Here is a 72,089-nt window from a genome sequence, read left to right as displayed (position 1 = left end):
CGAACACTGTTATACATGGTTCGATCTATGATGAGCTTTATACAAGCAAATTTGTTTCTATGGGGATTCGCCCTAGAAACAGCGTTCTACATCCTCAATCGAGTACCAGCTAAATCAGTACCAAGGACTCCATATGAGATATGGACGGGCGGAAAACCCGCATTGAATCATATGAGGATATGGAGTTATCCTGCCCATGTTAAAAAGATAGGTGTTGAAAGGTTGGAGGCACGAACCAATAGGTCTCTTTATTGCATATCCTAGGGAAATAAAGGGTTATATGTTTTATAACCCTAGCGAGCAAAATTATTTTGTGAGTAGGAATGCCACATTCTTAGAAGAAGAGTTCATTCAAAATGCGAGCGAAAAGGATAGGGTTGCCTTAGAAGAACAACCCGAAAATCCAATAGAGAGATATAAGGAAGTTGAGCAAGTACCCACTAAACCTATTCCAACACTCTGACGTAGTAGTAGAGAGGTCAGACAACCCGATAGACTTGTCTACTTGGGTGAAGTAAATATAAAAGATACATATCCCCTTAACTACAAGGAGACGATGTTAGACATCGATGCGGGAAAATGGATGGACACTATGAAATCCGAAATGAACTCTATGTATTCCAATAGGGTCTGGACTCTTGTTGAAGGGCCCTGATGGAAAGGTGGAGACCTATAAGGCTAGGCTAGTGGCGAAGGTATATAGTCAAAAGGCTAGTATTGACTATGAGGAAACCTTCTCAGCAGTAGCCATGCTAAAGTCCATTAGGATTTTTCGAGCTATCTCTGCAAATTATAATTACGAAATCTGGCAGATGGACGTCAAAACCGTCTTCTTGAATGGAAACATTCAGGAAGATATTTATATGTTCCAGCTGGAGGGTTTTGAGGCTGCTGAAGAGGATAATAAAAAGGTGTACAAGTTGTAGAGATCCATATATGGATTGAAGCAAGCTTCCCGTAGTTGGAACCTTCGTTTTGATTAAGCAGTCAAAGAGTTTGGCTTCTGTCAAAACGTAGACGAGGCTTGTGTTTACAAGGTCAGTGGGAGCGCGATTACGTTCTTGGTTCTTTATGTAGATGTGTAGACACCCCATTTTTTACCAGACCCTAGTATCTTTCTTTCCTTGGTTGTTCTCAACCATTGATCCTCTCTTTTATTACTAATTCTCTGGCTTATCTCAGTCCTACATCTTATCTTTCTTATCCAATGGCCCATGATCATTGCTTGTAGGGAAAGTAATGCCCACCTTATTAAATGTCCCAAGGATAAGGCGATTTTACCCTATTGCCATTATGCCCCGGCTAGTCCCCGAATCGAGAGGTATCTCACTTTACATCGCTACTCATGCTGTGAGGGGCACTCTTTCGAGAGTTCCTTGGTGGAGCTCTCCTTCACGTGGATGATCCTGAGGCTCGTCTGGGGGCACGTCCCCTCGCCTCTCTCGGATCGGGGTCCACAAGATGACATACTACTCATTGGGAATGATGTAAGAATGTTATCAAGTACAAAGTTGTGGCTTTTAAGCACGTTTGCTATGAAAGATCTGGGAGAAGCTTCATACATTCTATGACTTAAATTGTTTAGGGACCGTAAGAATAGGAAGCTTGGGCTATCACAAGAAACTTCTATAGATAAGATATTAGGAAGGTACAACATGGCAGATTCGAAGAAGGGATTAGTTCCTTTCAGGCATGGAATCAGATTATCCATGAAGATGTCTCCCAAGACACTTGAGGATAAGCAGGTTATGAACAACATTCCCTAAGCTTCGGCTGTGGGAAATCTTGTGTATGCTATGTTATGTCGAAGGCCAGATATCTGTAACTCTACAAGTGTGGTTAGGAAATATCAGTCGGACCCAGGTCTAGAGCATTGGATAGCAGTTAAACATATTTTCAAATATCTTAGGAGAACTAAACATTAATGTTTAGTTTATGGTGCAGACGAGTTGGTCATTTCTGGTTTTACCGACGCAGACTTTCAGTCTGACGTTGATGATATGAAATCATCATCGGATTTGTGTTCACATTAGCAAATGGGGCAGTGTCATGGAGAAGTTGCAAGCAAGACACTACTGCAGATTCCACGACTGAGGCTAAGTACATCGCTGCGAGTGAAGCAGAGAAAGAGGCAGTATGGCTGCGAAAGAGGCTAAGTACACAACTGGCATCTATCTTGCCTACATGCATGAGATGTGGAGTGACTTATCTTAATCACTTAGGTAGTGGACCCTAAGCAAGATAGAATGGGTACAGCAATGAGACTACGTACTGCATAGGATCACATTAGAATAGCTTGTGGACAGGAGACAGTTGAGCTATTCTACCAGAAATGACCCTTTACATGTCCTTTGACCTAAGGGGTCATATTGGTTTGTTGGCGAGTCTCACATTCTTGGTATATCCAACCGTGATTCTCTTAGAATTACCAGAGGGTAGTACTGGAGTGTTGGACAAACCTTCGAGGTCAATAGATCACCTGACATGGAATTCTCCACCTATTTTCTAGGATAACATTTACGATTTTGGTCAGAGCAGTAGGCCTAGAAAAATACCTGGCCAGGTGGATTTGATAAAGTATATATCAAAAGGATTTCACAAAATAAGTTTTGAAATGATTTTAGCAAATGCATTTGAGGGCCAACACTGCTTGACTGAAAGGTATACCGTGAGTGAGCCCAAGGGGTAGTTGATGTCCACCTCCCGTATGACTCAACTCAGTAGATGTGGACTTGGAGAAAGGACTTGCAGATTTGATGTGATTAGGGGTATGACGATTTGACGGTTATCTTCAGGGTTATGTCTCGATGGGGGCCACTGACTCAATGCAATTGTAGCATTGGCTATGGAGCAATAATCGCAGTGGGGCCCACTTGTGGGTTATGCAGGATCTACCGTTGAATCCCTGCTACGATCCCACTCACTACTCGATTGACCTATTATAATCTATTAGATAGAGGTCCTGCATTTATTTAGTTGCTTACACGAACTAGTTTTGTGGCATTGGATGCATTGAAAGGATATAAACAATGTATATAGTGTATATGCACTATGGGATACATTGGGAATACCAAAATGGTTAAGTAATAACCATAAGGGTATTTTGGGAATATCATAAATTATATTGGAGCTTTAATCCTATTGGATAGGATTGGATTGCATAATTTAATTGGGAATTAAATGTGAAATGCAATGGAAATATGAATTGGATAAGTGGACCCACATGGGACGAACTTGGGTGAGACCCATATTGCCACACACCCCATGTGGTGTGCCATTATCAATTTGAAATTCAAATAAAATTTAAAATATTATTGCTTGATTTGTTTACTCAAATTAAAGCAACACATATGAAATTGGAGAGAGAGAGAGAGAGAGAAAGAAGAAACAAACTAAATTAGAAACTAAGGAACCACATGGGCAACCCAAGGGATTGCTTGGGCAGCAAGCATTCCCTATGAGATGTCCCATATGGGTTTACATAATGGGGAGTTTCTTGATTTCCCAATTGGTGCTTCCAATTGTGCTCCTTCTCAAGAGGCACGGAGGACTCCTCTCTAGGTGACACAACCATTGTCTCCACAACATTTGGGTCGGCCGTGTCAGAGTCCTCTGTTAGAAATGTTGAAAACCCTGAACAAAATAGCTACACGTAGCGGAAGAATAAACTGTGTAGAACAAAAAATTTGCTCTAACCTAAGATTCCTAGGGACAATTGATTTTATTGTGATTTAATAAACACAAATATAAAAACCTTTAGTTACAGTATAAAAGAACTCGTCCGCTTGTTATACTCGAAAATTCGTCAGTAATCTAATCGACGCAAAACCGCAAGTTGAATCGATGGATTTCTTTTGTTGCGCAAATGATCTTGTGTACAACTTTGTTCACTTTATAATCTGATCTAAATCAGATTATAATATGATAATATGTGTTTAGATCAATGGAGCTTAGTTGAATGATTGTCTTTAACCTTCAAAAGACAAAACTAGTTGATGGAATTGAAGGAGAGGAAGAAGAGAAAGACTTTGGGGTGTCTCTACCAATTTTCAGCACATGGAATTAAGGAAGAGCTGTAGAAAACTCCAGCAATATGTCTTGTATTTATAGAGTTTTCAATTTCCATATGTACAATCCAAGTTTCTAGAGAAATCCCAAAAATTGAGGAAACTAGTCACAATTGGAAGCTCTAATTGGGGAAGCAAGCAACCCACAATTGGAAACCCAAATGGGATGTCCAAAGGTGGCTTGCTTGTTGCCCAAGCAACCCTTGGGTTGCCCCATATGGTGTTCTTTGTTTTCAATTTTGTTCAATCAATCTTTCTTTCTCTCTCTCTCTTTCATATTGCATCATATGTGTTGTTTTAATTTGAAAAGCAAATCTAGCAAACATATTCCAAATATTATTTGAATTCCAAATTGATAATGGCCACATGGGGCGTGTGGACATGGGTCCCACCCAATTTCGTCCCATGTGGGTTCACTTATCCAATTCAAATTCCCATTGCATTTTATATTTAATTCCCAATTAAATTAATGCAATCCAATCATATCCAATAGGATTAAAGCTCCAATATAATTTAGTAGCCATATAAGGTGAACTACTCTTCTATACTACATAGGTCAAGGCCAGGCTCTAACCTAAGTTCACATGTGCTAGGTGCACATGTACGTCCTATATGCATACATAATATAATAATGTTAACATAAGGCCCAAAAATAGGTCTCTATGCTGATCCACAACTCAGCGTACATCTCGAATATCTAGGTGATGTACAGAGCTATGTATCATTGCCCAAAGGCTGCATAGCATATGGGGTAGATCCCAACCGGTGTCACGTCCAGGTCATGACTTCTTGTTATCATGGTTGGATCTACTCCGAGGCCGACTCATATAAATATCAAAACCGAATAAATAATGCATGAAGTGAAGTGTGTGCATCCATTTTTTTACGCACCTAAGTGCCCCTGGATTTATAACGCTAAAGTTCCCATTTTTAGAGTTTAAACCCAAATTTCTTCAAAATTAATAATAATGGCATTTTTATAGAGTTAGGCAAAATTTGAGAAATCTCCATCAGAGTCGCCAGCTTGTGGGACCCCGATCTCGAGGCAGACGGCGGGATGAGACCCCATGAGCCTCTCGATCTCCACACAAGTTGGAGAGCTTCGTTGCGGCTCTCTCAAAGTAGTGCCCTCACAACATGAGTCTATGGCGTGCGATACCTCTTGATTCGGAGTAGAATTCGAAACTAAGACGTACCTAAACATAAAAGAAGAGTCGCCATCCAGGATTAAGGCCTGGAACCCACAATATTCTTTGTGCAATGGATAACTAGAAATAACAGGTCTGTGCCTGGTTATGAGTGGGGAAGGTATTATGCACCTCACTCGTCCGAGAAAACTCTGTCTCTTATGCCATTTTAATTATTTTTTGAAGAATTTTGGGCAAAAATCATGTAATGGGAATCAACATCCCCGAGAAGACGATCTACCCAAAGCATGCATGACCCAGGGATAGGCAATCATATCCATAAAAGAAAAGAAAAACATCCATGACCTAAGGAGGGTTGATATCAATATCATCTGACATTGGAATGCACACTAGAGTCCGCCGTCTCCCTCTCTCGAAAAGAAAATATATACATGTTGTGTACATACAGAATCTGAATATCCTCTCATCACTCGTGGGGAGGCGGAGAAGACTAGTGTTGATCCAATACCAGATAACCATGATACCTGTCTTCACTAATCCTAACTCATCACATCTAATCCTAACTCATCACATCTAGGAAAGCGGTAAACAACCACATGCATGCTACAGCTAAACAGATAAGCAGATAAATGAACAAATAACTAGATAAGATAGGCAAGTAAATGAGATGAGAGAAGCAGGTAAATGAGATAAGATAAGTAGGTAAATGCTACAGCTAAGCATGTGAGTGAGCAAGCAAACAAATAACACCACTACTAAGCATGTGAATGAGCATATGAAAAGATAGAATTTGCCACAGCTAAGCATGTGAACAAAACAATATAGAACAAATAACACTAAACTTGTGTAAGTGCAAACATGTAAAAATGTACAAGAGATATAACTGAGAAGTAAACAATCAAGACAAATAGGTAAACACACTAACATGTAGCTATACAAGAGATAATGTCCAACAATAGACCACAAATCCTAAAATCCTAAAATCCTAAAAAATGTACATAGGGTTGATCTGGACCTGGATGACAGTCCAAGCTGCCTACGTATGCAAGCCTCTTTTGGAATCAAGATCAACGTAGTTCGATGGCACTATTCAAAGCTACAATGCCTATTGTGCCTAGGACCACTAAACTAGACTCGACCAAATAAATTGGACTAGTAATTAAAGCTTTTTGAAGATGATTAGTTAGATTGAGGTTGATTGTGAATTTTAGGACTTCCTATATGCTCCCAACTAAATGCAAGTTGAACCCTGGGCTAATGCAGGTGGGCCCTATCCCTATGTGTGACTAAGCGTTGCCTAAAGAAAAAGATGGGCTATCTAGTGAATCATATTCTAGACATCAGTCGACGATGTGTACAACTAACCTGACTGAGTCACTGCTAACTTTTAGGACTCTTCTATACATCTAGGACAGACTCCTACTGCAAAAAGAAGTTTCTGTTTTGAAAGGTTTGAAAATATTTTTGAAAAGGTTTGCAAAGTTTTATTTAAAAAGTTTGACTGGACTTGGGAGGACGATCCTAAGCTGCCTACGTACCCCCTGGAAGGGGATCAAGCTAACGTAGTTCGGAAACAACTTTTCCAAAGTGCATTTGTAGTGTCTCTTAAGCTTTTTTATGTTTGTGTAGATTTTTCAGATGTTTCTGTTGTTTTAAGTATTTTCACCCTTTCCAGCTAAAGGGAACCTATAAGACAACACTCTGTAATCCACAGCCTGGCGGAGTGTCAACACTAAGGACAGAATCCCTAGAGCCTAAAGAAAAATCCCTAAACAAGTGAACTAGTCATCTATAAGAGGGAGAGGTGTGAGTTGAATACGATTTATAGAAAATATGAAGAACGAAAAAAGCTTGCTACTTTTTCTAAATAAATGGACAGAATCAAGTAAACAAAAAAAGGAGAGGTTGAAATGGGAATAGAAAAGGATAGCCACTCCCACTTCCTTTAATAGAAAATAAAAACCCACGAGTAGAAGAAGAAAGCCCCTCGGAAGTATTTAGTTTAAGATGGTGGTCGTGGATTATGATTTATGAGACCAAAGTAATGTGATATGATCCCAAGAAGGTAAAACTAACAAGATTGAGCTAGTCTCCAAGAAAGAGGAGAGATACCCTAACTAAAGGACAAAATCCTAACTAAGTGGTATACTCTTAGACTAAAGGACTGACTCCTAAGCTATAAACTCTAAAGGGGGTTACTAGTGAGACTAAAGCATCTCTTAGAAGAAGATGAGACAATTGAGGTGCTTATGAGACTGGACAAGTCTTTTAGACATAGAGATGGGCTCCAAGTAACCTTATCATTGCCCTTACAATGATAAATAGGGGTTATCTAAAAGGCTTAGTTAGTCTTTCACTAGTAAGGGGTGTTCTATTTGAGACTTGGATAGTCTCCTAGGAGTGACTTGCTAGTGAGACCAAGATGGTCTCCTAAAGGAGTGACTTTTATAATGAGACAAAGCTTGTCTCCTGAAGGGGTGACTTTGCTAATGAGACAAAGCTTGTCTCTTAAAGGGGTGGCTTTGCTAATGAGACAAAGCTTGTCTCCTAAAGGGAGACTTTTCTAATGAGACAAAGCTTGTCTCCTAAAGGGAGACTTTTCTAATGAGACAAAGCTTGTCTCCTAAAGGGGTGAGCTCCAGATAGCTCCTTCGTTGCCCATAAGAACTAACATCTAATGCATGTCTAAGAGACTAAAGAAGTTTTATAAAAGAAGAAAGAAGGAAAGAATACTATATAAACTAAGCAAGGCATCTAATTTTTTTACCTTCTGAAGAATAGTAATAACCGTAAAATTTATCAATTAATTCCTTTTTACAATTTTCAAACAACTCTAATATGTTAACTTATAAAGAAAATAATATTATATTAACTCTCAAGGATACAGTTAAGAATTTCAAAGAATTCAAGAAACAACAACAATATCAATGCATGCTTCAACTATCAGGCTAATCAACAAAAAGAAAAAAGGCAAATTTATGTTACTATACAATTGTCCAATAGGGACATATCTACCATCAGTAAATTAAGAGAGATATGTCAACTTACTAAATAATGTACACATTACAATAAATTCCAGAGTATCATTATGTTAGGGTATTTCTCATTTCACAATATGACCTACTTCATAACTAAAGAGAAACTTGGCCAGACCTGTACAGTTAATCCAAATGATCATATTGATGCCATTTCCATAAGAATTAAAATAGTTCCCTTTTAAGACATGACAACAAAATCAGGATACAAGGGATTCAAGAGTAACTACCCCAACATGGAGGTTAAATTCTATTGAAAATCAGTTGGAAACTTAGAAACTCCATTACTGAGCCTTTGCGGTTATGAGAATTAGAGTTAAGAGATTTTGAAGTTCCCAATAGTAACAACATAATGACCTCATCAAGAAATCATCTTAGTGCCAAAATCAATAACATGTAATATCAATATTAAAACCAAAGGATGACAACTATACCATTATGATTTATTATTTACACTCTTAGGTCATAACATCAATTCAACAACCCAAAACATGGTAGGACCTGTATCACTTCCAAATGACTAAACAATAATACATATGATGAACTATAGCTGTACTAGCACTACATACTGGATGAAATCTAATTCTTGGATAAACTCAAAAAGACTCGAGCTATATGGTTTTCCTTAAATGCTAATAACAATTGAGTGTGCAATACTGACAAAAATCGTAGTCTCAAAAGGGTGCTGCATAATACTCATACTCATAATAATGAATTGACCTTAAAGCATCACATCAACTAGTCAACCTTCAAAATATAAGTATACTAGCCATGCAATAGGACAAACATGAATAGGAATTAAAGAATATGATCATTCTGTCCTAGTTTAAGTAGGGCTATTATCAGTATGGGCAAGATCAATATAATACAAACATCAATGTAAATATCAAACCTGATGTATTATTCTACTTATCATAACATCTATATGAACCCAATTCATTTCAATGCAAGCACCAGTACCTATGTAACACTACTACAAGACTAATGCAATATTCAACATGAAATTAAATTATTATACCATCTACTCATACAACTCAACAACTTATCACTGAAGAAGATATCATCAACAAAATCTAACTATAAACCTTCAGCTCATATCGTATACATGCACATAAGAATTCAGTATGTTCATATCTAGCTTGAAACACAAAATAACCATGGCTACTATATGTATATGACCTAGACTTTCCAAGATTATACACACAAAAAACTAGTTTAGCAATGGAAAGAATTACAATGGATAAAGCTCTGATAATAACTATCAACAATTAATCATAACTTTATTAATATCCACCCCTGTAAAAGTATTGAAGAAAAGAATCTCAATGAAAGATTGACAAATCTATGTTACTTCCCTTTTGCAGTGCCTTCTTTTTTTAAACATGTGCAGAACATTATCACAACATCATTTCACAAACAACAGTATTTCAGGATCTTTTCTAAACCAAAGCTCCCACAAGGAACCGGAGTGACATGTAATGTAGAGAATATGAGTGTGAATTCAGTGTGGTAAGTGTAAAACATGAGAGACTATTTAATTGGCTAAAATTTTCATGCAAATTGCTTATCCTCAGCAAACACTAACATAATTATCTTTTCCTTCGTAAAAAATTGATGTGTAACATTTGGATTATCCAATAAATCTATACATCTAGCAAGTATATATATCTTTTTAAAAAATTAACTAACCATTTATAAGCTTAACCAACAATACTACCTTTTAAACAAAACTACTTTAACAATATAGGACTACGCAATTTACCTAAATGTCTTTATATGAACTATAGATTTAATATCCTTGAAGAGTATTTAAACCAGGAAATCCAAGAAATTTAATTCAAATATCTTGATTAAAGACTACCTACACATCTCCCTCCCAAATTCTTCAACATAACTGTAAAGAAATGGACACCTTCTATCTCTACAACTAAATAAACTCAACAACTTTTATTTCATAAAGGTTTCTTCATGTGTACAAGTATTTAAAGACTAAAATGAACAAAGAAAAATGAATGATCAATTATCCCTCAAAATAACCTCAACATCATATACACCTTTCCTAATAACTCCAAATCATTCACAACTTACTAAATAAAATCACAATCTATTCACAAAACTGAAAATCAGAAAAATCAAAGCCTTAAAGTCAACATCTTGATGATTGAGACTGAGTTCATGGAAAATTTAGAAATTAATTAACAATCATGAAAGGAATATCAAAATTCCAACAAAGAATCATGTAATTAATGAAGTGTGCTTACTGAAAATCAGAGATTTCGTTGTTATGATCTTTCTGAACATTAATAGAACCTCTTTTGCAAAAGTTCCTAATAACATGATCAGATCTTTGAATCTCTCTAAGGAAAATGATATATCCAAGACTTCAAAAGAAGAGGATGATAGATCTAATGTTTGGGTTAAAAACACAGAGCAGATATAGGTTTAGGATAAAGAAAATCATAGATCAAGGGTTTCTAGCTAAGAAAAAGGATTTGAAAGTGTGGATCTAAGGATTCTGATTAAACAATGACAAAGAAGCCCTGTACCACAGCTAAAAGGGAAGAAGATCAACCAATGAGTGGTCAGAAATGATGAGTTTCACTGGAAAAAAAAAAACAGATCTGCTCGGGGTTAGGGTTTGAGGTGAAGAAAAAGGGTTTGAGATGGAGTGGAAATTCAAAGAGGGTAATAATAACCAAAGAAGAGATGAGGAGGAGGATGAAGACATGATCAGAATCTGGCCAAAAATGTGGCCGGAGAAGAAGATCTGAGCTCACTCTCTCTTTCTTCCTTTACTCTCTCTCCCTCTCTGCTTCTCTCTCTCTCTTCTCCAAAAAATCAAAGAAAATGAACCCCCCCCCCCCTAAAATGAACTTTGATTCCCTTGGGTAAAGATGAATTTCACCCCTTTTCTTTGCCCCCGGACAGCCCTCTCTAGTGCAATTCAGCCCCCTTCTTATACACAATAGAGCATCAGATGGTACTTCTTCTTTTTGCTTCTCAAAACCATACTGAAATGGATACTTTACTCCCCTTTTGTATTGAATGTAAATTGTATATTTTCACTCTTTCCTTCCTAGGCAACCCGGAATTGAATAACTCACCCCCCCTTTGAATATTAATTAGAGAATGATGATTGCACTTAATTGGCTCATCTTATTATGCAATTTTTGTCTGATTTCAATAAAATTGCAGAGACCTACTTGGGATCCTAAACTATCGTTGAATGACTTTTAGAGCTCTAATTCACTTATTTGGGATTTTATTCAATTTTATGATGGTTTAGGGCTTGGTCAAAATGGGGTGTCTACAGATGCCCCTCTTTGGTAGAGTGTGCTTGTCATACGTATGCCAAAGCTGACAAGATAACACATTTTGGCCGACCCTAAATTAAAACAAATCAAATTTTTTATTTTTGGTTTAAGAAAACAGCATTCACAAGGATAAATTGGTGAAATGGCTTTTCACCTGACTCTAACTCTGCAATCATATTAGTGAGATAGCCTCTCTCCGACTCTTAACTCGGCAATCAGGACATATTGGTGAGATAGCCTCTCTCCGGACTCTTAACTCGGCAATCGGAACATATTGGTGAGATAGCTTACCTCCGAACTCTTAAATCGTCATCGGTGTCGATAAACGAGGACTTTTATTGAAATAATCACACACTAAACATTTTCTGGTATTGACAAACAAGGACTTTTTCAAAACAAGTACGTACTAAACATTTGCTTAAACTGATGAACAAGAACTTTATCAAAGCAGGTACAAACCAATCACTCATTTATATTAATGAACAATGACTTTTATCGACACTAGTACACACTAAATACAAGTACACCTGGCTCCCAATTTGGATAGCGGTACATAGAGAATGAAAATTAGACCAACCATTGCTTGGCTAATTATCAAGATAGCTATATGGAGCATTGCTTATAATCCATCTGTACTAGCTACACAGGTAAACCTGACTCCTATTTTTCAAGGTAGGGGATCACCCAGGATTTATATGGTCCTATGGAAAGGCTCCATATAAATCAACGCAGATATACCTGACATCTAATTCCTTAGGTATCGGTACATTGCAAGACGACAATTAGACAGACCACTACTTTGTATTTCACTGTCTAATTATTAGGACGACTAGACAGACCACTACTTGGCATATGATCGACTAGACATCAAAAGAAATTTTACACAATGACAACATGGTTAATGGATTTACCGATTCTTTTATCGATTTCACTGATGAATTAGTTATCTCTTGCCGAGAATGATTAGGAGTGCATGATCTTTACTGAAGACCAAACTCAAGTAACTTGATAGGTTTTTAGGGTATTGACTCTTTTCAAAAGATGAACAGCATTCTGCGGGTTTTGAAGACCGCGGAAGCTAATTCTAGACTCCACTGGGGAATTGATTTTCTATACATTGACTTTGCTGAAGAATGGATTCAATTGAGGAATTTGACTCAAAGAAATGTGCTCAAGCTTCTCTTGTCTCTATTTACTGAGAATAGCTATCCCAGTGTGCTAGGTATCTTTTATGACCTGACAGACCAGGTCATAAAAGATGCCCCTAGTGTGATGTACTTTCATGACAAAAGTATTAAGAAAGCAGAACCAGGATAGGTAAGGAAGATTTGAATTTGCATGAGTTCTTTCTTTGGTATATGGGTAAGACAATCTCTACAATGACTGAATCTGAGAATTCCTTCTTTTACTTCACATTTTTTGAGTCTCAATGTCTCTGGTAGGTCTAAACAATATATCTCTTGCCGTTCTTTGATTCCTGAACCAGGATTTTACTTTGAATTCTCTTCGCATTTTAGAAGGTATACTCCTGCTCTTCCAGTGCCAGACAACTTTGGATCTTGAAAGAAAACGAATATTAATGAGGAACAGACGTCCAAGGACTTGATCAAAGAAGATTTACATTATTCAAGAGACTCGGCTCATTTTTTATTCACCCTTAGATCTAATGTGTTATTTTTTAAAGGGTAAGGCTAACCACTTTCAGAGTAATTTCAAAGACCATATCAAGAGGCTCTAATTTCCTCCATCGATATTTCCGTCATGGTTATTGCCTCCTTCGGATTGCTCAGTTTTAATGCCCCTAGTTTAGAAAAGTATCAAAGAAAGTTTTGCCGACACTACTTAGATTCCGGGATTTTGCCCTACTTGAATATTGTTTCTCCATCTTATCAATTCTCTTTGCAAGGAGTCACAATTATTGCCTTCCAGGTTTTTGGTTTAACAGACTACTCGTCTCAACTTTCGCATGGATTACTCGCACTACTCAAACTCTGGAATTTTTCATGACTGACGAACTCCTTTTGGATCTCATCAATTCACTCTCCATGGGAAGTCTTTGCCCCTGACTGGATTGCCTCTTCAGGTTTTCAATCCGGCAGACTACTACCCTTACTTTTGCATAAGCTAACCCTTTTGGTTATTGACTTAGCGGGTACATGACTCACTTTTGTCTAGGCCGCCCTTTCAGGTTTTCAACCTAACTGGTTTTCAGACTCTCATTTTTTCTTTTCTTTTCTGTCCGGATATTTCTATGATTCTAAGGATTTGGACAGGATCTAGTCTAACCAGATATCCTACGTACCCCAAAAATGGAGGATCAGGTCCTTGTAGTTCGCTTTGGGGTTTGGCAAAGAATGGTTTAGCTTTAGCTTAAAAGTTGAAAAGGAATAATTGGGCTTTTATTCCAAAGGTTGACAGAGCCTAAATTGACCAGGTTGCCTCCGTACCCCTGAAGAGCTGGGGATCAGGTCCGACGTAGTTCGAGTGCAAAAATGCCCCTAGTTTATGTGTTTGAAAGAAATGTTTAGTTTGGCTTTCAGCTCGAAGAGGTTTGCAAATGGATTTTCGAACGTTAGGATTTTAGCTTTTAAGGCTCAAACGTCCAAGGATGGCCTCCTGGTATTTTTGGCATACAAGCTTCTTGAATGGTTAAGGTTTAATGACTTTGAATTTTTTTTGTCGAGGTGTCTAGCGGTACTTTCTGGCAAGACTTCAATTAGGATGCTCAACTCTCATCTCGGAGATCTCAAATTTATGTTCAAGATTCCACAACTCTAAGTAGTCCCCGAATGCAGAAGATGATTCCCATCTTCAATCTATCTCATTGACTCCATCATCTGGGTCTTTGATATTCCTAGGAACCATCTTAGGGACACATTCCCTTCTCCTTTTGTTTTTTCTCGCGCTTTCCTTTCTTTTGGATGCTTTCTTTCTTTTGGACATACGAACTGTCCCTACTTCTTGAATGTTCTGACTTGAAATTCTATTAGAACACATAACCCCGGTGTTTTTTTAGGACTCATGCGCTATAGACGCTACTTTATTTGTCTAAAAGCCTTCTCTCAATGCTCTTATCAGCTTCACTTGATGCTTGATATTTGTCTCTATCGAATTTTCGCTTTTGACTAGATGTCTAAAGCTAATGGAGTCTTGCATTGCACCACACCAGGGCATTTTCTAAGTTTATCCTCATAGGATCAAGCAAGACTACCTTGAACCCTCTAAATAGGTTTATCAATTCTTCGTAGGGGTGTCAACAGATCTACTTCGGGTCGGATCCACCTATGCCACAGTCACGATCCATTCAAATTCTTTATTGATTGGGTCGGAGTCGGATTGTTCTTCGGATCCTACTTTCCATGTTATGATCACAGTCCATTTTAATTCGGACTGTCCATCGGAGTGTCTTACTATGTCCCACTAAGCTAAGTAAACAATTTTTTTTTTTTAAGGCGAGCAATTTAACAGCTTGAAGAGATGTCAGTGAAGAGGGATTGATTTGATTGATGGTGAGCTGCAGAGGAAAGAGAAACCAGAACGATCTGAGTTTTTTATGCTAAAAAAATAAAATGGAATAAAAACCTGAAAGCTTCTTAGGGCAATGTAAGATCTACGAACGAGGGAGTCTCTCTCGATGGAGTCCTCTTGAGTTTTTGTCTTCTTGAGAGAGATTGGGATTTGGGATCGTCGTTGTTGTTAATGGCAGCCGAGTAAGCAAAAGAACAAAACCCTAAAACCCCTCTCTCCTTTCCTTCATGAAAATATGAAATGAAATTACTGAAATGAGTGAAATCGCATTCCCGTCCGATTCATTGAGTGATAAGAGAGGTTTTGACCAAAATACCCTTCATAGAACAGTAGCATTAACAAAATTTACAGGGTATTTTTGCAAAACATTTCGGATCGTGACTATCCAATGGGCATCTGTGGCGTGCCCATACACAATCCAAAAATTTTCAGATCCCAGATTTGATTATCTGAAATATGCGCATGGATCCTATTCATATGTTTAGATCCCGTTCATTAGCGTTTGGATTCAGACGATCCATTGGACCGTCTGGATCCATTAACACCCCTAATTCTTCGCGCTCCTCGGGAGATAAAGTTTTGCCAATCAATCTTTCTCGAGTTTTAGATTTCGATGCCACTATCGATAGTTTCGATTTTATCTTCGAGTGGCTATGTTAGACACTCTTCCTCTCATTTGACATTCTTTCAGATCTTGAGGGGAATTTTGTCTGCTTATCATCTGAGAACTGGGACGCCTTAAATTTCGCAATCGCCCAGGACCGAATCTCCTCCTCCAACTGAGTGGCCTCCTCCAGCTTCTTGACAGCATCTGCCCAAGCCTCCTGCTCCTTTAGGAGATCCTCCCGAGCCTTCTGAAGCTCAGCCTGGGCAGTGGAAAGGAGATTGCCATTGTTCACCATTGCTTCCTCAAAAACCTTCTTCTCTTACGCCTGCCTTTCCTCCAAGACCTTCCTCTCCTTGCTCGCTTGAGCATAAAGTTGGTGGTAATGGTCCACCTGTGTCGATGAGACAACGCAAACATCAATCAACAACGAGACAAAAAGGAAAAAGAAAAAAAGAAGAAAGAATGAATGAAAAATGGACGGGAAATGAAAATCCAAACAACTATTCACCTTCTCTGCCAAGAAAACCATCTCCCGACCTAGGGCCGATTGTGAAGTCCTCTCTAACTCTGCCTGATCCTTCGGCAGAAAACTCGTCAAGGCCATCTCCACGGCCACCCTCGAGTTGTGGATCACTGTATCCTCTGTACCGACCCTCCAGCTGGGACTATAGAGAGGCCCCTGTGGAAGAGCCTGCTCCTACGGAAGAGACATCTTCCAATAAAGAAATCGGGTTCTCTCACAACCCTCTACTGGAAAAACGGCCGGGACCGGATCGACAGAGCCTTTGTCCTTCAGGGCCGAGTCTTCCACCAGCTTGCCCTTTTTGCTTGGGCTCCTCTCCATTGCTTCAATTTGCTGCTTGCCTGTAGCGGCTGTATCCTGAGGCTTGGTCGCAACCACAACTTCCTTGGGCTTTGCGGCCGGGACCGCGCCCTTTGCCTCCTTGTCAGCTTGCCGCTTCGCGGCTTTCTCCTGCTTCTTCTGGGCCTCCTTTTTGGCCCTCACCCTTAAAGCCTCCTCCATTGCGGAGGCAGAAATAGCAGCATCCGATCCTTGTGAAGCCATTTCTGTACGAATAAAACAAATCACAAGATAGAAAATAACACGGTAACATGAAAATCCAAACAACAAGAAATGCTAGGGATGATGTGAAAGGGGATCACCATCTTGGTCGTCACCGACCCCCACCACCTCAACTTCATCGTCCTCCTCTTCCTCATCTTCCTCGTCATCACCATCACCGTCCTCCTCGCCTGAGTCCAACACCATGTTGCTCGGACCAAACTCCACCAACCTTCGTTCGGACTTTAACTCTCGAACATCAAACTTCACCTTCCCTGCCTCTACCCCCTACCCACAACATCGTTGAAAAATAAGGGTACCGAGCGTCCCCAGAGAAGGGTTTAGCTCTAACCTACTGGCATCAGCCTTCCTCCAATCAAAGGGAAACCTCCACCCAGCCGACTGAGGAGGCTTAACAAAAAAGAACTCGTTCTTCCACCGTTTGATAGAAGACAGAGAATCGGTAGCGATCATCAGCGTCCGCCGTTGGCTTACGTTCACCCAGCAAGCAGCCCGTCTAATAAGGAAGCACTTGCGGATGACATCAAGGGACATCGGGTCCTTCACCATCTTACTCTTGGCCACATAAGCCAAGAGGCTTCTCCATCCGTTTGGGTAAACTTGGGTTGGGGTCAACCCACAGAAGTCCAAGAACGATATCGCTATCTCTGGGAGGGGAAACCAAATATCGGCTTGCATGACCTCCCAATAAAAGGTTGTCTCCCCTCCATCTCACTACAACAAGCTCGCTCGTTGGGGGTGGGGAGCCGAATATGATAATCTTCAGGGATATGGTATTTATCCCGGATGTGTGCAAGGTCCGAAGGCTTATGGACAGCCATTGAATTCATAGCTTCCTTCTGCCGGAAAGCTACTCCATGAGGCACGAAGGGCTCGTGAAGATCCACAGACTCTTTTGCAAGTTGCCTGGCTTGAGCATCCATCGGTGCCGACCTTGAGGTACTTTCGTCTACTGACAATGCCGCCAACACTTGGGCATCACTCGGCACCGGTTCTCTCGTCCTAGGAGGTTCAATTGGGGGTGTAACATCCGACCCACCATCCTCCCCTTGTGATTGTTGGCTTGGGGCGGCCTTTGGAACCGGTGTTAGATTGGTTGTAAAACCCCGAGCAAAATCGCTATACGGTGCGGAAGAATAAACAGTGTAGAACACAAATTTTGCTCTAACCCAGGATTTCTAGGGACTAATTGATTTTTATTGTGATTTAATAAACATAAATATAAATATGTTTATGTAGAAAAGAACTCGTCCCCTTGATCTATTCCTCGAAAATTCGTCGGCGATCTAATCGACGCGAAGCCGCAAGTTCAATTGATGGCTTCCTTTTGTTGCATAAAGGTTCTTGTGTACAACTATTTGTTCACTTTATAATCTTATCTAAATCAAATTATAATATGGGAATATGTATTTATATCGATGGAGCTTGGTTGGGTGGTTGTCCTTTATCTAGAAAAGACAAAACTAGTTAATGGAATTGAAGGAGAAAGACTTCGGGGTGTCTCTACCAATTTTAAGCACATGGAATTATGGAAGAGCTCTTGAAAACTCCAGCAATATGTCTTATATTTATAGAGTTCTCAATTTCCATATGCATAATCCAAAGTTTCTAGAGAAATCTCAAAAACAATGGAAACTAGCTGCAACCATGCCTAACGTAGAGGAGCCGTTTGAGAAAGAGGCTGGAAGGCCGGGTCCTCTTCTTTTCTTTTTGTGTAATCTTTTGGTTTCTCTCAACAATGTAATGAATGACCAATTAATGGAGACTTTGTTTTGGCTTATGCTTTTGTCTGGTTATTGACAGTAGAAGGTAGACACTCTACCTAGCCTTCCTGGGGCTACGGTTTTTTGGTGTACCTTTTTTTGGAGGAATTGCTAAAGGAGAAGGTAGACACTCTACCGAGCCTTCTCGGGGCTACGGTTTTTTGGTGTACCTTTTGTGCTCCAGCACATCGGTCATTTTTCTCTCGAGTGATCAACTCGGAGGTAACTAACCCGCCCGTCCTAACTAGATCGGGGCTTTTTCCAGAGATGTTTTGCAGTGCTATCTGAGTGGATCAGACTCGGTTGCACTCGCTTCTCATCCTGGATGATCCGAAGATTTGGACTTCAAGACCGTTTTGTTTAAAAAACAAAGATCGGTCAAGAGTCTTACCCTTTTCGGACGGCTCGGAGGCTCGTCCAATGGGCGTTAACCTTTAACAGTTAATTGTCGGTTCGCCCGACCTTGGAGAATTATTAAGGTGAGTAGACACTTTGGAGGAAAACGGAGATTTCATTAATTGGGTCGATAATTACATCCGCCTCTGCGAAAACAAACAAGAGACAGACAAAGTTTTAAAGACAAGAAAATATATCAAGCTTACTGGTAGTTCTTCAAGTTCGTCATGTGCCAGGTACGGGGGATTGGGTTGCCTTCTAAACTTTCCAATTGGTAGGAGCCCGGTCGAAGCACGCAGGAGACTCGGTAAGGTCCTTCCCATGTTGAAGCTAGCTTTCCTGTAATTCTAGGGTCGGAAACTTCGGTCCGTCATAGAACTAGGTCGCCGTCCTTTACCGCTCGCTCTTTCATCTTGGAATCGTAGTAGCGAGCGACTCGCTGTTGGTAGGCTTCCATTCAGACCTGAGCCTTTTCCCGAGTTTCTTCAAGGAGATTGAGGCTGCTTCTCATGAGGTTGGAGTTGGCTTGTTCGTCATATGCTTCAAGCCTCGGGGAATGGGCTCCGATTTCGACCGATATGACTGCTTCTACTCCGAAGGTAAGGCTGAAGGGCGACTCCCCCATAGCGGTTCTTGGAGTGGTACGGTATGCCCAAAGTACGTTCGGCAATTCTTCGGCCCATAATCCTCGAGCATTTTCCAGGCGTTTCTTGAGCCCTTGGAGGAGGATCTGGTTGGTCACTTCCACCTGCCCATTGCCCTGGGGATGACCGACTGAGGTGAATCTTTGTTCGATACCGAGCCTTCCGCAAAAATCTTTAAATTGTCCTTGCAAATTGAGTCCCGTTATCGGTGACTAAGATTCTGGGTATCCCGAATCGGCAAATGATGTCGTGGTAGAAGAAGTTCTCGGTTTCCTTCGAGGTGATCTTTTTCACGGCTTTGGCTTCGACCCACTTGGTGAAATAATCGATGGCTACGTACATCATCCGATGCCCCCTGGTGGAGTTCTGGAATGGGCCAAGTAGGTCCATGCCTCACATGGCAAAGAGGATGGGGCTTGCTATCGGCTTGTAAGGGGCCGCTAGAAGGCGTGGTACCGTCGCAAACTTTTGGCATTGTTCGCATTTTCTAACGAAATCGAAGGCATCTTGTTGAAGTGTTGGCCAGAAGAATCCCTGACGGAGAATTTTGTGGGCCAGAACTTTGCCTCCCGAATGTTCTCCGCAAATCCCTTCATGGACCTCCCTCATTGCTAGGTCGGCAGCTGTAGGTCGGAGGCATTTGAGTAGGGGCCATGTGAAGGAACGTTTGTAGAGCGTCTGACCGTCTAAAACATAGTGGGCAGATTTGGCGACTAGGCGGCGAGCTTCCTTTTGATCCTTGGGGAGGGTACCGTTTTCTAGGTATTGGAGTATCGGATCCATCCAACTTAGTTCCTCTTCAATCTGGATGACTTCTTCTCTTTCAATGCTTGGTCGGGAAAGAACTTCAATGTAGACATTGCCGGCTCAACGGCTCCTGATGACGCCATCTTGGATAGGGCGTCAGCCCGGGCGTTCATTGTCCTAGGAATTTGGACAATCTGGAATTCTGTGAACGTGGATATTTCGCTTTGCACTCTTTCCAAGTACTTCAACATTCTGGTTTCTTTGGCTTCATAGATGCCGTTAACATGTCCAACAATGAGCTGTGAATCACTGCGGGCCCTCAATCAGTCGGCACACAGTTCTATGGCGAGGGTGATCCCTGAGAGGAGAGCTTCGTACTCCGCTTCGTTGTTGGACACCTTAAAATCCAGCTTTAAGGCGTATTCCACTAAAAGATTATCGGTAGGGGTGCAACTCGGGTCGGGTTGGGTTTTCCGAAATCCGGGTTGGGTTCGGGTTGGGGTGTCGGGAACCCGACCCGACCCGAAACCCGACTTGTATTTTTAAAATAATAAAATATACTTAAAATGAAAGTTGAAAATTTGCCATTTTATTTTCCCTCTCAAAAATTTTAATTTTCTATTTTACTTTTAACATTACCTAAAAGAGTAAAAGTCAAAAAACTAAAAAAGTAATGATATTATCCCTCTGACGCATAAAATATTAAAATCCCCCCTTTCAGTTTACTTGTTTGTTAAGTTTTCAAGGCACACGGAAAGACAGAAAGTTAGAAATGTTAAAAGGCTTAAAGCCTAAAGGGGTTCAACCCGACCCGATTTGAAATTCGGGTCGGGTCGGGTTGAGCAAATGGTTCCTCTGGTAGGGTCAGGTCGGGTTGAGCAAATGGTTCCTCGGGTTGGCCTCAACCCGACCCGAGTTGCACCCCTAATTATCGGGTCCTGATAACACTAGACCGGCGCCACTCACCTCGGCATTGACTAAGCCATCCACATAGGGCATCCAAGGGTGCCCCATGGCCAGTCGGGTCGGGGTAGGCTCTTCATTCTAGTCTTGAGATTCTTTTACTAGTACGGTGCATTCCGCTACGAAATCTGCCAGAACCTAGGACTTGATGGTGGGACGTGGTTTTACTTGGATATCGAATTCTCCTTACTCGATCGCCCAGTTGATTAGCTGCCCGGAAGTGTCAGGCTTCTGCATTATCTTTCGAAGAGGTTGATCGGTAAGTATGGTTATCGGGTGTGCCTGGAACTATGGCTGGAGCTTCCTGGCTGAGATGACGACAACAAAAGCAAACTTTTCTATCTCCTGGTACCGAGTCTCTGCATCATGGAGTACTCTGTTGACGTACAGGGCGTATTTAGTGCAACGGTCACCCAGATTGTTCGCTTGATGGCGGGATATTTGCAGTTGTGTCTGACGAGCTTGAGAGTCGGTACCGATAGTGAGAGTGGTTGTTTTAGAGAGGCGTGTAGTACGGATTGGGCAGGAGAGTTAGGTCGGCACTGATGATTTCCCAGTACGAGTTTATGTTAAGCGGGTCTTGTTCAGGGGGGTTGAAACGAATGGCACCATAAAAACGAATAATAGGAAAGAACATAACATAAATTTAGACTTCTTAGCAGAAGTTACTAGAGTAAGTTTTTAACGGTGAAACATTTATTTAACATTAGAGGTTATTAGCTTACACAATATCAAATTAACACTACTGCACTTTAAACCCCCTTCTCAAATCCTTCTTCTACACAAAATTCACAGTCCACACAAGCTTCCAAAAATAATATTCATCAAGATTTACAGAGTTTGTAATTCTTATCTAACATCCTCGTTTTAAGTACATTGCATCTAATAATGCCACATTTTGAAAACAAAAGACAAGAAATGGCAGAACTTACTGCAATTTGTTACAGACCTTCATGAAACCATGACACCCACAAGGCTAACTAGTTTAACACGAGGCGAAGGACAGCGATCTCAAACTCCACAAGACTGCAATGTAATGGTAGATGCTCTAAATTCTCCTTTCAAATAGAAATGCTGTTTGGAATCCCGCGGCCCGTTACTCCTGGGCCTGATGAAGGAAGGAGCAGTTCATAAGGAGGAACACCTGCCCCATTTCTGTGCTTTAACCTTACATCTTTATTTCTCCCACGTATTATTTCTTCTATTTCTTCCAATCTAGAGGAGAACTTCTCAAATGAACGCAGAATTTTCTGATCATTGATCCAATGAGAATGAGAATGGTGCATCTGACCCAAGTACTCTTCATCAGGGGAATGTGTCGATAAGGTGTCTTGAACAGCCATAATCTTGGTTGCTTGGAGTTGAGTAGGGAGGCATGATAGGAAAGTGGACTGTGGATTTAACAGAAAGTTCTCATACTCGGGTTCATCTTCTTGGGGAATTAATTTCCTCATAAGAGCAGGACGATTCGGCATGTATCCTCCAAAGGGATACTGGCCAAAGTTTATTGCTGCATGCTGACCTGATGCAGTCCAAATCATTATAGTTAAGATTCTTGATAAGTCCTCCTTGGTTTTCAGTTCAGGCCACCATGGTTCGTTTCGCTTGTCATAGTGTCCCTTGTTTTTTATCTCATCCCACCATGCTCGAAGCTCGAAATCGGATGAAATACTATTAGATTCTGAATAGAAATGAGCAACATAATCTTCCACCCAATCTTTTATGGCGGACCATATGAGGAGCCCATCTGCTGCGTAAGGGTAATCCTCGATTACAAGTTTTACACCACAGGGCATAGAAGGATCCTCTTCTGCCATTCCCCTGAAAACAGTAGTCCAATGCATAATCTTAAGATTGTGATCAGATATAGAACATGTTAAAAATTTTCAGTTCAAGTAGTCTTCATAATTCAAGTCAAAAGAATTAGCAATCTGAGAGAATTTACATTCTAAATAAGAGACTCTATCATTACATTATCATCTATGATATAAAGAAAACAGAGAATAGACATAATCCAAGAATGCCCAAGACATCTCAGGATAATGTAAAACAAATGTCAAAGCAATCAAGGACCCTGGAAAGTTTTTTTTATTGTTTCCTTTTTAAGCAGACAAAGAACAGAATCTGATAAAGAGGAGAAACAGATAACCATAATCTTTGATTAAGCTTTATGCATAGATAACCCAGGGAATGTTTCCAACAAGTCGGAGTAACAGTGTACATGAATATTCTGACTAAAGAGCTTCTACGTGTTCTATTTCTCATCATAAAATTATGCTATGAACTCCATCCTTTTATTTTTCCTACTAAGGGCATTTTAGGATTCAGAATCTATCTCACGCTAATGATTTCTATGTATGAGAGAGAACCTTCGCATTTTCTACTATTTTGTTACTTCAATTATTTGGAGTCAGACAACATGTAACATATACTTTTGTATAGAAGAACTTAATCAAACCACAAAAGTGGACGGACCAGATCAGCCAAAGTATAATTCTTCCCATACTTCCAGTGCTACAATCAAGGAGTTGATGGATACAAAGGATCCATCCAATATTCATAACTGCTGATTCGATAATTACCTCTACAGTGGATTCTCTAGAAATCCCCATTTAGTATGTCTTCCTAGGTTGCTATTATTACCACCTTCCACCTTTATTCTTTCCTTTATTAATTCCTTTTGAATTTTGAATTTTGAATTTTAAATGAGTTTTTTCCTAAAAAGCATAACTCAATGTACATTTTAGGCTTGTATCATTCTTTATAAATAGTAACTGTGAATACACGATTCTCACCCAAGAGAGAACGTTAAGGGGGAGAGCAGTTATCAAAAAACAGTGTGTGATCGTCTGTTTCATTTTCATCTGGTGCTTTTCTATTTGGTATCAGAGCCTTACCTCATGCTTCATCCATTTATCCAACCATGTCTTCTTCATCTGCATATCCCTACCCAACTACCATCAATGTAGCAAACTTTGTGTCTCCCAAACTGACACATACAAACTATTTGCGGTGGGAAACACAGGTTGTCTCCTTGATCGAAAGCCATGATTTACTCAGTTTCATCAATGGAGAGACGCCAATGCCAAGTCCAGAAATCGAATCCCCGAATGGCGAAGGGAGGATTCAAAATCCAGACTTGATGTCATGGACGCGCACGGACAGATTTATTAAGATGTGGATCACAGGGACCCTATCTGAAGAGGTACTTGGACTCGTTATAGGTTAAAAAACTTCAGCCGAAGTATGGCATGCACTTGCAGCCACATTTGCTCAAAATTCCCAGGCCAAAGAATTTGAGCTCATGTCAACATTGTATCACTTAAAGAAAGGTAGTCTCCTCCTTCAGAATATTTGAGTGCCTTTAAATCTATTTGTGACCAATTGAATGCCATGGGAACGCCAGTTCCTGCTCAAAGGTATTCTGGTTAGTAAGTGGGATTGGCCCAGAATATTTGTCATTTACTACAACAATGCTCAGACCCCCTGTTCCCACGTATGCCGATTTGATTCCCTTGCTACAAAGTCATGAAGTACGGATAAATGGACACCAGAGTCAATCGGCTAACCACTATCTGTCCTTTTAGGGTCAACGATGTGGAGGAGCTAACATCAAAAATATTGAAATAGTAGTTCCATTGTTTACATAAAAGGGAAAGGGCTTCCTTCAGACTAGTCAAGGCAACTCTTCCCGACATGCATCAAAGGAGAAAATACGATCTAGTATGCAGCAAGATGATCGTTCTACTCAACATCAAAAAGGTGCAAATATGTATGTCAAATTTGCAGGAAACAAGGCCATGAAGCCCTCAAATGTTGGCGTTGTTTTGACAATAACTATCAAGCCAATGACATCCCTCAGGCTCTAGCTGCAATGCAACTTTCTAACTCACAGGACTCCAAATGGTTCCCGGATACTGGGGCTTCTGCACACATCACAAAAAGTGCATGTATTCTTACTAACTTTTTTTTTTTGGGTGGGCAAGATGGGGTTAGGCAGGACCCCTACCAGATATATAGATATGAAAAGAGATTACATCTAGGGGGGCTCAAAAGCCAACAAAAAGGGAACAAGCTCCCACTTACAACCCACACACCCAAAATAGGCAAAGTAGACAAGGAAAAAGCTACAAGCTAGGGTATATAGTCCCATTAGAATCAGCGACAATGATGTCCAGTAAATCTACAGGGAGTTCAACCATGGGGATATCCACTCCCTCAATGCAACAGGTGGGTTTAGAGAGAAAATCAGCAGCAGCGTTAGCTTCCCTCCACACTTGGGATAACTTCCAATTATTCAGATAGAAAAGAGCATCCCGAATATCAGCAAGAACCGGGATGACATTCCAGGGACAGGTCCAAACTGCATTGATAACATTCACAGCAGTTAGAGAATCAGATTCAAGCAAAGTATAAGTGAGACCCTTCTCCACTGTGAGTCTAGCTCCCAGAAGGATAGCCTTCATTTCCAGCACATGTATTGCTTCAGCAGGTAACCTGACAGAAAAAGCCGCAACCTCCTTCCCCAACGAGTCACGAATAATCCCACCCAACCTAGCAGTATCACCATGAATGGCCGCATCGGTATTCAGCTTGAAAAACTGAATGGGGGGCTTATCCCAAGAACAATACTGAACATCTTTACTAGCTTGGAAACACCCCAAACCAAAAAATTCAGCGACTTTTGTATTGCTTTGAGTCCTGGGATCTTCAAGCTGGAGAAAAGAGAGCCTCGAAGTGATAATGGAGAAGATAGAAAGAAGGATTTGTTGCTTATGCCGAGGCTGATACCCATGAAATCGCTTATTCCTTTCTTCCCAAATCATATAGATAGCAGAACAGAATCCAACTCTTATAATAGTCGACACCTGACCATTATCTCTGATTTTGTTACGGATCCAGTTTTCTTCATCTAAAAGCCGATTATTCTTACAAACTTAATTCCTAATAATGGATCTAACTCTGTTATGGTAGGAAATGGCAACTGTCTACGTATTTCTCATATTGGTGAAGATAACCACTGGCATGACTACTCTTCTGTTGAAAGACGTGTTGTTAGTACCTGCTATAAAAAAAACTTGCTTTCTGTCTCAAAGTCAACTACTGGTTATCCTTGTTATTTTGAATTCGATTCTACTGGATTTAAAATCAAGGATGTGAAGGCAAACGGGATATTGGCATCAGGAATTAGATGTGTGGGATTGTATGCCTTGGATGATCCGGAAATGAAGGCATATTACTCTAACTGGTTTCGCACTATAACGGAACACATATGGCACCAAAGACTTGGACATCCACATGCGCGAATTCTTACGCAACTTCGAAATAATGGTTTCATTTCAGTTAGAAATAATAATGTTGCTACTATGTGCACAAGTTGTCAGATGAGTAAGAATGCTAAACTGCCTTTTTATGCTTCTAGTAATCGATCAGTTGAGCCGTTGAATAAAGTTCATTATGATCTGTGGGGGCCTGTACCAATTAATTTGGTTCAAGTTTTTCGTTATTATGCCTTATTTGTTGATGATTACTCAAGATTAAGTTGGTTTTATCCATTAAAAAGATCTGATTTTTTCAGATATTTTCTTATTTTTCAAAAAATGGTTGAAAGGCAACTAGACTGAAAATTAAGGTATTTCAGTCTGATGGTGGTGGTGAATTCATCATAAAAAGAGTTTTTAGAGCATCTTGCCGATTGTGGTATCATACATCAATTATCTTGTCCAGGAACACCCGAACAAAATAGTGTTGCTGAGCGTAAACATAGACACGTGATTGAACTTGGCCTGGCCATGATGTATTTTTTTTGAAAGATGACAAGTTTCATTAATATCCATAAAGCATTCAAGACCAGTAGTCCGACCCTGCGATACAAAATATTAGTTTGTACTGGGCTGGGCATACCCAGACCCAAAATAAAGTGGAAAAAAGATACATGAACCAATCATTCCTTTCCTCAACTCCACTATATATGATTCTGGAGCAACCCCTGGCTCTATACTGGCCCTAACTCATTCCTTTAGTCCCTCATCTAGTCCTTCTTGTTAACATATAGATAAATAAAGTCAGCATTCCTCGCTATTCTAGTTTCCTTTATCAGTAATCCACGTGACTGTCAAGTTCTACCATTCGTCAATGCAATCCTACGATTGGATTATTAATGCTCCCGCATAAATACAAGGAACCAGTAATCCCCAGCAAAATGCAATCATGAGGCCTATCTCCAGACCCTGAGCAAAGATTCTCTATTCTTTCAAACCTTACCCAAAAGTTCTGAACCACCACTCTGCACCAAAAACCCAAGGAAACAGACCAGGTAGAGGATTTCTTTAATTCCAGGATGAGGCTCACAATCTCAGACACATATACCTCCTCATCAAGACCCAAGGCCAAGATCTCCTCATCAGATGGGGTTTTATCATCTGAAGCTTTCTTTCTGGAGATCATTGCCTCCAATTTTTGAATCCCCACCTTCCTTTCCTCTTGCCAACGAAGGCGCCTTAAGGTCCGTTCGTCCTCCAAAAGTTTGATGAATAGAGGATGCTTGTATATAGGAGAATGAGATTCTTTAATGTGCCAAAAACCAGTTAGCCAAACAACATTTCAGGCAATCTATCTTAGAGCCTAGAACCCGAATCGCTTTGGGCTTCCATCTTAGAGCCTAGAACTCGAATCCAAAGCAAGTACGAGGAAGAAGATCCAGAGAGAATGAACCACGTCGAAATGAACTTACAAAAAACCCCCTCATGCTGAATATTAAGGGGGGGCAGATAACCACATTATGAAAAAACTCCCGCTATCATGAGGTACCATTAAGTGAACCGAAGCGGCGGTTTCCAAAACTACATTAATTCTTTCAAAAAATTAGATTATCCCCACTACTTTTAGGCTACCATCCAATCCTAGAAGAGCAGATGAGCTTCACGATTCTCGAACTACAATCATCATTACGATTAAGGGATTGCGTATTAGAAAAACCGTCAAAACCAAGGACACTAAGACCTTGTAATCTCCACACAAGAAGGGACAACTATTTGTACAGCAGTTAAATCAGGCAAATCTAATCAATCTTCTACCGAATCCATAAAGCAACCAACATACGTCATCTTTTGGAACGACCACAAGGAAAGCCCCCAGAAATACTAGAACCTATCCGATGAAAACAACCCAGAGGACCTACCCCTACGCCAAAAAAGCCACATGTTCAGAGGGGGAGGCTTTTAGGAATCCGGCCATATTTTTGAATCATGATTAGCCCTGACTTTAGAAAGGTCTACACTCAAACCGAGCAAGATACATGTCAAAATCCACCTCTTCTAGCACTCTTCCCAAGAACCTGATTTGGAGCCCTATACTACCTAAGCTTTATTTTTGTCCCAGGAAGACTACACCTAAAGGGGATAGAGGGCTTTTCTCCAAGCCTGACGACCTAAAAGATGCTGCATAAATTGACATATCCGGAACAGGCCAATCCTTGAAGAAGAAGTATGTGGGCTAAGATTTTGGCCCAAAAAACTACTCAAAAGGTTCCCCAGTAATTTATATGCTTTTGGATTTAACTTTCGAAACCTTTTGGAAGCTTGTCCTTGGCGCCCCCCTATGGCCTGTTGAGACTCCACTTCGATAAGACAGCTGATTATGAGTTTTGAACTTCAAGTACGAATCTTGGGCACCGCCCAAGTCAGAGCCCCGCACAGAAACTTTTTCATATGAAGATTTGAAATTTGAAACCTCTACGGGGTTCAACGGCTTGCCAAGCAAGGAAGCCTCATTCACCAATCGAATGGGGCCCACTGGATCAAAAGGGACCCTATCAGCCACCGGAGCCCTTTCCGCGGGCGAAGAAAGGTTATTCTTCGAGAGCTCAACCCCAATGGTGTATGTCCGATCGAAAACCCTGAGCTTAACACCAGAGGTAGGGAGCATCCAATGAGGGGCCAAGATTTTACCCAATACGTAGCTCATACAATTTTGATGGGAACCTTCCATCTTAGTTTCCACAACCTTACCAAAAAGGCCCCCTAGTGCTTCCACTGTTGATACAGCCCAGGCGTGCAGTGGGATGCCAAAAAATGAACCCAAAGAGCTTCTTCTCCTTGAATAAAATCCTTTGTCCATGGTGAGAGGGAGAGCAAATGGTCACACAAGGCCAGATTCAAACATGAAAAGAACATCATGATTCGCTAGCAGAGATGGACAATGTAAAGAAGAAATTCCCCATAACTCCTTCGCCCATTGCCAGATCTCCTGTAGAGATTCATTGCAGTCTCTTTTTTCCCCCTATTAAGCAGGTTTGAAGGGAACCCAATCGGACATCCACTTCTCTGCCTGAGATAGACAAAGTTGGATTCTTTGAATTTTTGTGGCGACAGACATTACCCGAATCCGGCCAAAGGTCTACATCCCCACGAGAGGTATCAGCTTTAAATGATAAGCTGGTACGAGAGATCCATTTTGTGGGGACTCGGGTCTTATGACACCAACGGCAACCATCCCTCCATCTAAAGTTAAGATATTGACAGGGGATGCAAAACCATGCTCCTGATCTATTACCATTATTAGGCCTCCCTGAAGGTCTCTCCTTCTCACCCCGCAGTGGGGGGGGGTTGAGTCTAGCATGAGGCCATGTTCTACACTTACCCCGCCAGCCAAAGTTGTGATAGCAGCAAAGAAGGCACTGCCAGTCCCCCTCCCTGTGGATGTTGATATAGTTTGATAGCAACATTTTTTTTTAAATTAAGAGCTGGAAGCATATGCACTTGGAGAGTCTTTTGAAGGTTTGCAGTCAATGAGTATGGAAACTCACCTGGCCATGATGTATAATGCAGCAGTACCAAAATCTCTTTGGGTAGAGGCGTTCTCCACATCTGTATTCCTTATTAATCGCCTTCCCTCACCTATCATGACCATGTCATGTCCATATAGTATCTTATTTCAGAGGAAGCCTAATTATTCAATGTTACGGGTCTTTGGGTCACGATGCTTTTCTTATTTGCGCAACTATGCGACAAATAAGTTTGAGCCTAGATCATTGCCCTGCATTTTCCTTGGTTACAGTGACAAGCACAAAGGCTATAGTTGTCTTCATCACTCATCCGGCCGTGTTTACATATCACGCCATGTGATTTTCAATGAATCCATGTTTCCTTTTATACACACTGCCACTGACTCTACTAAAGAACATGAAGGAGAGCTATCTATCTTTGATGAATGGGTGGCTCCTTGTGATGTTGACTCCCATCCGCCCCTCAAAACGCATCAGACCATGCTCGTCTCTTTTCTGACAATCAGCACACATCCAATGGACTGGAAGTGTTGATCAACTCACATGAGCCGAACCCACCTGCGCAGAACGGCCCCATTGAGCTGACAGACCCATCTGTGCAGACGACCTATATAAACAGACGGACCACCTGTGCATATCGACCCACATGAGCATCTCACTCTAGCATCTGTCCCTAACGTTCCTTCACCACCATTGCATGTTGCATCACTTGAGCAACTTGCACCACCTGAGGACACCACACCATCTCATCCGCCACCCACTTCTCAAATACCTTCACAATCCCCACATGGGCCCTCCCATTCCATGATCACCCGCAGTCAACTCGGGGTGTTCAAACCCAACCCAAATATTGTAACGACCCAGTTCCATAACCAGGCCGCTACAACTACTTTTTTTTTTTTTTTTTAAAGAAACAACTTAAACGAGCGGAAGCATTAACTAATAATAAAATCCATCCATTTATTTAAAACTAACTCTGCTCCAAATTTAAAACCTAACAACTCCAAATAAAGTTTATTACAACCCAACATTAAATAACTCAAACTGAGTTAAAAAAAAAAACAAAACGACAAGTGACCCATCCGTCACCCAACCCTCTCTCTTTATTCCCCATTCCCGCTTTATTCATATGTCTTCATTTGAGAAAGCTCCCTCTTCTACTATTCCTGTGGAGGGGAAGGGTAGCAACGTAAGGGATAATTTTTGAGGTCGTTACAAATATGCACTTGTTACCCCTGTCATACCCATTGAACCCAAGTATGTCAAATCGTCTCTCAAACATGAAGGGTGGAAAATGGCTATGCTTGGAGAATTACATGCACTAGCTATCAACGACACTTGGGAACTTGCTCCCCAGACCCCACAAATGAATGTAGCGGGCTGTTGTTGGGTCTTCAAGACTAAACTACAAGCTGATGGTAAGCTGGAGCATCTAAAGACCTGCCTTGTTGCCAAAGGCTTTCATCAACAAGAAGGGGTGGACTTCTCTGAAACATTTAGCCCAGTTATTAAACCAGGCAGTATTCGCACTGTTTTGACGGTTGCTATTGTGAAAGGCTGACCCCTTCGCCAATTGGATGTTAAGAATGCATTCCGCCATGGCCATTTACAAGACCCAGTATACATGGAAGAACCTCCAGGCTTTGTTGATCCATCTAGATCAACCGCTGTGTATTGTCTCAAACGGGCCTTATACGGTCTCAAACAGGCTCGCGCGCCTGGTTTGACCGTTTTAGCACTCTCCTACTTGGCTATGGCCTCTTTTGCAGTGTGGCCGACTCGTCTCTCGTTATCTATCGCCATGGTGGATCTACTATCGTCCTACTATTGTATGTTGATGACATTATTCTCATAGGGAATAATCCATCTCTCATTGATGAATTGGTGTAGTCTCTTGGTCGTACCTTCTCCATGAAAGATCTCAGTCCGTTGCACTATTTTTTGGGTATCGACGTACATCGTACCCCCTATGGGCTATTTTTATCTCAATCCAAATATGCTCAAGATATTGCACCGGGCTCTTATGGACTCTTATAAAAGCGTCTCCATGCCTATGGCTACTAAATCAATGCCTCTCCAAGATGATGTAGAACTTTATCCCGATGCAACCTACCATTGCAGCATTGTAGGTGCCTTACAATACCCCACTATGACCAGACCCGATCTCTCATACCCTGTGAATATGGCTTGGCAATACATGCACAAACCGACAATTGGTTATTTTAAAATTTTCAAACGCATTTTGCGCTATGTAAGAGGTACTCTTGATCTAGGTCTTCGTATTCTTTCCGCGCGTACCCTTGATCTCTATGCATTCTCCGATGCCGATTGCGCCGGGTGCCCATCTACTCGGCATTCAACGACTGGATACTGCACGTTTCTTGGCTCCAACTGCATCTCATGGAGTGCTAAAAAGCAACCAACTGTGGCTTGCTCAAATGCAGAAGCAAAATATCGTGCAATGGCGGCTGCTACAGCCGCATTCACTGGGTTGTCCTTTATCCTCCACGATCTTGGCATCGCCCAATCACATATGTCTATTTTGTTTTACAACAATATAAGTGCACTTTATATGATTATCAATCCCGTCTTCCATGCCCTTACCAAGCATATTGAGATCGACTACCACTTTGCTTGGGAGAAGGTGGCTCTTGGTTCCTTAATTATGAGATTTGTGCCTTCTGGCCAACAATTGGTGGACATCTTTACCAAACCGTTGCCTCGGGAAGTTTTTCGTGGATTGCGTATCAAACTTGGCTTGTGGTTGAGACCTCAATCAAGTTTCAGCGGGAGTATAGAAGATCTTAATTAAATCACAAAAGTGGATGGACCAGATCAACCAAAGTATAATTCTTCCCATACTTCCAGTGCTACAATCAAGGAGTTGATGGATACAAAGGATCCATCCAATATTCGTAACTTCTGACTTGATGATTACTGCTACAGTGGATTCTCTAGAAATCCCCATTTTGTATGTCTTCCTAGGTTGCTATTATTACCAACTTCCACCTTTATTTTTTCCTTTATTAATTCCTTTTGAATTTTGATTTTAAATGTGTTTTTCCTAAAAAGGATAAGTCAATGTACATTTAAGGCCTGTATCATTCTTTATAAATAGTAACATTGAATACACGATTCTCACCCAAGAGAGAACATTAAGGGGGAGAGCAGTACAAAAAAGTGTGTGATCTTCTGTTTCATTTTCATCTTGTGCGTTTCTATTTTTTGAATATGACAAGATGGTTTGATAATCAACCAGGGCCACTTTATGGATTGTTAACTTGACAGGTGGTTGTGGAAAATTATTCCCACATTAAGTAGAGAGGTTTTCCAATGTATAAAATACAGTAGGAAAAGGATAAAAGAAAAATTAGATGATTGGAGTAAAGAAAAATTTAACAATATTTTGAAGACTAAGAAAATGCCTGATGAGTGGAGGAAGAGTACATTAGTACCTATTTATAAGAATAAAGGGGATATTCAGAGTTGCACCAATTACCGGGGAATTAAGCTAATGAGTCACACCATGAAGCTTTGGGAGAGGGTAATTGAGCATAGACTAAGAAAAGGGACTAAGGTGTCAGAGAATAAGTTTGGCTTCATGGCCAGACGATCGACTATGGAAGCTATCTTCTTGATTAGGCGGTTAATGGAGAGATTTAGAGAAAATAAAAATGACCTTCATATGGTTTTCATTGATTTGGAAAAAGCGCATGATAGGGTTCCAAGGAGTGTTATGTGGTGGGTCCTTGAAAGGAAAAACGTGCCTAGTAAATATGTTGATGTGATTAAGGATATGTACGATGGAGCAGTAACGAGTGTCAGAACCACGGATGACACGTCTAGTTAGTTTCCAATTACAACCAAGGATCACCTCTAAGCCCTTATCTTTTTACGCTAGTTGTGGATGAGCTTACGGAAGGTATCCAAGATGAGGTCCCGTGGTGTATGTTATTTGCAGATAACATAGTATTAATCGACGAAACCAAAGCAGGAGTAAATCCTAAGTTAGAGTTATGGAGAACTACTTTGGAATCCAAAGGTTTTAGACTAAGTAGGACTAAGACAGAGTATATGGAGTGCAACTTTAGTAATGTAAGGAGGCGGGACAAGGATGTAGTAAATATGACTGGACGGGAGGGACCTAAGAGGGATATCTTTCGCTATCTTGGTTCAATTCTTCATAGGGAGAGATTGAAGAGGATGTTAACCATAGAATAAGAGCAAGTTGGTTGAAGTGGAAGCTTGCCTCAGGAGTTCTGTGTGACAGTAAAATCCCAACCAAGTTGAAGGGTAAGTTTTAAGGGACAACTGTGAGGTCAGCCATGTTGTACGGCTCAGAATGTTGAGCCACCAAGAAGCAGCATGTGCATAAGATGAGTGTAACGGAGATGAGAATGCTTAGATGGATGTGCGGCGACACAAGGTTAGATAGAATTAAAAATGAAGACATTCGTAAAAAGGTGGGGGTGGCACCAATTGAAGAGAAGATGAGAGAGCACCACTTAAGATGGTTTGGACATATCCAACATAGGCCCTTTGGATGCTCCAGTGAGAAGAGGCGACTCATGCCAAATTGATGGAGTAAAAAGAGGTATGGGCAGACCGAAAACAACTTGGGAAGAAACAGTGAGGAAAGACTTGATAGCTAGGAACATAACAGAGAACATGACCTTGGATAGGATAGAATGGAAGAAAATGACCCACATAGAAGAACCCAACTAGAGCCAGCATTAGAGCCGGGTAGATTCCTTTCACCTTCTTCATGAAATTTTTCTAAAGGATTCATTTAGCCGACCCCAACTAGTTTGGGACAAAGGCTTTGTTGAGTTGAGTTGAGTTGAGGAGTAAATCGAGGAAATCAACCAGAAACAAGAAATTTTAAGGATTGAGATTTGAGCCTCTAGCTGAATGGTCAAGGCTTTGTTCTTCAACATAGAGGTCAGAAGTTCAATCCCAGAGCTTACCTACACAAGACTTCTTTTTTTCTTTTCTTTTTTTGATATAAGGGGCTGTTTGAATGTATGGAACTTTTTTTTCCATGGAAAATGAAATTTCCTGCAAATGGGTGAACTCATTTTTCCAGGGAATTTTTTCCAAAATAAAAAAATAACCTATTTTCAATGTAAACTGCTCTCGCCTCATCATTCTTTTGAGGCGATTGGCTGAAATTATCTGTCTCTCCTAGTGGAAGCCAAAGGTAATCTCTCGACCCTTAGCCATGAATTCTGGTAAGTGCACTGTAATCAGGTTGTAAGGCACTTACCTGTCACAATCATAGAGGGTACACCCATGGATTGTGACCAGTAAGTGCCTTACAACCTGATTACAGTACAATATCAAGCCATTCGCCACCTAGATGTCAACCTCTGGAATGCTCTCCACAGGGAAGATGCAAGGTGGATTACTAAAGACTTGTTAATGAAGTTGTGTGTGGCTCCGGTACCAACCAAGATGACAGCGGGTGTCCTTTGATCATTTCCTTCACTCCGAATACATGGAAGTGATTTACCCCTGAGAGAGAAGCACGCTTGTGTCATAGTTCCCAAAGTGCCCTCTGAAATAGATTCTGAATTGTTTCACTGCTATCAGTGTAAAGTCCTTTGCGTGTCTGCTTTTGACCCCCTCAGCTTGGAGTGTGTCATGACCCCCTCAGCTTGTGAGACGGGGTGTCCCACTGAGAGGGTCAGTGCTTGGACTCACTTGTGATGTATAGGGGATAAAGGCACATCTGCTGCCCTTGTCGTCGCGTGATGGGAGGTGGTGGCCTGGCCTGTTGGGGGTGATTCGTATTGGCGGACGTAGAGGTGGCCTCCCTAGTGAGCACCTTGGTCATGAGTCATGACACACTCCAAGCTGAGGTGGTCAAAAGCAGACACGCATCCTCGTAGTGGCTCCTTCAACCCCTGCATGAACATGTATGTTAGACGGGCAACACTCAACCCATCCACCACAAGGGAGAGTTGACAGAACTCGTAAACATAGGCCTACAAAGATGCCGTTTGACTGAGTTTGTAAGGTCTCTGAATCGGTACTCTGGTGGAGTCGGGTCAAACATTCGTAGCAGCCTCTCACTAAATTCTTGAAATTGAGCGATCCTGTCATAATACAACATCTTTCTACCCTGATGCCACCAATCGTGCGTGGCACCAAGTGTAAAACCGCATAACGGATCATGTCTGCCTCTAGTGTGCCATTGACTAGAAAGTAAGAATCCATTTTCTACAAAAAAGTGGGGCTGCGTTCTCCGGCAAGCCATCGTAGTGAGACAATGGAATCTGATTGAACTTATCGGCTACTGCCCTGCAATCAGCCTCGGCTCGTGGCTGATTTTTGGACCTTTACATACAAAATTCAAGGCAGTTCATGAGTTTTCATAACCCTCTATAGGTAGCCATGTAGTCCTCCATGAGATCATCTATCTCCAATCGTATATCAGCCCTCACGTCGTCTCACTCCTCCCCATTTAACTCCTGAGGATGGTCCCCCCCTTCTTTGGTCTGCTGTTAGACGCTCCATAGCTCCCATTTTAGTGCGCTCAAGGAGGGCAATGGGGTGCCGATACTGACAGCCAAACAAATTACTAACCGCCCTCCCCTCTAGTGAACTCAATACGGCCTTCGCCAGGCTCGAGCGTACGAACCACCCTCTAAGCCTGCTCGCGGATCAACTCCCATTGCCGAGCTATAAGCCCAATGGTTCCCACCTTGGCATTCCCATCTTATTTTGATGGATTCCAAACACAAGTGATTTTAATCACTTATGTGTTTCAATGTCTTTAGTAGTAGATTTTGTTTATGTGCAAATCAAGGATACTTGGATCATGGCATAGAAGTTAAAATTGGAGAAAAAATTGGTGTGCCAAAGACTTAGAAGACTTGAGAAGTGAAGGTGACTTGAAACCTTGAAGTTCAAGAGGAGATTATGTTGTTCAAGTCTTTTTTAGATTGTATTTTCCTTTCTTTGATTGAGGATGTTAAAGGCACTTAACTATGGTTAATCATTGTCTATTAAGCAAGGTTTTAAATTTCAGCAGAAATAGTAAGATAGTGCATTGTACAAAGGGGGGTGCTAATGCTCCTACAAATTCTAAAAAGAGGAAGAAATCCAAGGACTCTTCGAAGACGAAGCCAATGACACTGATGATAGTGAAGAGGATGCAAATGGTGAGGTTGAAGTAAAGGGGAAGCGCAAACATAGTCATGACTATCCGAGAAAACGTTGAAGAAAAGGGGAAGCGCAAACATAGAGTCATGACTATCCGAGACGTTTTCAGATGTCGTCGGTCTCCTCCTTCGGCGGGCGTGGTATCTGGGTTTCCAGTGGAACCTTTAATTTGCCCTTGTGGTTCCAACTTGTACCTTACTGTGGTTCATTTCCAAGACTTCCTGGAAGCAGGATACCCTGCTCTGGAAGTTTTTGAATCCTTGGGGATCCTTAATATTTGCTGTCGGAGAACTCTCAGCTTGTTCGGGAAAGGTGGCGACTTTAATATATCTCACTGGGTTCCTCCTAGATCCCATTCAGGGTCACTGGGTAGTATTGAGGATAGGGAGACTCGAATAAGGCGTCTGGAATTTGGGGCCAGAAGAGTCCTTGGCCGAAGAGCCTCTGAATTTAACGCCGATTGCCATCTAATGGCAGTGACTGGATGTGTCCGAAATGCCAATATAGAAATTTTGGAACGTGTAATGCTTGTAGAAAATGTTTAAATCTTAAATCCAAATTGGCCCCAGCCATGGTTTGGAGACCTAAAGTCGGTCCCTCCCAAGCTGACACTCATGCCGATCCCCCACCCCTGGAGGTCCCAATTACTGTGGTGGAGGAACGAAAGTAGTATTTAAAGAGTTGTCTCATTGGGACTTTGAAATCTGCATCCTGGTTGTTAGAAGACGTTTGGGAGTGGGCTAAAAATTGCTGGGGTTTGCCGGAGCTGCAGAAGCCCTTCTCTATTAATTCTGTCGACATTCTTTTTCGTTGAGTCAGAACCCTAGGCGATTGCAATCCTCAGGCGTGGAGGTGATTTTTTGGGAGGATTTCTCTCTTCTCTTCAACCTTAGTTCCCGGCTCATAATACAGGAGCTAGAACTGTTAGGATAAGATTCTATGATATCCCACTTCACGCCTGGTCTTCGTCAATTGTGGAATACCTTGGGCAGCATCTGGGTCAGGTGATCCAAACCCAGCTTTTTGGTAATCACGACCACTGTATGTCTTTTGCATCAGCATTGGTATTAACCCCTTGTGGAAATCTATAACCTCATCCATTAATTTAAAGGTGGAGTCCGGCATTTATTCTATTGGAGTTAAGATTATCTCTGAGGATAGCATTAATAGTACGGCGGTTTCGATTATGGGGGAATCAAGCAGTAAAGATAATTTGGACGTTTGTGACGGTCCTGAACAGGTTTCCGGTGCCCAGTTACCGGCGATGGCTGACTCACCGGACAAGGTGATGACCACTAATCCCGATACCTGCGACCTTGACAGGGAGCCGTTGGTGGGATCCGGTTTGAATTTTGAATCTCCCAAGCTTACCTCCATTGTCTCATCTAGAATGTCGGAGAGTAAGAAAGCTGATGTGACTGGAAAGTGGGACCAGGCTAAAAGTGGTTAAACAAAGAAAACATTAAATGCAGGGTCTCGTTGAGAGAAAGGAAAGGCCTCTCGAAAAGATGTTGCTGATAGCTGTATACTGACCTCGGTAAAGGACAAAAAAGCACTAGAGATTAAAACTAGATTCCATAAAGACAATAATAAGAATTCTAAAGTAAAGCGTTTGCTTACAGGAAAAGTTAACGTACACCGGAGAAATACTAACTCGGAAATACAGGTATTAACCACTCGAGGGGGCCTCTTAGTCTTTACAAGAAAATTAAAAGGTATTGTTAGGAAAGAAAATCATAGGAGAAGGAGACTAACTGTCGAATGTCAGAAGCTTCTCCAAAACTTCGACCCCATCAATTCGCCAGCTATGTCAAGGAAAGAATCGGTCCAGGATGGAAGCTCTTCGCCCGTTCAGGGCTTCTTGTTTGAGGACGGGGATATTGAATTGATGAAAGACCTTCGCTACAATGAAAAACTTGCTCGGAAGGAATCTCCGACCCCGTGTGAGATTTCTCTTAGTCCGCTAAAAAAGCATTGGGTTCAGCTAAAGAGAAACTCATCCTCCATCAATAATCTGGATCCTACTTCGGATTCGACTAGAGATAAGGAACTGCATGTACCTCTCCTTGATCTTCCCATATTCAGTAAGGTTCTAGAAAAGGAAAGACGTACCCGGCGGCGCCTTTGGGAGGAGGAAAGAAAATTTGTTATCAGCAATCAGGAACTCAATCGATCTAGTTTGACTCCGGGGGTAGCTGTTGCACTGGGCAACTCAGGGCGGATTGAAGACTTGCGAGTAGGGGAGCCCCAAGTCCCCAAGGACTCTAAAGGTAAGGCAAAGCAGGTTGATAGTAGTTCTGACGATTCTAGGAGTAGGGGATCATTCTCGGAAGAGTTTAATGACCTACTGTCGGTAGGGGATGTTTTTGGGATTACATATGAGGAAGATTTGGGCGCAACCAAAAAAATGTTCCTTACAATGAAGGAAAGAGATAGGGAAGAACAAAAGGCAAGAGCTAAAGAAATTTAAACCAAGCATGGAGTAGATGATTAAAACAAGCCTGGAATAGATGTTTAAATGATTTAGATTGAGAGTTGGGCATGGGCGTTCCCCTTCGTAAGGTGTTTGAGGAGTTAGTGCAGGATTGTATAGGATTGTGTTAGTTTGGTGACTCTGGTTGAGACTACGGGATCTGGGCTGTAGGATGATAGGGAGTAATTCCCTCAATACCACTCAAGGTTTGTTTTGCTTAAATTTAAGGTGATTGCTAGTCGTCGTCCAAGATTTTGATCTCTAATAGCCAAAGCTTGAGAGACTCGTTCTTTTGCTAAGGTTATCCAGTTTGATTGCGCCAAAGCAGCTGACTCCCTTGAAAATCTATGATAAATCTTGAGCCATAGACTTTCAGATGGTGTGACTTCTGGTTCAGAATCTTGTAGCACTGGTGGTTTTCATGAACTCCGACTTCATATAATCTCAAGAAGAACTTACTTAGGAAAACTAGAATTTTGTGCAGCCCATAAAGGTACAGGTGAAAGGGCTGAGGAAAGGAACGAACAGCGTATAAAGGAAAGGATTACGTATATAATAGAATCATGTATAGGTACAGGGATACGGGTATTATAATAGAGTAAAGGAATAGTTGAGTTTTGTAATATCTTCTGATTGCTTTTGAATTGGCTTCGGGTATGCCCGTGCTAATTCACCTTAATATTTTGTAATTGCAGGATGGGACCCCTGGTCCCGATTGCTATTTGAATATTTTGTAACTTGTCATCTTTAAAAAAAAAAATTCGGCCGAAATCCGTGGACCGAAATCGAAACGTTCTGAAACCAAAATTGCTGAAATTTACCACCCCTGGTCCCGATTGCTATTTGAATATTTTGTAACTTGTCATCTTTAAAAAAAAAAATTCGGCCGAAATCCGTGGACCGAAATCGAAACGTTCTGAAACCAAAATTGCTGAAATTTACCAAATTTAGGAAATTACAAATTTCAGAAATTTCGGCGAAATTCGTGTTAAAATATTAATTTTCTATTCATTTAAAAAATTTCAACATAAGAAAATGACATTTCGAGCGCGTCTGCCAAATCTCGGCCGAAATTTCGGGATTTCAGCTAAAATTTCGGTGTTGGTGAGGACCAAAATTACCCCCGAAACCGAAATTTAAAGCCTTGTTATTAGAGTCCCTAAACATGATAACATATATGGGAAAAGCCTTAGAGAAAACATCCCAAAGTTGAAGACCAAAAGCCCAAAAGACTGTTTTTCAAAGCAGGTCCGATCGACTGACCCTTACCGGTCGACCGTGGTTTGATGGCCGAAAAAATAAAAAAAAGAACACCGACGTTTATGACTGACCCTATACCAAGTCGACTGCCATTGGCTAGCGGGCAAAAAAAAAAATGACTAGCGAATGAGGCGCGGTCGACCGAGTCTACGTGAAAATTATAGCGATTTTGCTCCTAATATGGCTAGTTTTTGGGACTTCGCAGTGATTGCGATTTTGCTCCTAAAACGGCTAGTTTTTTGTTCTCTTTGTGCATATGGGTTTCCTAACCCATTCAAAGAACTTTTGACGCTCTTAAACCCAACTTGAACATCTTAAAGAGTGGATTAACCTTGGTGTAGAGCCTCTCTCATCCTTGAGCAAAGATTGGATTTAGGCTCAACTTTGTATATCTATCTACATTCTTTTGTAACCCTCTTGAAGGGATTTTGTTTTTCTTTCTTCAAAGATGATTGTAACTTAGCGAGTGTGCATGGAGTCGCGGAGCCACCTCCACATAGGCAATGAAGAAGACGCAGAGCCTTTCTCCAGATTGTAATTGGTTTAATCCTCACTGTTAAGGGGGCTCTTAGTGAAGCCATCAAGAAGGTCTTGGTAGAGTGGAGTACGTCCTTAGGTTGGACCGAACCACTATAAATCAGGTGCACTCATTCTCTCTCTCTCTATATCTTTATTTGTGTGCATTTGGTTTATATTTGTTTTGTGGTTTGAAAATTTAGTTTTGCCTTTGTTTTAAATTCTGCATTTTTAGCAAAAGTTTTTAAACCCAATTCACCCCCCCCCCTCTCGGGTTGCCATACCACCCTTGGTTTTTCAATTGGAATCAGAGCAAAAGGCTCTTAATTAGGAATTTTTTTTTTTTTTCAAAAAATTTAAAAGACTAAAGATCCATGGAAACCTCATCCTCCCATGTTCTTGAGGGCCAATCCACCACTAGGCCTCCATTCTTTAATGGAACCAATTATGGATATTGGAAGTCTAGAATGATAATTTTTCTTAGACAAGGTTTTGATGTGTGGAAAATCATACAAAAAGGGTACAATCCTCCAACCACCGATCTCAATGAATCTACTAGTGCTCAAAAGGCCAAATTTGCATTGAATCATAAGGCCATGAATTCCCTTATTTGTGCTCTTTAACCCAAAGAGTTCTGTTAACTTACCAACTTCTCCCAAAGCTTAAGCTGTTGGAGAAAGGCGTTATTTATCTTTTATACTTTAACACTCCCCCGCACGTGTGGCCCACTTGGCAAACACATGGCACATGTGGTCCCACTTTGGGCCGATCATCGCATGTGGATTTTTGCTATCCGGGAGGTTTGAACTCAAGACCTTTGGCTCCGATACCATGTTAACTTACCAACTTCTCCAAAAGCTTAAGCTGTTGGAGAAAGGCGTTATTTATCTTTATAATTTAACAAGTTCAATAGGATTTGTAACCTTAAAACGGCTAAAGAGATGTAGGATACTTTATAAGTAACGCATGAAGGGACCTCTCAAGTAAAGACATCTAAGGTCAATATGCTAGTTAGTGACTTTGAGGATTTTAAAATGCATGATAATGAATCAATTGCCATTATGTATACTTGTTTTTCTAACATTGTTAATGAGCTTGAAGGATTAGGTAAAATGAATACAAATTTGGAGTTGGTAAACAAGCTTCTTCAAAGCCTCCCAATCAATTGGGACCCCAAAGTCACGTCCATAGAAGAATCTGAGGGCCTTAATCATGAAAATTTTGAGGAGCTAGTTGGTTCTCACATCAAGCATGAGATGAAATTGAAGAAGAGGGAAACCCAACTAGTAGAGAAGACAGAGCTCTTAGAGAAAGAGAAAGGAAAGTTGCTTGCCTGCAAAGCCACAACATCGTCTTCCTCAAGCTCCGATAGCGATGAATTGGAAGCTTTCAAGAAATTTAAAAAGATGTCGAAGAAGAAAGGAAGAAAAGATAAAAAGAATGAACATAAAAAGAAAGAAAAGAAAAAGGAAGAAAAGAAAGAAGAGGAAAAACCCCGGAGCTACGAATGCAAGCAATTGGGACATATAAGACCGGATTGCCCTCTATACAAGATGAAGAAGAAGAAAGGGAAGAAGTTTGGAAGGAAGAAGGTTTATATGGCAACATTTGATGGTCTAAGTTCTAGTAGTAGTAGTAGTGTATGCCCTATGATGAAGTTTGTGGTGCATTAGATGCACAAATGTCTAAAAACAAGCTTTTTAAAATAAAGAATGTCAAAACTTAAAAAAGATGTAGAATCTTTAAAACTAGACTCCTCTTCCCAATCTTTAAAACTAGACTCCTATTGGAGAAATTTTTTGAGGATTCTAGGCTTGAGAATGAGGCCCTAAAGGGTCGTTGGGAGAACTTAAAACCCAAATTTTGAATTTCCAAAATAGGGCAAGTTCCTCCAAATCTTTTGAAGATGAACAATTTGAATTTACTAAGCAACTCTTCAAAATGAAAATGAGAGGCTAAGGATATGTCTATATGGTTTAATGAATGGAGACAAGATTATAGACAGTCCTTAAAAAAGGCTAGCGTAAGACCGAGACATGCATATTACAATGCAATTAGCCTTGCTAAACCCTCAATCCGATGCCATTATTACGGCCTTCATGGGCACTATCAACTCCAATGTGCACTGAAATTGAGTAGGGATAGCATTAAGACAGAGAGAGTTTGGGTTCCCAAAGCCTCCACTTGATTTCATTTTGAAATTGATTTAGTCTAGGGGCATATGCTGAAAATTGAAAATTTTTACAAATTTTGATTCAAAAGCCCAAGGTTTTATCTTTGTTTAACAACTCATTCACCTTGGCATATTTTTTATTTTCGAAACCCCTATTGTTTTGAGTTCTTGATTTTGAAAGGGGGAGTTAGTCTTACCAAAGGGGGAGAACTTGAACTTGTTTGATCAGTACCCCATCTTTAAACTCCATTGATTTACAAATTTCAATTAAATAGGGAGAGTTCCATGTTTTCCTTGATTCAGGGGGAGTTTGTAGATTCTATATCTTTTCCGTCTTTTATTTGTCCTCTCAACCCCATCTTTTTGTTGATGCCAAAGAGGAAGAGAAATGTATATGCTTTTATTGGAAAATCCCTTGCAGCTGTCATCATCAAAAGTGGGGAGATTGTACGCCCAATGGTTCCCACCTTGGCATTCCCATCTTGTTTTGATGATTCTAAACACAAGTAATTTTAATCACAAATGTGTTTCAATGTCTTTAGTTGTAGATTTTGTTTATGTGCAAATAAAGGATGCTTGGATCATGGCTTAGAAGCTAAAATTGGAGAGCAAATTAGTGTGCCAAAGACTTAGAAGACTCAAGAAGTGAAGGTGACTTGAAGCCTTGAAGTTCAAGAGAAGATTATATTGTTCAAGTCATTTTTAGATTGCATTTTCCTTTCTTTGATTGAGGATGTTAAAGGCGCTTAACTAGGGTTATTCATTTTCCATATGGGACAAGCCTTAGAGAACACATCCCAAAGTTGAAGACCAAAATCCCAAAGGACCGTTTTTCAAAGCAGGTCTGGTCGACCGCAATTTGATGGCCGAGAAAATTAAAAAAAAAGAGGACCAGCATATAAGCGCCAGTCAACCATACCCCGGTCAACCGACATTGGCTAGCGGGCAAAATAAAAAATGACCAGAGGTCGACCGAGTATGGATGGAAATTATAGCCATCGGGCTCTAACAGCTAGTTTTTAGGACTTCGCAATAATTGCGATTTTGCCCCTAAAACGGCTAGTTTTTTGTTCTCTATACGTATGGGTTTCCTAACCCATTCAAAGATCTTCTGACACTACTAAACCCAACTAGAACATTTTAAAGAGTGGATTAACCTTTGTTTAGTGCCTCTCTCATCCTTAAGCAAAGATTAGATTTAGGATCAACTTTGTATATCTTTCTAAATTCTTTCATAACCCTCTTGAAGGGATTTTTTTTTTTCTTTCTTCAAAGATCATTGTACCTTGGTGAGTGTGCGTGGAGTCGCGAAGCCACCTCCATGGTGGCAAGTGAAGGAGACGCAGAGCCTTTCTCTGGGGTGTAATTGGTTTAATCCTCACCGTTAAGGGGGTTCTTAGTGAACCCATCAAGAAGGTCTTGGTGGAGTGGAGTAGGTCCTCTCTCTCTCTCTCTCTCTCTCTCTCTCTCTCTCTCTCTCTCTCTCTCAGTGTCGGACACGGCAAACTCCCAAAATTTAGAAATGGGGACACCGCTAAAATAGAAGGTACATATAATCATGATTTGTGGACACATATTCGTGTGCCGAGTTTCAACATGAATACGAGTTATCTGACATGGAAACCCATACAAATCTAGAAATAGCGGCACACTCATACATATATATGCATATAAAGCTAAAGACACTTCTAGTAGTACACTTAAAAGTGTCTAACGGAGTGTCGTGTGTCAGCAATAAATTCAAAGTGTCGACCAAATCATATATATATATATATATATAGAGGAAACTGTTGTGGGACCCATGTGATTGGGCAAGCTAGCTCACCATAAGTTTGGTGAGCTTAAGCTCACCAACAGTTTCCTCATATATATATATATATATATATATATATATATATATATATATATATATATATATATATATATATATTTGTGTGCATTTGGTTTATCGTTGTTTTGTGGTTTGAAAAATTAGATTTGCCTTTGTTTTAAATTCCGCATTTGTCGCAAAAAAGTTTAAACCCAATTCACCCCCTCTCTTGGGTTTCCATACCACCCTTAGTTTGTCACGAGCTTTCAACTCGCGAGAACTCATAGTTCCGACTTCACGAAACACCAACAAACCAATGGAGTGAAGTCTTGCCCCCACGCTGTGGGAAGCTTCGGCTGGTAGGACTTAGCTGTGATACAACTTGTAAGTGACCTTGTTGACCTGTTTCTTCGAAGTTTATACAAATCCAATCATAGGAAACGTTTCAAATCAACATCACAACCATAAAGATGAAAAACAAGAAGAAAAAGAATCAAATTTACCACATCTTAAACACCACAGTCCATACACTTGCTGAATAGAACTAAAACATTCAAAGGAGATCATATGATTGATCCCACTCCAAATCAGAAGAGATAATCGGGTTTTTACAAGATAACATAGAAAAACTGATTGCTGCAGCGTGGAAAACACCTCAACTGAACTTAACGCCCTGGAAGTGTTGACGGAATGAGGGCCCAAGCACTTCACGGTTGGAGAGGAAAGGGAGATGGAGAAGGGAAAAATGCTCCCTCCATTTAGGTGAAAGTAGAGATGCACTACCTACCATGTGACTGGCTTCACTCGCTCAAATAGTCCCATGAACAGAAGCAGAAACTGAAAAACATACAGCAAACCCCTTTGCCCTCTCAACCATGTCTTATAAGTGGTTGCAAGGATGCCCACCCAAATCACAGTTTGGTGGCAATAATAATATAATGCCCTTGTGAGGAAAACCAAATGAGCTCTTTGCATGAAACAAAACTCCCTTATCCACTCACAGACGCTCAAATGACATTTGGGTGCACAGATCATTCTAGCGCCCTAGTGAAAATGGCCAAAAGGGACCCCTTTATATGAACGACATATCCAGGGCCCACTGCAACTTAGCAAAAAGATCGGTCGACTAAGTGGCAACTAGAAAGAAAGCTTATCTATGGTCTCCAGTCCAAGATGGGAATAGAGAATGAGGACATTTATGAGAAATAGAGAGTGAGGGCCCTCTTTCTTTAGCCCTCTCAAACATTGAAAAAGTTATTGGGCTTCCGCTTGGAAAAATGGAGATGGAGATGGAGATGAAATGAAGCCATACCTCATTTTAACCAACACTTCCCAAGCCTCACTCTCCCCATTAAATATTCAAAAAAATCTCATTCAACGTGGCCATAAACTTTTTCTACGTCAAAAGCTCCATCAAAGGAGAAATTATCTTTCCTTAATACTTCCTTAGCCCCATTGACAATTATCTTATTATTTATTAAGAACAAGGAAGCAGGAATCTCTACTCATAATGGGGAATCGTGGTTCCCCCAAATGCGATTCGGAAATGGGAATCTTCATGATTCCCCAATTTTGGGAATCCCATTTCGGAAACGTGGGGAACACGATTCCCACTCTATGGGAAACACGTTTTATATCTCTCTTCCGAGTCCTCTTCTCTTCTTGGTGGTCATCTTCTCTTGCTCTTCTTAGTTTTTACATGTAAAGTCATTTAACTTAATATTTACATGTAAATTAGGGAATACCCTCCATTTGAATCTATTAAAATAGTTTCAAGACCCAAATCTAAATGGATAAAAAGTCAACTTTCCAGTTCTAGCATAAATTTCAAAAAAAAGAAGGGTCGGGTCAAAATCTTAAATTTCAAATGATGGGGTATTTTCCAATTTTAAAAAATCATAAATTCTATCATGTCCAAACATTATTAAATCTGAAAAGTCTGGTAAAACATCTCATAATTTGGTTTTTAAAAATTTTCATCTTGTCAGGCACTGTTCAACGTACTGGTCAACAAACTAGTCAACACATGCATTTCAGCTGATAGTGATTTTCCTTTAAGTAAATGTTGGATCTTTTAATAAAAAGTTTTTTTAAAATATTTGGTTCATATAATTATTTCTTATATTTTTTAGTAATTATTTTTTTTTTTAAATATTTAACTATTAAAAAAATTCTCTGACCCTTCACACTTCCCTCTTTCGCTTCCCGCTCTGGCAACCTTGATTAAGACTACCTAAGAAACTCACTGCCCTAAAATCTTTGATCTCCACTGCTCCCTCTTATGGATAAAACCCATTATGTATTGAGGTATCTTCCTTATTGATTTGCCCTCGTAGAAAGAATTCCTTTATTACATTCATAAAATCAAATTTCGCATGATCCACTTGATTGAACGCTGCAAAACCATATGATCCTGGATTTTTATCCTACCGTTAGAGAAGATATCTCCTATAACCTCCTTTTCTTCAAATACTATTTCCAAACAAGTAGCAATGGGTTTTTATTTTATTTTTTGAGCAATGGTTTTACTCCTAGGTTCATTTATAGGAGTTTAACCTCTTCTTCTTTTTTGTGTGTGTGTGCGGGCGAGGGGGCGGGGGGGGGAGAGGAGTGGAGAAGGGGTAAGGGGAGTTTATTAAATTGGTAGAAACGCCCACTTCCAGTCAATAAGAAACAGCTGCTACATACATCCTTAAAGTAACACTTCTGTTTACTCTCTATATCTCCGATTTCACGGTACAGGTTTGATCCAGAAACATGTCGTTGGAACTTGTTCGAGAATAATTTTCAAACCTGTTAACTAAATGGGGAGGACTCGGGTAGATCCCAGCCCAACCTGAACATAGTACATTTGTGGCCAAGGGTTTTTTAGAGATTGCCATATCCCCTGTACCATCTCCACATTTGAGAGCTACACATATGTCAATGTCAAAGTTAAATAGCCTGTTTCATGCTATATTGGTCGACATATCTTATAGATAAAACATTTATTTCTTCATGATGCATACTGCCATTTAAATCTGGAGTACATCACTCAAGGAAGCAAGAAGCTAAAAAATTTAAAATAAAGAATGCACTTTCTATCATTTTTTCCGAATGCTAGACTTTAATTAATAGAGGACAAAAGGCCCGATGACCGAGATGGTCAATGAGAAAATACAGCAAGAAGATAAAAGGCAAAGGAAAAAAAGCTGAAAGTAGAATGCATATGCTATCCTCAGCTAGGCATATGATCAAAAAACTGGATCGCCTCTCTATCTACTCCTGATCAAGCTAGTAAATCTGCATCCAGATTCGCCGATCCCCAACATGTTGAAAATCAACATCATGTCCCTCTAGCTTATCCAAAATCTCCTCTATGGCATCAGCAAACCTCCAAGAAAGTGAATCCAATCTCGAACCCGTCTGACCATATTGAGGAAATCTCGCTCAATGTTTATCTAATCTCGTTGTGATTGAAATGCAAATCTAATCCCCTTCAACAAAGCCTACACCTCCACCATATTAGCATCTTTTGCCCCTGATTGGTCTCGAAAAGGCCCAAAGCACCTCACTATTAGAATTCTTCAACAATCCTACAATACCTATCGGTCCAGGGTCGCCGATACTCGATCCATCAAAGCTTATTTTCAACCTCCTAAGAGGTGGGGGTTGCCAACATCTAGGACGTGATCCCTCTAGACAAACCTTGTTCTGCCCAATCTCCTCCAAAGACCTGTGGAAAGATGACTCTAATATCCCACTAAACGTAGGAACGAGATGCCAAACTGACCGCCAAGGAAAAGATTTCACTCGTTATATTGCGCACAAACTTACAAATATTTTCCTCAGGAATTTCTCAGGAAGACAATATCAGGGGAGAATTTATTGCAAGTTTGTGCGTATATATATAGCATAAAATTGTTGTAAAATTATCATGATATTATCGCGATATTTTTCACGAAATGATAAAAATGAAAATATTGCAATTTTTTTTAAGTATTTTGGGGTTTATCGTTTATTAAAATGTCGTAATAAAATTGCTATTAAGTTGAAAAAAATCGCAGATATTTGTGACTATGATTGCGCACATATTTTGCCATCCCTTAATCTCTAGTTTCTTTCCATCCATACAAACTAGAGAGTGGCAGCAAGAAATAAGTTCCATAAGACCCTACCTCTAGAAGACCATGGGGTAAATGTCCAGGATTCAAGTCACAAGGAAGAACCCAAATGACATTTAAAATAGGGATGCAACTTGGGTCGAGCTCAACCCGAACATGTTGGGTTCAACCTGTTTTTTTCTCAGGTTGGGTTGGCAAATGCTGGGGTCAGATCGGGTTACGGTTGAGAAAAAGCAACCAAATATCTTCATGTTGCGTTAGGGTTGAGCGTCACGCAACCCAACTCGACACAAAACCTAACATTCCTTTTTTTAAAGCTTTTGAAATACAATATTTTATAAAATCTAACGTAGAGATTCCTTTTCTGCAACTGCTGAAAACCCCAAGACGTGCGCCTACCGTCAGTCAGGGAGTATCGTGTAATAAATTAAATAAATTAATAAAATTCATTCATCAAAAACCAAAAACCACTTGCAAGTCCAAAGGGAAAATACCACTAGTATTAATGAGCCCAACTTCTATTCCCATTTTACATGAGCGTTTCTCCTTACGAGGCAAATGCTCGTCATCGTCATCTCACTCTGCTAGGTCTTGCTTTTGTTTGTTTTGAGCAACAAGACTGTTAAAGCTCAAGTAATTGTGACTTTAGGCGGGGGTTTTGCCGGATTCCGGCATCGGAAGTGGCGATTGGGATGTGACTTGGCGGTTTTGTTTTTTGCATTGAGAGATCGAGATTCCGTCGGGGGTTACGGTTTTTTCGACAAAAAAGTATGGGAATAAACCCTAGAAATCCATTCTGTGTTGAAGAGATATGGTTCTTCTTCTACCAAATGTTTTCTTTCTACACAACTCTCTTCTATGAAGAAATGCTCCTCAGGTTCAAGTCAGGTCAGACAGGGTTCAGATTGGTTTGGGTTAGGGTACGGGTTGACCCTCTTCGGGTTGGGGCTCGTGTTGAGTCGAGTTAGGGTTGACGATATGGCTCTTCAGGTTGGGTTCGGGTTGGCCTCAACCCGACCTAACCCGGCCCGAGTTGCACCCCTAATCGAAAAGACAGAGAACAAAATACCAAAGTCTACATGTAAAACTACACTGAAGAGGGAGATGGTCTACCAACTCTGCATCAGTGAGACAAAGTAAACAATGATTGACAATTAGCTTTTTCTGATGACGAAGATGATCCACCATGAGGATCCTATTTACATACACAATCCAACTGAAGGAGTTGACTCTCAAAGGATCTTTGACTTTCCAAGCACTTCTATGTTGTGATGGACCTGATTTTTGGACAAGGTTCTTGTAAAAGGATTTAATCATAAAGATTCCGCTAGATGTCCAACTCCACATCTTTTTATCATTTCCCCACCTCTTTCTGATAGAAGACCGTTCTATCATAAAAGAAAATAGGGAAGAAGATGATAGAAAAAGGGAAAGAATAAGCTAATTCGAGGAAACTCAGGCCTCCAATGAGTTAATTCGAGGAAACTCGACCTCCAAGATGCAAACTGAACTTAATTTGATTATTCCTTGCTCCAAAAGCCATATGGCATCTACATTGTATAGAAATTAGGGAAAGCAAAATATGGAAATAGAAATCAACATAATAGAAAAAAGCTTATAAGGAAACCTAATATAAGATAGCAATAACATAAATAAGGAAAGCATCTAAATAAGAAAATCTATTCCGAACATTCCCCCGCCCTTAATTTCAACCTTGTCCCCAAGGTTGGAGATTGATCTTGTGAACTTTCCAAATTTCTTCTCTTTCCTCCTTTTCTTTCTTCTTGCTCCCTCCTTCTTGCCTCTTTTTTGTCTTGTAATTAGTCACCATCATCGGGTTGAGGCCACTCCAACTGCAAACCGATCCCATCATGCCGTTCATCAAAGCTTCTTTGATGTACTTTTTTTTTATTGATTCACGGATGGTTTCAGGTGAGGATCTTTTCTATGGCATTGAAAAGATTGAGAAGCATGACAAATTTTTCGGGGTCGACGTTGTTGGACTCGAGAACGCTGATAATCATTAACCGTTTTCTTTTTTGGCTTTTTTGCTTTTTCTTCGATCCGATTTCTTTCTCTCTTTTTTCTGTTTCGTCTTTTCTATTTTATTATGTAAGCCTTCTCGACGAAGCTCTCGCTGAACTATTTACTTAGAGGCTCTCCTAACTTCACGCCAGGTGACGGTTCCATCACTTGAGGAGGATTGGAGTTTTGAGAAAGAAATTCTTGAAACATTTTCATTATATTCTCTTCGAAAGCTTGGAATCTCGAATCGAACTTCGCAGCCAACTTCGCTTCCAAGGCTTGCTCTTCTAAGGACAAACCATTATTGTTTCCTGTAGCCATAGAATACACCTTCAAATCTTTGATACCAATCCACGAATAAACCGCTCTGATACCAACTTGATAGAACACCGTTCTATCATAAAAGAAAATAGGGAAGAAGATGATAGAAAAAGGGAAAGAATGAGCTAATTCGAGGAAACTCAGGCCTCCAATGAGTTAATTCGAGGAAACTCGACCTCCAAGATGCAAACTGAACTTAATTTGATTATTCCTTGCTCCAAAAGCCATACGGCATCTACATTATATAGAAATTAGGGAAAGCAAAATATGGAAATAGAAATCAGCATAATAGAAAAAAGCTTATAAGGAAACCTAATATAAGATAGCAATAACATAAATAAGGAAAGCATCTAAATAAGAAAATGGACCAATTACCAATGGGGGACAAACATTAGGCATAATTATCAACTGGACCCAGGCTTTTCAGAAATTACCAATGGGGGACAAAATCTGTCTTGTCAGTAAAAGCTGGACGAAAATACCCTTTGGCATATAAAACACGTTTTGACTTTGGAAGGGGGTTTTCAAGTCTCTACGATTGGGGTTATTAGGTATCAAAATGGGGTTACCAATTTCAGAATGGGCTTATCAAGTCCCTGAAAATTGGCCGAGAGTTTTGGAGTTTTGGAAGAGGGTTTTCAAGTCTTTAGGAATGGGGTTATCTAGTATAAAAAATGGGGTTACTAATTTTCGAATAGGGTGATCAAGTCCTTGAAAATTGGCCAAGGATACTAGAGTTTTGGAAGGGGGTTTTCAAGTCTCTGGGATTGGGGTTATCTAGTATAAAAATGGGGTTACCAATTTTTGAATGGGCTTATCAAGTCCTTGAAAATTGGTAACCCCATTTTGATACCTAATAACCCCAATCATAGAGACTTGAAAACCCCCTTCCAAAGTCAAAACGTGTTTTATATGCCAAAGGGTATTTTCGTCCAGCTTTTACTGACAAGACAGATTTTGTCCCCCATTGGTAATTTCTGAAAAGCCTGGGTCCAGTTGATAATTCTGCCTAATGTTTGTCCCCCATTGGTAATTGGTCCTAAGAAAATCTATTCCTAACACTTTATGCAAGTCAAATTATTTTTTGTGAGGAAAGATGCTACAGTGTCCAATTCCCAATTTAAAAAATTCCATCTAAAGTTGAAATTCAATTCCACCGATCCGTCAACTTGTCAAAAAGTCTCAACCACACTGAAATCTTTTCTTGAGGTCACTCTAAAAAGAGAAGCAAAACAGTAGTTCCATGGATTCTGGAAGCATTTGCTCAGGTCCATCCTCTAAAGTGCAAACCATACTTGGTATTTATTAAAGATCTACATAGAAGACCTCTGTTTTCACCATACTTCCACAACCATTCCCGAATCATCATTTTTATCATTTCGATTCCCATGACTTACTAGGGTATCCTTTGTCATTCCATAGAAAGTTTCTTTGAAGTTGTTCAATTCTTAGGATTACAGACATCCCCTCTTCACTTCAAGATTGACTGCAAGAGAATGCCTCCCTCTCCTTGGTAAGATCCGCAAAAAAAAATATCAATGTGGAATAATCGATAACTCACAAAAGCAGGTCGCATTGAATTAGTTAGAACTGTTCTCAACTCCTACCTCCCAAAGGGAGTCATGGAAAATATTGAGAAACTATTTAAAGATCTCACAAGGGTTGGGCACAAAATAAAGCGCAAGTTACATCCCATAGCTTGCCAGGACATATGCAATCCGAAATCAGAAGGGGGCTAGACATTAGGCGCATTGTGGATCTTTACAAAGCCTCACTAATCTAAAACCTCTGGCACATGATCAATAGGTGTGACACCCAATGGTGCTCTTGGGTGCACAAAAAGTACTTACAAGGAAAAAGCATCTGATTAATAGACATGACCCACAACGTATCTTGGGGCTTCAGGAGCAACCTTCAAGCTAGAGAAAAACCCAAGCATAGTATCTGCTATATCATAGGCGATGAAAATGGCATTATTTTTTTCTTGGAACATTGGCACCCCGATGGTTCTCTGCTCTCCCAAATAGCAACAAGAGGTGTTGATAGTATTATCCCTCACAAGATCAATATAAGCGAGCTGCTTTCCAATGGAGAATGGGACCAAAATTTCAACAAATCATCCCTTGAAGACATAAAAAAATAGTTATCTGCATCACTAACCATTCATGGCAACAAAAATACTCCAACATGGAAACAGGCAGTGAACGGAGTGCTTACTCTCAAAAGTACTTGGAATACTCTCGGGAAACATTAACGGATGATTCATTGGACACAAACAATATGGTTCAAGGGGCATATTCCAAGACACGCCATAACAGCATGGCAAGCCCTCCATGGAAATCTTGGCACCGCTGACCAGTTGATACCCAATGGTATACCTTATAATTCCACCTGCAGCTTATGCAACACGGAGGCTGAGAGCACAAACCACATATTCTTCCAATGCTCCTACTTGGCATGGGTATAGCGATCCATCTCATGGAGGTTTAAGCATTGGCGAAGACCTCTTGGATACCTATTAGATTCAAAAGCAAATTCATGGGAAAGGGACAAACAGCTATAGGCATGATAATCACCTTGGCAGCCAACATTTATCACTTTTGGACTGAGGGAAATGCAAGGATCTTTGAGAAAAAAAAAAACATAAAAGAATCATTCTCCATGAAACTCTCACAAACTTGTGCGATAGGTTCTGATGTTAAACGACAATGATAACGAAAGTAACCGCGAGATTGCTGCCAATCTGGCATGTTCTTTATCGGTTTATCCACAAAGCAGGTAAACCAAAACCATGCAGCAGATCCAAACCTGAGAAAGGCACTTTAGAACTCAACATGGTATTCCTAGAGAGAGAACACTTTTTTTCTAGGGGAAAAATTTCTTTTAAATGCAATTTCTAGCATTATTGGTTCAATTCAAACTTGCATACTTTTTAGGATATATCTTTTTCCTCCTTTCATTTTTTTGGTTCCGCTTTTCTTTTAACCATTTGCAGGAACATTATACGGGAAAGGGTAAGGCCATGTCAAAGTGATGGGGCTATTGATGTAAGCACAAGCATAGATGCATATGTAGATTCGTAAAGCAAGAGAGAAAACAAAGAATAGCAGATAAGAGAGAACATAAAAAATTGAGGCACTAATATGATCTCGAATGTGAAGGACCTCACCTTCGTATCAGGTCGGCTGGAAGTGCCTCCATATCAAATCTCCACATACTCTTGTATGCCGCTGAGCTCACCTCCATAGAGTACTTGCCTGGGCTGAAACAAGACTCAATAATTCCTCCACCATTTATCAAACTTTGTCTTGCCAATGCATTGATTTCCAACGTGTAGCGCATATGTGGGTGCAGCAACTTGTAAATAGGGTGCATTGAGCTAAGTTGTCTATGTGTAGCGATGATGTAAGCCTCCATGCAAGCATGAGTCCTCAACCTGAATAATTAGTATCATGATTAGACATCATCTATACAATTGAAACTAAACACTGACACAAATACTAAATGTATATGTTCAATATGATCAAAAGCATGGTTTTAAATTTCAGCCGAAATTTCGGATTTCAGTTGGGACCGAATCCGAAACCACCAAAATCCGAAAATTTGGCCAGAGTCCCAAATTTTGGAAATTTCGGTAATTTCAGCCGAAATTTTGGGAAATGTGATTTTTAAAGCTCTTTTCCAAAATTTCGGCTGAAATTTCAGTACATTAATGAAATTTTCTTTTCTTTCTTTACTGAATTTCGGCCGAAAACCGATATTTAAATCCTTTATCAAAAGTAGTAGCTTTTGATCTATTTAGAGGATGTGTAGACTTCTTTTGCACTTGAGTGTGGATCAATTGATCAGTAAACAGATACATTAATCGTTCCAAAAGAAATATAATTGCATAAAGTGTTTCTGAGCTCGAGCTTATCTAAAGCTCGAGCGTGAAAAACTCATGTGAGCCCACATTTTTGGGGTGATCCAAAGCATTCATTTGAGGCCCTTACATGGATAGGGTGCGTACAAAAAACCAGGTCCATAGGATCATCCTAACCCATCCAAAAATGGAGGAAAAAATGGGCAGATACTGTCTCTCCACAAATCTGCCCATTTTCGGGAAATGGAAGGGTTAGGATGATCCTATGGACCTGATTTTTTGTAGGAACCCTATCCATGTAAGGGCCTTTCAAATGAATGCTTTGGATCACCCCAAAAATGTGGGTCCACATGTGTTTCTGAGCTCGAGCTCAGAAACACTTTCCTCTTGTATAAATACATACAGTAATTCATGCATGTATACCTATATCATATATTGTGTTATATAGATACATACATGCATATGCATGTATGTATGCGTCAATGCTTCAATATGGTTTCAACGTAGATCCAGTTACCAGTGGTTTACTAGTTGATGGATGCCAGCATCATTTGAACAGACATGAGCTTTGGCTAATTTCCAAATCCAGTGGGAGGTTGCATCATGCCCATGAGTGTAAACATGCTTGCTCTGAAGGGTATTAGCTGTAGGTGGGAGCGTAAGCTCAATCGCAATTGGTCTTAGCATTCCAGATCGAGCTAAGAAAAAAATTGTCCTTGAAGCATAAGCTTTCCTCCCTTTCAAGGTGTTCATCTTCTTTATAAAAGGAAGAAGTATGTCATGGTAGTCAATTATAAACAGTTTCCCAGTCTCAATTGCCTGCATTATAAAAAAACAGAAAGTCAAAACCTATTAGAACATTCAATCTTGCAAATACATAAATAGTTATGTACATAAAAAGAACCAACTAAAACACACAGCATGCCAACATGTGAATGCAAAACTAGGAGTACCAACCTCTTTCGATACTTCTAAAAAATAGCATACACTTTATAAAAATGATTTTAAAGTTAAACATAATGAGCAATGATAGAATGAAGGGTGCCCTTGCAAAAACCAGCTTCAAGGGAGACCTCATTGGTCAATTTCATCAAAAGTCAAACCGCTCCACTTTTTATGGCGCTATCCACCTTTTTCGGAGCCATCATAGAAGCACTTTTGCTGAAATTGACCAATGAGGGTGCCCCTGAAGTTGGTTTTTGCAAGGGCGCCCTTCATTCTATCATTCCTCTAAATATAATTATTTGTCAATAATGATTATAAATTTATAATGGTTTTATAAACGATATGGTTAATGGCTCCCAAGGAGGCCTTAAATCTCAAAAGATGCAAAGGATTCATGGAGTGAACATGTGTATCACTTGTACCTCTGTAAAACTCATTCCATTCAGTTCCTCTTCTATGAGTTCCTTTGTTATGGCCGACTCCGGAGACCCGTAAACTACAGGATCTAATTTGCTGCGAATTGGAAATTCCTGCAATGTACTTTCCAAATTAAGGATTCTGAAAAAAGTGGAAACAAAATCTTCACACTGTGTCAGAGGAAACATCATTGATTTTTTTTTTTTTTAAATAAGAAATGTATGGCTATAAATACCTTTATTCTTTCGATGTTTACTGGATTTACACCAGCCAGTGTTTGACGAACAAATTCATTGTCACGCAGCCATGCAAATCTATCTCCTGGAAATATAGTACATAATCCATAATTACAAGTGGATTGAATACAATCCAAGAGCTAAAAATTGAAGAAGGGGTACAAGGGCATTGGTACATACTTGAAATTATGGATGGGATTTCATATTTCAGCAAACGTTCACTTGCACTCACAACCTTCTTTAACATCATGGGCAGAACAAAGTTGCCAAAAACTTCATTTTGTTCCTCGTGTTTCAAAACAACCCCATCATTGTATAGCTTGTCAATTTCGGAAAAGCACTTGAATGGATTGTCCGTACTTGAAAGGGTGGAAACAAGAGCTGGTATCAGATTGTGGAGCAGTGCTTTCAGGGCTCCAGCAGAAAATGTTGCCTGCTTGATTTCCTCAAAAGTTTCATCCCGGGGAACATATACAGGATGGGGTTTCTCTATCCTACTCTCTGATAACGGATCTGTTGACAATCCAAAATGTGGTACATAACTAACTGGATGAAAATTTTCAAACACTAATTTTTCTGCACTTGAGAAGAAAAAAATGAGCTGTGATCATTGTAATAAAAAGATGATCCAATAAGGGATTATTATTTTCCTAGCTAAGCTACGTAAATTGAGTTCACTGTGAGTGGTCTCATTTGCCTTGCCATGAATGTTGTGGAAAAGATCTCAAGAACTGGAAATGTCACTGATCTCTTCAACACTACCACGAATTCTCCAAGGTAATTTGAATGTTAAAAAGAATTCACCTTATATCATGAGGAGTCACCTTCCAATATCCAAGGACCAGTGAAGGAGTTTATGATATGTGTAATATGTTATTAACAAAACTGAAAAAGAATGGGATCCTATTCGAGATATCATCTGAAAAAGGACTATTTGGATGCACCAAAATCAGTCCTTATCTGTATATAAGATACGTTTATTTAATCTTATTTGAAAATGGGACCATTAAGGCCTCTATGGAAGCCATTAACTATATCATTTCTAAAACTATTACATAAGGCCTACCATAGTGCAGGAATGGGAGCCTCCACCTCTTGGTTTTTTAAAGCTTAATTTCGACGGTTCGAGTATTGAAACCTGGGTCCAGCAGGAATAGGGGGAGTTCTTAGAGATGAGGGGGGCAGGGTGAGGTGGGCTTTCGCAGGCCCAATTGGGGTAGCAGACTCAAATGAGGCGGAGGTTCATGCATTCCACCAAGGTGTAAAGTTTGTGTAAAGTTTCTAGAAGGAGTCGATTTGGACAAAGTGTTGATAAGAGACTCCCTAAATATAATTCGATGGCTGACCGGATCCCATGTTTTTCTGAGGATATTCGCAGAATAGTTTGAGGAAATCAAGGACCTGTTAGGCAACTCGTCCATTTCCTTCCGCCATATAAGGAGATCAGCCAATGGGGAGGCGGATCGGCTTTATGGGGAAGGGGTACACTTGGAGGCTAGTTTGACTTCTTACCTCCTTGAATTTCCAGGGCCACGGAATTCTATTTGGTTATCTCTGTGTGGAAGCTTTCTTTTTCTTTTTCTTTTTGAAAATTGACAATTTTATTAAATATTGGTTGGGACAAGTTGTCCCCATCATATTACAAAAGTGGGATCAATGATCCTACATCATTTCTTCAAGTAATTACAAAAAGTTGATCACTAACATGTCCTCCCTCAAGACCCCTACCTTAGCTAGTGTATCTGCCTCTTCATATGCCGACCTCCTTCGATGCTCTATTCTAGGCCGAATCAACCTTATGAGATCAAGAGTCTCCGCTATTAGATCTTGAAGACGCCATGGCCCCTTTGAAGTACTCGAAGCCCAAGCCACCACATTTGTGGAGTCCCCTTCTACTATTAATGGTCCTAGATTGTTCTCATATGCCCATCGTAATCCAAATAAAAGAGCCTTAATTTCCGCCTCATTCGTGTCACATATCCCGATCGGACCCGAGAAGGACATTATGATAGTTTGTTTATCGTCCCTAATTAGGCGCCCTATACCTGCAATACCCGGGTTGCGAATAGAACTACCATCAAAATTAAGTTTTAGCCACCCACATGGTGGAGCCATCCATATCGGTTTAGGTTTGGTTCGGATCGTTTCTCCCAAATGATAGACCACCAATTTCTTACCAAATTTACCACCCCATAGGGTATTTTCTTTTTAATCTTGGCCCACGAAATAAGCTCCACCTTGATATCGCCAATCGTCCCAGAGTCCTACTCTTATCTTCAAATATACGTGTATTACGCTCCTTTCATATGTTCCAGATAATTGCATAGGGGAAAGTGGACCATAGCAACTTACCAATTTCCCCAAATGAAACGCCTGCCCAGTTAATCAAAAGAGAACTTATAGAACTCGGGCAAACCCATTTCATTCTGAAGGCACCAATTGCCCTCAACCTAATTTGGTAAGCGAAAGGACCATGTAACATCAGATGGTCAAATGTCTCTTCATTTTGACGACAGAGGACGCAAATACTTGCAAGACTGGAGTGTCTTTTCTTTAGTCGATTGCAAGTATTGATTTTCTGTGGACCAAGATCCACCCAAAAGCCACCACTCTTGGAGGAGCCAGCGATTTCCATATACGCCTCTTATCTGATTTCTGATCTTCATTTAACAGCGCAAAAAAGACCTTGCCGTGAACTCACCATTTTGCTCTAGTGACCATATCCGCTCGTCATCTATAAACTTGAAACAATATACCGATTCTAGCTGTACGAGAAGACTCTAGAGATCCACTATTTCCATATCTTTAAGGTCTCTTTGTAAATGAATGTCCTAGAAGCCTTTACCCGACTGTCCCTCTCGAATCAGGTAATCCGCCACTACTGCATCTGGTTTTACTGCAATCTGGAATAACCTCGGGACAGAGATCGATGCTTTACTGCACCAGAGATTCGACCAGAATCTTACCTTCGTGCCCTTCCCCGCCTTATAGCGAATTTTCTGATCAAATTCATCCTTGACCGAGCAAATAGATTTCCAAGAACCCGACCCCTTTCCACTTGACCGAGCAAATAGATCCCCATACATTAATAATTTTAAACAATGAGTTGAGTGGGGGATTTTGGAACCCAAATCACTTTTGTTCCAACCAAGTTTGTGTATGGAAGTGTATCTTTTCTTATCCATACAAACTTGTTTGATTTCACAAATCTAAGCTTGCATCTAGATTTGTGATGCCCTAATCTACCACAATATGAACATGTATATGAGTTGGTAGATAAGGAGCAACTAGAACCACAAGAATACACATGAGAACATGTATGTTTGTCTTTATCTTCTTGTAATCTTTGGTTCTTTAATGAGAGTTCTTCATTTACTAATTTTATCTTATTTAATTGACTTTCAAAGCAATTTGTTTGTTGAGATAAATTAGCTTTTAATTTTTCTTCATTTTCACAAACAAGTGTGTATTTTTCATTCAAATTCTTTGTGGTTTCAAGGCTTTCTTTTTATTTTCCAAGAATAATGCACTTTTTAATTAAGTAATCATTCTTATTTATCAAGATTTTGCTCAAATGACTTAATTTTTCATTTCTTTCCAAGTATTCATTAACTTCCGATTTCAAATTTTCAATTTGTTTTTCCGAATCGGAAATTAAATGTTTGAAAGAATTTTTCTTTGCAAAAGATTTTTGTAGTCTCTTTTTGTTCAAAAACAATATTTTTATCATTAGAAGAGAGACTACTATTTTTCTCACAAAAATTTTCAAGATTAGTCCAAATATCTTTTGCATTTGTACATGATGATATTTTCTCAAAAGCATTAGGACATAGTCCACAACATATTACAATAATAGCTTTTGAGTTTAATGAAAATAATTTTGCATCATTTTTAGTGATTTCCTTCCAATAGAAAATCCCTTTTCAATGACATTTAAGATGTCAATGTCTATGGATTTGAGATAGGCAAGCATCTTTACTTTCCAAGCTCTATAATTTGATCCATCAAAAAATGGAGGAATTATAGCGGATTGGCCTAGCTCAAAATCCATTTGGATTGTCACGGATCTTTATCTCTTGTAGATTTTGAATTTAAAAATCTCTTTTAGAGCCTTAGCTCTGATACCAAATGAAATACAGGTGTGACAACCCAAGAGGGAGGTGAATTGGCTAATTAAAAATTTGGGGCTTAATTAAGTGGATTATCAAAATCATTTTACCAATTAAGCCTTAACAAGTCTAACCATTTATCAATCAATAAATATAATGTAGGATAGGGATTAGATATGACTTTATGCTTATATACTCTAACCCTTGTTCAATGAAAAGGGTAGAGATTACCAAACACCAAAGTGCAAGGAGAAGGAGAAGAGAAAGCATCCACAAGGCACAAGTTTTATAGTGGTTCGGTCACAACTTGACCTACTCCACTCTTTCAAGTTTTACGTCCTTGGGATCTCCACTAAACCAATAAGATTCTTTAACGGGCGAATCTCAAAGCCGTACACCAACTTCTCCTTCAAAGGGATCACATCATTTTCGCACGAAACCTTGCGAGAGCACACTCCCTCTTACAATGTCTTCACCTTTGTTACCGGGCCGAAGAGGAGACCCTCAAATACAATGAAGAAATAAAATGAAAAACTCTCATTGCCTCTTGAATAGGCGGATTACAAACCTTGTATATCTCACAAACACTCCAAAGAAGATAAAATGTAAAGCCTATGGAGTACCTCTTGATAGAATGTAAAAATCTAAGTTCAAAGAGGTTTAACCTTTCATATAAAAGTTGAGGTTCAAGAAGATAGGATTTTAGTCTTGCCAAAAGGTTAATTAGAAAGGTTTAGATGGTGTATATATAGCCCACAAGGAAATATGATCGATTGGGGATAAAACTGTAAATTACAGGGTTGAAAAAGTCAACATGTGCAAGCCCCAACGGCTCTATTTCCATGTCGCGGCGGTCGCCCGCCCTTATCGGGCTCTCTATTTGAATTTCAAAATTCATACCGGTGCGGTCGACCGGCCCTAGGGCAGTCGCCCGGCGAGGGCTACCTGTTTGAAATAAATTTTCTGCTCAAAACACTATCGCGGTCGACCGGCCCTACGGCAGTCGACCTCCAAGCCCAACCTGGATGTTTTCTGAATTTCCAGAAAACATATCTGCGGTCGCCCGGCTTATCCCGGTCGACCGACCCGATAATTTTCGAGATGTCCTAGACTTCCAGGTAGCATCCCGCGGTCGCCGGCATAACCCGGTCGACCGGCCCTAAGTAAAATTCCATTTTTAACTTTAAATTCAAGGGACTTTGGGCTTTGGTCTTTGAGCATAAGTCCTAGGTTTTCAAACACATTTTTGGGTGTGTGTATGGTTTCCAAAGATATTAAACTTTAAGTATGAAAACCATTTTGAAAACCTATTGAAAGTGCATTTAAAAATAAAATCAAGAGGACTCCAAATACATTCTAAAACTAAGAACCTTGAGTCTTCTTCGAATGTTTTGACTCCTTTGCACTTCCTTGGACTTCTTATGCTGGAGTGAACAACTTGAACTTTGTCTTGGCTCTGGTGACTTCCTCCAATCTTCAATGCATGTTGAGGTACATGAGGTGTCACCATGGCATGTTCAACTCCAAGCTCCTTCTTGACACTTCCTGGGGAACTTGTGGGATCTTCATGTTGAGCTCCTTGACTTGATCATCTCCAAATGGTGATGACTCCAATGCAGGTGCAAGCTCTTTGTTCCTTGCTTTCTTGATCCACAAGCTATGTGTTGAGTTGAGTTGTGTAATGGCGATTATGACATGAAATTCCTGTATATGACACAACACCTCAAGGCAACACATTAGTCCATAAAAGCTAATCAATTTAGTTTGCTAGCATCAAAACAAGAAGGTAAGGTGAATGATTAACCCATGGGAACCCTTGGGCTTACAGTTACTCTATCCCATTTCATTAGATGTCTTAGGGTGCGTTGCAATTTTCGTATTTTTTGCTCCCCGGAAATCACATTTTGAGAGAAAGCCATTCTTTAGCCGCTATTCTATGTTATCTGATAGACTTGTTCAGTTTTTGTAGGCTATTTTTTTGGAGCGACGTTTTGTCGCTCCAAAGAAAAAGAAATAATTCATCATGCGTGTGTGGTCTCTCCTCTCAACTCTCAACCCTCCAGAAAATTTTCTGTTTTCTTCTCCCTCTCATCCCTTCTCATCTCATCTTCTCTTTTCATTGATTCCTAAGACTTACTAATTCCTAAGATTTAGCATCTCATCCCTTTCCATCTCATCTTCTCTTTCAAGCCTTACTAGGGTTGAAATTAGGGTTTCAGCCTTGAGACCTAAAGAGATCAGGGTTCCTTGTCTCGATTCATGCGATACTCTTTTCACAGCAATTTCAATCTTAGAGATGGGTAGCACTCCTTTCTATATCCTACCAAATCGTAGAAATTAGGGTTTTGTGTCTTGTCTTAGGAAGTTTGGGAAGGTGGAAGAAATCCAGTTCTCGAGCTTGACCATTAATCTTAAAAGTCCATCGTAGTGGGTAATCTGAACTTGAAATCGAATCCCTCAATGAAGAGAAACCCACATACATTTCATGAAATCGAATCCGTCGAAGAAGAGAAACCCACATACATTTCATCTATGATAGATGAAAAGCTTGACTGTCACAGATAAGAGAAGAAGATTGGGTTTAGGTACTTTCAGAACGGCACCTCCCCTTCAATGCACATCAATTTTTTATGACAAGAAAACATAATTCTATTCCAAAAAATAGAAAAATGGTTCTTACAAATGGGTTAAAGAACGTGATTTAATATTGGAAACACTCCAAAAAATAAGAAATGATTCTGATTTCAAGAGTGGAATCACAAGAATGGTTAAAGAACGCTCCCTTAATTTCCTAGACTGCCCATTACCATCCCACAGAAAATCCCTTTGGAGTTTTTCTATTTTTAGAGCCACCTTTACTGGAATTTTGTACAGCGACATGAAATATACCAGCATGTTAGCTAATGCCGCGTTTATCAGTGTGATTCTTCCCCCAAAGGATATGTATCTTTTCTTTCAGGTAGCTAGCTTCCGCTCCACTCTTTCAACCACCGGATCCCATTGTGATGCCGAAGGGATACCAAAACCCAATGGCAACCCTAAGTAAGAAACCGGAAAAACCCACGCAATGCAGCCAACTGTCCCAGCCATAGTCTGAATCACCTGCTGATCCATATTAATGCCTAGGAGCACACTTTTTCCAAAATTAATCTTCAAGCCCAAAATGGCCTCAAACCACTTGAATATTCTTACGACGTTAGGAATGGCCTGAGCGCTGTTTTTCAAGAAGACAAGGGTGTCGTCAGCAAACTGTAGGTGAGTAATTCTGTCCCCTTTGGTCCTGTGGTTAGGCCCTGGATCAGCCCTGAATTACTAGCCTTTGTCAGCATTAGGCTAAGTGCTTCAACCACCATGATGGGAGAAGATAAGGAGCTAAAGGGTCATCCTGACAAAGACCCCTCGAGCTCCTAAAATATCCTTCAGACGAAGCATTTATAAGTATTGAGAAGCTGTTAAGATATTAACGATTTCGTCCATTTTCTCCACTTCTATTGACCGAGTCAATAATCTCATTAGCTATTAGGACTCCATCAAGTATCTATCTAGAATCAACAAATGCCCCTTGAAAGTGTGAAATGATGTTTTCCATACAGTTTCTCACTCTTCGAGCAAGCAATTTAGACACAATCTTTGAGACGCTATGAATTAAGCTGATTGGTCTGAAATCTTTGATCCCAATCACCCCGGCCTTTTCGGAATTTGTGAAATAAAGGTTGCCTTGGCCTCTTCACTGATTATTCCTCTCTCCTGGAATTCGAAGATGAACGCCATGATATCTTGTTTCACGATTCCCCAGTATCTTTGAAAAAATGCCATGGGAAACCCGTCCGAACCCGGGGCTTTGTCTTTTTTTATGGAAAAAAATATCCCGTTCCACCTCTTCCTCAGTGAAATTTTGATCCGGAGAGAATCGCTGACCAAGATTAATTGAATGAAATTGTAAGCCCCTAATCTTGGACGCCAATCAGCCAACTTTGTATATAGCGACGAATAAAATTCAACAATTCTTTGCTTAATCAAGCCTTTATCTTCTATTAGAACGTTTCCTTCCTTAAGACACGAGATAGTATTGATCCGTCACCTTGTATTCGCCATCCGATGGAAAAACTTTGCATTAAGGTCACCTTCTTTGAACCAAGAGACTCTTGATTTCTACCTCCATCTAATCTCGTCTCCGCAGTATTTCGTCATACCTTTCCGAAAGCTTCAATCTTTCCAGTTTCTCAGCTTCCGAGAGGGGTCCTACAGCTTCTTTTTCTTCCAGAGACTCCAGGCCTACCTTGATTTCCTCCTTGTTACGTTGCTTATCCTCGTCTGATAGTTTTTGCCATTCTTTTATTTTCAATTTCATCGCCTTCAGTTTCTTACAGAGGACATAACCCTTCCAGCCTTGAACCGAAGTCTCCAGCCCTGAAAATCTCTGCATACTTGTAGTTATTCTTGTGGAGGTGTTTCTTTCTGATGGGAATCGAATCGTATTGAAATCTCCTCCAACAATCCATGCCCCCTGCCATTCTGTCAGAATAGAAGATAGTTCCTTCTAGAGATCATTCCTCTCCCTAGCCCTAACGGGACCATATACCGCCGTTAGCATATACTTCACATCCCAATCTGATGAAGTAAATGTTATTGAAATCGAGAAATGGCCAATTCTGATTTCGTCCCTAACAAATTTGCCTTCCTTCAAGATTACAATAATTCCCCCAACAGTTCCCACCGCTTCCTTAGTAACCCAATCCCGATGGTTTCTGCCCCATAATTTGTTGACGAGACGATCCGTGACACCCATTATTTTTTATTCTGATACTACCACCAGATCTAATTTCCACTGCAAAACAAAATCCTTGACCAACTGTATCTTCTTTTCTTCCCCCAATCCCCTTATATTCCAGAACCCCAGCCTCATTGGGAGCGGGGATAAAAGCTCCCAATGAACCAAAACTCGAATCAGGAGAGCTCTTAGAAGGGACGAAAGGCACAACCCTCCCAGAAGTCCAGTAAGTTTTCAAGGATTGGCCCTGTTACTTTGGTCCGAGTTTTCCTTATTGAATTTGTTCTTTTCGAGAAAACTTTCCTTATTCTGAACTCGGGAGAAATGGTGGTCGATTTTCCGCCTCCACTCTGGTTTTTGAATTTTTCTTACCTTCTTTATCACTCCTGCGGGTTTAGCTCCCGCCTTACAACCTTTTAATATTCCCAATGCCCTTTTTACCTTGGCCTGCAACCCCGCCGCAAAAGCATTACTTTCTCCTATTTTTTCTCGCCAGATTCTTCTCTTTTCAGGTTCCACCTGTCCTGTATTACTTTCCACCCTGCCTCCTTGAGTTTGAATTTTGAAATTCGAACACACTTTCTGATTTCCCGTTGGAATCCCAAGATCACGTCGATTTTGTCGTTTCCTTTTATCACCCGCCCATCCATTCACGCCTTCCCTGACAGCTGTAGGGTGCTGATTGGACTTGGTCCCACAACGGATCATATATGAGAGAAGTTCCGACGAGGATTGATCTCGTCTGGTGATTGCCTCACCGGAAAACTCCTTTCCCCCCTTGAGGTCCTTTCTTTTCCGAAAATTGAGAAGGTTGGATTTCCATTCCAATAATGAACGAGGTGTTTTGAATTCGTAGGTGAACACATGACTGACAGTTTCCATTTCGCTGTATAAATTTTCGCCGATGCATAACTCATACATTGACCCTGGCTTCCCCCCATTCTTATTTCCAGCACTGGACCAAAAATTCTGCCCAACGCTTCCACAGTCGAGGTTGCCCACACATGAAGGGGAATGCCATAGAAATTAACCCAAAGTTCTTCTGCCTCCTGCTGGTACTCTGAGTCCATTTTTCAAGGGATAGATAATCTCCGCAGGCCTGTTCTCCCATATTCAGCACTTTTGAAGCTAGATCCTTAGATTCGAACATGAAAAGAACTTCATTTTTAGCAAGGATACAAGGTCTAGTAATGGATGGGATGTCCCAGTAGTCTCTAGCCCAGATCCAGAGATCCTCTAGATTCCAATCATCCATCGTTATCCTCCCTATCAAACAGGCGGTTAAAAATTTTCGTCGTTCATCTATTTCTTTTCCAGCAAGAATCCCTTCCTCTGTATTGGTTGAGATGTCACCTTAGTCCGGCCAATTTCCTTCTACCTCCTTGGTCGAAAATGACGACTGATTCAAAGATGGCGTCGCAGCCCTTTTGGTTTGTATTTTCTGGTTTATACAATGGCACCAACGACATCTTCCTCGCCATCTAAAGTTGTAGTATCCACAGTTAAAGCAGCTGCAATCCTTCTGTCTACCCACCCTTGGACCTCCATTCCGGTGGCCATTATCCAAACCTTAGGAGGAGGGACTTCAAGGGCTTGGGCCCTCAAAAACAAGGAACAAGAAGGGCTTGGGTCCTCAGAAGCTAGCCGGAGTTCCTATCAGAACTTCTCCGTGGGCTACACCTACACCTAATCCTCCCATTCACACTTATAAACTAGAAGGTAAAATTGGAGAACAAAGTAGTTGGTGCAGTTTTCCTTTCCTAAACTCTGTAGCCCCTGTTGTTCCTGCGGCCATGTTCCCTCTCGAATTGTGTGGAAGCTTTCTTTTTCCAGTTGTATCTTTTTCCTTTTCTTGTATTGACCATCGCGGTCCTTTTTCTTCAATGAATTTCTTACCATAAAAAAAAAACTATTATTTACAAATAATCATATTTAGCTTTGAACTAGGGAAATGATATCTGCGCCAAGTGTTTTTGATAAACATGTGCTCCACTTGTTTGTCGTCTAGCATTTAAAGGGTTTTACGCGCTTTTTGAGAACTGTAATATCCGATGACATCCCTTTAAATACTACACGACAAGCAAGTGGAGCGCATGTTTATCAAAACACTTGGCGCAGATATCATTTCCCTTGAACTATTGTGTAGAAGATTTATGCGAATAGTTTTTAGAGGTATCCAAAGAGACCCTTATTGATAGCTAACTAACATTTTAAGCTTTGATGCGGCCTATATAACACATTACCTGACTTTGTTGGAGGTCGGCCGGTACGGCAGCGTCTAGGATATGGCCTCTCATCGCCACCTAGAACTGGCCTGGCAAGGTCATCATCCTTGTCAGGGTTACCCAAGTCATTATAAGGTGCATAGTCATAAATTCGGTCAAACTTCTTCCGCTCTCCTTTTCCATATCCGCAGATGCTGACCAAGTCTTTCTGTCTAAGATCTTTCAGACCAACTGGTGTTTGAGAGGGCAAATATGCCTGTTCAGTACAGAAAATGAGATACTGAGAACCAAATAACTAGTAAATGGAACATGAAATTGTTCATTAAATGAAACAAAATTCTGAAGCCAAGAAGCAAATTTTGAATGAAAATAATTAGATAGGAGAAATTCATTAAATTATAATGCTTTTTACCTGATTACTGAATAAAATTCTACTCTCATGATTATCATTCTGTGAATGGATCCATGAATTTGCAGGGAAGAAGATGGGGCCTTCACTACAACCATGTAATACAATCTCAAGCAAGTAGAACTCTTTTTTATGACGATTGGTAATTATAACAGCACCGGGATGCCCGAAATTGGACGGAATGGTGAAATCGGCAGCATATTCAACAATGTAAGAGTTGTCTGAAGGCTTTGGCAACCAACCCCTTACAGCAGATTCTACACTCCTCTTTGCTGCTTTTGTTACTGGAAAAACAATTCAATATACCTCAGAAACTGCAATCTTGGAACAAGGAAAAAATGCTGCTAAAAATAGAAAAAAAGAACAAAGAATAAAAACAGAAAAAAAAATGGAATCCAAGCTTAATTCCATCGTAATAATTAGCAATGCATAGTAATACAAGAAATGGTAAGTTGCTAACCATTATATAAGTGGAAACAGAAAAAAAAAAAAAAAAAGCAAATCTCATTCTACAAATTAAGAATAGGCAGTGAATATCCAAGAAATAGCAACCAATAGAGATCAGGAAAAAAAAGAGTCAGAAAAGTCAAATCTCATCTAACAAACTGGGAAATCGCTTAAAATTCCAAGGCAAGTCAACCATTTGAAAGCAAAGAGAAAAGGCAGGAAAAATAGGCCAAAAGCAACTATCATAAACACTGATAACAGACTGCAAAAATCAAAGAAATATTAACCATTTGATAGCTAAAAGGGAAAAAAGCCCGAACCCCATGTTCCCAACTAAAACTACACTAAATATCCTAGAAAAAATATCAATTTAATACATGAAAAGGAAAAACTCACAAATAATGAAATTCAAGTAACCATTCAAAAAAAATGAAATTCAAGTACTAAAATGTAACTAAATCCAAAATCCCACCTCCCCTCGTTTCGACTGTAAATCAGCAAAACCCATTAGGTAATTCTTCTATAGAATAGAAAATTGACAAACCAAATAATAAATATTAGAACCCCAAACCCATTTCCACAAATTCCCTCCTTCATGCCCATCATACAGTTCAAAGTTTAAACAACTCATAACTTAACAAAAAAAAAAGGAAAGCTTTTTCTAAACTAACTTGGATCGATCTCCTGGCTGACAAGCTGAACTAAGATCCCCTGCCCAATTCCATTTATAAAAGACTCCCATTGATCCACAATCTTGCCACTCAATTTCTCCTTCATCTTCTTCCTTATTGTAACCACTGCCCTGACCTCGATACCCGAAGAGGACATCAAAGATCCGTTCGAATCTGCCGTTGACTTAACAGTCTCGACGCTCTTGTCGCCACTACTAATCACTGCTCGAATTGACCGAACCCCATTAATTCGCGAGATGAATTCTGTTTTTTGGGTTCTTCCGATTTTGCCATTGTCTCGGCGACCAGTGATCAAAATAGACGTCAGTGAAGCACAGGAGATCTCTGACTTCAAGTGGGTCGGTTGAGCTCCCAACATCTTTGCAAATCAAACGAAATCAAAATGAAGGACTGCTCTTTTTGTTTCTCAAAAACACTAGAGTGACGGTGAGAGAGTGTAGAAAAAGTAAGAAAGGAAGATTTATTTTTATTTTTTTCTGAAAGAGAGATCACTGGTTCTAACTTTCTGAATAACAGGGAAGAGAGAGGATTGAAGACGAATCTGGGAAGAGAAGCAGAAAACAAATGAACTTCCCTTCAGTCTCCCCTGTTTTCGTAGGAAAAGGCAAAAGTTTTGATCGGAAATCGGGACAAGAAAACGAAAATGTTACACAGTATGTTGATGACTTTTTGAATATAAAAGATATTTGGTCTCTTTCGGCGACTTGGCGTGTAAAATGTGGGATATCTTTCAGGTTAGTGATATTGGCATTACCATGTTTTAATAATTGCACGAACTCAAATTTTCTTTTCTGTTTTAATAGGCTTTTGAGAGCTTTTTGGCAATGTAATAACGCCTATGTCTCAATCAGAGCCGATTAAACAATAAACGACAACTTGAGTCAGTACAATTATTATAATATGGTAGTGCCAACATCAGTGGCATCTTTTATTCAGAGTATTTCGTTTTGGGATACGTATCTTCACTCCCATCTTTTTTCTTTTAATAAATAATAGCGTCTCCTTTCTCATCTGACACTACCGATTATTGTTATTATAATTCGAAAGGGATGTATCTATGCTATGATTATGACTACCCTTTTACAGCTACAAGGGACTGTCTCAAGGAAGAAATATGGGCGAATATACCATTTCCCATCAGAAAACTATTTAACAGAGTAGGAGTGAGGTTATCAAAACAAAGGCAAGTGCAAATATGATTGGGCAATGATAAATCAACTCCCAAATATCTTAAATCGACCCTATGTGTCTTTCTCTCTCCTCGGTTAGTGAGAGAACTATACCATTTCCCATCAGAAAACTATTTAGCCTAGAGAGTGAGGTTAACAGGCAAAGGAAAGTGCAAATATGATTTCCATTTTATTTTGGGCAATGATAAATCGACCCCCATGTACATGTATCTTAAGGGGTCGATTTAAGAAACATGGGGGTCGATTTATCACTACCCTTTATTTTAATTTTTTATTCTGGGCTATCAATGATGACTGCACCTCAATAATTGACCCCATGTGTATCTCTTTTCGTAGACAATGCCGCTGCATAAATTATTGGCCTTTGCATAAGGAAAAGTACAGCATTTTCCCCTATGCTCGCCATTTTATTAAAAACAAGGAGGTATAGCGGTCATAAAATAGTCATTAATGTGGTCTTCCTTGCAGCTGAAAAAGGGTTTTGCTAGCATCCATAGCAGAAGGCATTTTGCGGATGGCCTGTTGCATGTGAGAGCAGTCACAAGGCCTTACTTTTCAGCAGATTTTGTCACACGGCCTCAATTTTCTGCAGATTTTGTCACACGGCCTCACTTTTCTGCCGATTTTGCCTTCATTCATGAGGTGGTTGCTCTCACATGCAATGGGCCATTCGCGAAACCCCTTCTGGAGTGGACACTAACAAATATCATTTCACCCTGTACTGGGAAGTGCGTAATGGACAAGTGCCATATTTTTTCTTTAAAAAAATTTGAGGTCCATTTTTTGAATTTTTGCTTGAGCTCTAACCATCTCCATGAAATTTTTCTGTAGGATTCATTTAGCCGACCCCAACTAGT

General features: G+C 40.2%; 1 protein-coding gene across 1 annotated transcript; it reads right to left on the bottom strand.

Moving 5' to 3' along the window:
• Positions 1 to 22,027: 22,027 nt before the first annotated feature.
• On the bottom strand, positions 22,028 to 70,702 carry LOX6 (PLAT/LH2 domain-containing lipoxygenase family protein). Its single transcript, XM_077370749.1, has 9 exons — positions 70,022 to 70,702; positions 68,907 to 69,187; positions 68,513 to 68,750; positions 57,570 to 57,902; positions 57,389 to 57,474; positions 57,159 to 57,266; positions 56,309 to 56,610; positions 55,099 to 55,365; positions 22,028 to 23,117 (listed from the first exon to the last, which is right to left on the bottom strand). Exons 1-9 carry the CDS (start codon positions 70,398 to 70,400, stop codon positions 22,358 to 22,360), a joined length of 2,754 nt encoding a protein of 917 aa, XP_077226864.1. The 5' UTR covers positions 70,401 to 70,702; the 3' UTR covers positions 22,028 to 22,357.
• Positions 70,703 to 72,089: the final 1,387 nt, after the last annotated feature.

Source organism: Tasmannia lanceolata, unplaced genomic scaffold (genome assembly GCF_043159265.1).
Source record: "Tasmannia lanceolata isolate RefF3 unplaced genomic scaffold, GAP_Taslan_0.1 ptg000037l, whole genome shotgun sequence".
In the NCBI taxonomy this organism is placed as follows: Eukaryota; Viridiplantae; Streptophyta; class Magnoliopsida; order Canellales; family Winteraceae; genus Tasmannia; species Tasmannia lanceolata.
This window is presented reverse-complemented; position numbering and strand designations above follow the sequence as displayed.

What these genes read in the sequence shown, in the direction of transcription:
- LOX6 (XM_077370749.1), bottom strand. Translation starts at nt 70,400, where the DNA reads ATGTTGGGAGCTCAACCGACCCACTTGAAGTCAGAGATCTCCTGTGCT. An exon ending in AATCCCATCCATAATTTCAA is followed by an intron (nt 57,475 to 57,569) that starts GTATGTACCAAT and finishes CTATATTTCCAG; the next exon opens with GAGATAGATTTGCATGGCTG. An exon ending in CCAGCCGACCTGATACGAAG is followed by an intron (nt 23,118 to 55,098) that starts GTGAGGTCCTTC and finishes TACTGTTTTCAG; the next exon opens with GGGAATGGCAGAAGAGGATC.